The sequence below is a fragment of the Lygodium microphyllum genome, chromosome 1 (genome assembly GCF_053477565.2).
Source record: "Lygodium microphyllum isolate KBCC chromosome 1, Lygodium_microphyllum_v1.1.10, whole genome shotgun sequence".
NCBI lineage: Eukaryota > Viridiplantae > Streptophyta > Polypodiopsida > Schizaeales > Lygodiaceae > Lygodium > Lygodium microphyllum.
Genome location: NC_141135.1, coordinates 112,703,218 through 112,775,306, shown reverse-complemented (window position 1 = coordinate 112,775,306; position 72,089 = coordinate 112,703,218). Strand labels below are relative to the sequence as shown.

Below are 72,089 nucleotides of genomic sequence, written 5' to 3'. Positions count from 1 at the left end.
CTCTGCGCACAAGCATACAATGTAATTTTTACAGTAACTATTCATCGACCTGTAGAACAGTGGCTGCACAGCATAAAACTGAGCCTTTTCCTGAGTGCGTGCAGAAAACTTCCGCCTCCAAAACAGGCCACGAAATGGCCTCAAATCAAAAAAACAAGGTCGCCAAGGGCTAAAGCCCTATCCCGTAGCATATACTGCCCTCTTGCTTCACCGCGAAGGGTGTCTGAACCTGAGACAATGCACTCCTGCACTTTCCGGCTGTGCTACCTGTAGAGATCTGCTCCCAAAACAGAAAATGAAAGCAACACTGCTCCTCTTACCAAAACACCGCGAGCTTGGCTTGCTTTCTTGAGCTCCTTACCATGAACAAGGCTCTGATACCATGTCAAGATTGTGGGAGAGAAGGAAGGAGTCTCGCTTGAAGCTTTCTTGCTTGCACAATGGGGGAAGACACACAAGGGTGGAGGCTGAAAACAGTTTTCCTCTTCTTAGTTGTGTAAGCCAAAAGAACTCAAGTACAAAGAAATAGAAGAACCCTATATATGGGTCTCAAACCAAACTCAACTAACTAAGGTGGCATACTAACTGAGCCACGAACTAGAGTAGATAAGGATAGCTATCATGTAGCTATTATTCATGGGCAGTGTACCAACCGCGTCTGCAACTGACAAGTCGGTGACATAAATACATAATGGTCACCCTGGCGTATCACGAGTGGAGCTCGATATCTCAACAGAGGCAGGAGGTATTCTCCCACGGACAAGGATTTTGCTTCCCATGGCACTTGGCTTACAGTGCCCACTATTAGGGACTGTGCCTCTGTTTTCTTTAATAGCCTCTTCATCTCCTGATGTACCATCTGTTACCTCGTTGGAGGAGTCAGTTATGACTTCAATGGATGTGGATCCATTGTCTTTTTGCGATCCATACAGCTTCAACACCACTTTGTTGGGTCCTCTACCTAGGGTTAGGGTTAATTTGAACCAGTCTCTCCTAGCTCTTGCTTCAAAAAGCCAAGGTCTTCCCAATAACAAAGGGTATGAGGTCTTATAATATTTTGGTTTGACCACCAGATATGTCAGCCAATAGTCTCTTCCTACAAGGGTTGTTTTTACATATGGGAGGATGCCCAATGGTTTAATTTTACTTTGGTCTGCCAATCTAATAGGCCACTGTGTAAGTTGAATTCCTTGCAACCCTAAGTCCTTCATTGTCACATCCATCATTATGTTTACTGATGAGCCTCCATCAATCAATACATCTGAAATGAAGCATCCTTCTATCCATATACTAATCTCTGGGGTTTCAGGATCTAGGAAGGCATTAGCCACATCTACTTCCTTTATAGGCTCCAGGGCCTTATTGGTCTTGGTCATTGTTGAAGGAGCGATCCTTAGTCCGTGTCTTCTTATCAAGATGCTTTTGAATTTCTTTTGACAGTTAGGAGATAGCATCAGTAACTACCAGAATGTTAAGTTTGGTTTAAAAGTATCTAGGTCTTTTACCAAGTCATAATCTTTGATAGGATCTACAGGTTTCTCCAGTCGGCTGGGGAATGGGGCTACACCCATTTTCATTTTTTCTTTTTCTTCTCATAATTGCAGCATCGGCACTTCTTTTGTTTCTAGAGGTGCTTCTATATCATCTATCTCCTAGACCTCTGGTCTTGTTTTTGGGACTGTCTCTGTGACTCTCTGTAGCACTACAGTGCTCTGTACTGCACTATTATGTTCTATACTACTCTCTCCCTCTGTTGGCAAGTTGAACTTCACAATCTTGGCAGGAGAGTTATTTTTGTTCTGAATAATTGGTTCCTTCTTCTTGGTGTGCGTAACAGTAGCAACTTCCAACTCTACTAAATTGGAGGCAGGCTCTTGTACCTTCTATCAATGCCATTGGCCTTTACAGGGGCTGGGCTTGGATAGTCCTTTGCAGTGTGGCCTTCTCCTTTGCATCGGCTGCAATAAGGGCTTGTAATCCACAGATCATCTAGGGTTTGGACAATTTGGGGAGATATGTCCCTTTTCTCCACACCTATAACATTCCACCTCTGATCTCTAACCACCGCCAGTCTGTCGGCCTCTGTATATTTGAGAGGGAAACCTCCTTGGACCGAAATTAGGACCGAATTCCCTAGGCTTGGGTCCAATATCATGTGTTGTCATTTTGGATTCCAGCAAGTTAAATCTTGCATTTTCATCCTTCTGTCTTCGTTCATGCATCTCTTTCAGAGAGCAAATATCCTCTGTATGGTTCTTCCGTAAACAGTAGAAACATAAGGCTCCAAGAATGGTTGGTTTTCGAGTACATTCAGTGGCTAAATGTCCCGCTTAATGACGCTTTCCGCACCATGTATTAGAGTGCATCACATCTCTTCTAGCTCCCATAGGGGTGGATATATTGGCGGTATTCACCTTCAGCATCTGCAGCTACTCTATAATCACATCCAGAAGCTCTTTTTTGATACTTGCAACTGAGTTGGATAAGTAGTCCTTAATATTTTCACCTCCTGAAGTGCTTGTAGTGGGATTTTGGGAAGCTTCTGTAATTACTATATAAACTGGTTGGGTCGATCCAAAATGTCCTCTGTTCTGGCTCTGATTCAGAACTCCTATTGAGACTTGGGGTTGTTGATTCCAATCGGTAGGGTTCCACTGTTGTTGAGTCGCCATTGGAGGAACTGTTTGAGGCCACTGTTGTTGTGGTTGAACCATCATTTGAGGCACTGTCGTCTGTGGTGACCACAGTGTATTAGGTGCATTATACTATGGCAATGTTTGCATCTGGGGATAGGGGTAGGGAACTGTCCCTGGGACTGCATTTGGTGGGTATACCATTCCTGGCATAGGAGAAGGTAAAACTCCTCTACCTGGAGTCATTGACAGCCTTACTTCAACTTCGTCATACAATCTTGCACCTTCCACTACAGCTTGCAGATTGACTGGTCTTCTCAATTCCACGAATTTGTGAACTTCTGGTTGTAGGCCTTTAAGGAACACTCCTTTCTGGATACATTCGTCTAAATGATGGTTAGTCCATCTCTTCAAGATGGATTCCATTCATGAGACATAAGCTTCTACTCTTTCTCCAGAGGACTGACTTAGGTTCATGAACTCCTCTCGCATCCGCTCTTTAAAACCTTCACGCCTGAATTTAGTGAGGAAGGCCAACTTCAGGTCATTCCATGTGTCAAAAGTTCATGCTGCTTGTCTCTCATACCACTAAAATGCCGCGCCCTTGAAAGTGATGGGGAATATTGCTAACCAATGCTCAGGGGTTCTGGCATTGTTAGCCACACATGCTACCATGAACTCTGCTACATGAATATCAGGGTCTTCATTGTACTCTCCCTTAAAAACTGGCAATGGGACTACATTTGCTGGCCTGTCATCAATATTTCCAGGACAAATCTGACTAAGAAGGGGACCTTGAGTCGCCATGGGGACTTCTGTAAAGAGTGATTTTAGGGAGTCAAAGGAGGCTTCTGCTGTGAGCTCGTTCTCAGCTTTGATTTTTGCCTTCTCTCTTCTCACGTACCTCTGGACTCATTCTAACACTTGCCTCTTTATTGCATCATTCATCAAGGGGTTGGCTCCAACCAGTTGGTATGGACTCAACAGAATAGTATCAGAGGGGGCTTCGGTCTCTTATGGATTCTTTGGCCAACATCTCTTCTACTTCCTTCTTTTCAACATCTTTGAATTCTGCTTTCAAACCATTACAGAGGGGAAGATATTCCATTCTGAAAGTATCAAAACTCATTCTTCTTAGGATCGTTGTTGTGTCATTATAATAATGCCAGATTCTGAGGGTTTCAACAATGTATGTTGTGAAAAACACTCTATCTACCAACTTCCAGTGGGTTGCTAATTGGACAAACAGAAGATTGTCAGTGCACCAAGCATCACATGTATCTTACTGTTGAGCATTCATGAACAAATTCTAACTCTTTTCCTTCTTGTTTTCGTGAACCTCCACTGACCACGACTCCTGAAGCTTCTTCACAATCTCCCACTTGATTATGTCTGAAAACTTCTCAATGAATGCCAAATCTTCCATGGATGGTCATTCTCTATGTTTCTGCTCTTCAGTTTGTTCCCAAACAATTTGCCACCAAAATGCAAGTTTATGCTGCTTCAACAGGAAGAGGAAACAGTCCACCACATAGAGCATGCATCATGATGGTGATATGTTTCCGCCATTGTGGGATGAACTTCTTGTGGAAAGTGGCTTTGATAATTAGAATCTCCAACTCTTCAGTGGAAGAAGGAACTTTGCAAGACTGAAAAGAAAGGAAAGGGAGGGATTCGAGCCCTAACATCCATTGAATTCTCCTCTTCTTGGCAATGCCATTTCCTTCATTTTCAGCCTCTTTTGATGCTTGTTGATGGCAAGTTTCCCCGGCTACACACCAAAAACATGGAGCCCCAAGAGGAACACCAAGAAAAAGGGGATTCTACTGCAAGAAAAACTATCTTGTAACATCAACAAGCTTTTATTTCATTCTTTTAATCATCAAAACAAAGAAAACAGCAAATCTTCACGCAGCATCATAGTAGATATCTCCCACGGATTTGATAGAATCAACCATAATCTTCAACACCTTCATGGAATCCATCAATAGAATAATGAACACAAAAGAATACACCATTTTTGAATGGAAATCAATCACATAATATTCATCTTCAATGTTTTCATAGTTCTCTCTCTCAATCTCTCATATACAGTTTCATTGTTTTGATAGAATTGGCTCTCTCTCTCTCTCTCTCTCTCTCTCTCTCTCTCTCTCTCTCTCTCTCTCTCTCTCTCTCTCTCTCTCTCTCTCTCTCTCTCTCTCTCTCTCTCTCTCTCTCTCTCTCTCTTAATAGTACATCATATACTCACTACAATACTCTCATAATAACTCTCAATAATCCTTCTTAGGTCGTGGATGCACCTCCCAAGAGGTATGTCTGATACGAAGAGTCACTAGAGCCACTACAGTATCTTTTCACAACTAACTAATGTCACTGTCACTTAGTCTTCTCTTCAGTCTTCAACAGTTGCTTTTTCCGTTTGTTTTAGCTCTGTTGAACTTAAATTCATCCTTTCCAAAAGCTAGAAAATTTTCCCCAAGTCACACATACATTCTACAGAACACATACGGAAGGTCTACAAAACAGTACAGTATAGTACCAGAGCAGCTACAGAACAGATATAGTACAGAGACAGAGCAGAGGCAGAGGCTCTACAGAAGGTTTACAGAAGGTTACAGAAGGTTATCAAAACCTCATAACTCATACTCAAACCATTCCAAACTATCAAAAACTATTCAATAAGCTTCCAAAAGATTTCAATCTTCATCAATCATCAATCCATGCTTCATACAAAAGACAATCATAACAAAAAAGAACCTATACAGAAGGTATACAGAACCTCAACAGAACCTCATAGAACATCATAGAGCTTCATATTTCTACTAAGAATCATCATGATCTTCCAAAACATAATCAATATCATCCAAAACACTTTCAAACACTTCCTTTAACAACCATACATCATTCTAAATCCATCAAAAATCAATCATTCAATCCTCAAAAACAACAAAAATCGATCAAAAATTCAGTCTTTTTCCACTCTCAACATCATGTGAAGGTCAATCAAGCTAGTTGTCTACATTAGTCTAATGAGAAAAAGGCCAAGATAGCCAAGATCCCTTATGCATCCACCGTGGGCAGATTGATGGATGCCATGATAGCTGCTCATCATGACATAGCATTTGTAGTGGGAGTTATGGAAGCTATATGGCTATACCTAGTGGATGGCATTAGTATGCCATCAAAGGTATCATGAGGTACCTGAAGGGCACAAGAACTATGTGCATATATTATGGTGGCTAGGGTATAGGAGTTGTGGAGTACACTAAGTCTAATTATATAGGACATGTAGACAATAGGAAGTCCTCCTATGGCTATGTCTTCATCTTTGCTAGAGGTGTTGTTTCTTGGATGTCTAGGATACAAAAATGTATGGCCCTCTCTACTACTACCAAGGCCAAGTACGTTGTAGCCCCCATTGAGGCTTGCAAGAAAACTCTCTTGTTAGGCCCAGACATTGACATTATTGATGTAGTCCCTACATTGCTTTTGGATTCTATGAGTGCTATCTAGCTAGCCAAGAATCCGATCCTCCATGTTAATACAAAACACATTGAGGTGCATTACCACTTCATTAGAGAGGTCATTTGAGGATACGTTTGTTGAGCTTATCAAGATCTCAACACAGCTGACCAAAATCTTGTAGATCTGCTCACAAAAAGTCTTTGAGTGGAGCATTTTGCCTTCCTTAGGAAGTTGATAGGCATTGGATGAGATAACAACCTTTCTCATCCTGTTGTACTTATGTACATTTGTACTTTGTCACTTTTTATCTTGTTCTCTCCTCACTAGGGGCACATTCACCTTTAAGTGGGAGGTTGTTGGGGGTAAAGGTGCATGTGCCTAGCCTGTGTATTACTACACTCATAGTACGTGCTGTCAAGATTGTGGGAGAGAAGGAAGGAGTCTCACTTGTAGCTTTCTTGCTTGCACAATGGGGGAATACACACAGAGGTGGAGACTGAAAACAGTTTTCCTCTTCTTAGTTGTGTAAGCCAAAAAGAACACTTGTACAAAGAAATAGAAGAACCCTATATATGGGTCTCAAACCAAACTCAACTAACTAAGGTGACATACTAACTAAGCCACGAACTAGAGTAGATAAGGATAGCTATCATGTAGCTATTATTCATGGGCGGTGTACCAACCGCGTTTGCAACTGACAAGTCGGTGACATAAATACACAACGATCACCCTGGCGTATCACGAGTAGAGCTCGATATCTCAACACTCCCCCTCGAGCTCAATCCCAATTCCTGCACACCAAGTAGGTCTCTGAACTTGCGCAGCTTCTCTGCACCCAATGCCTTCGTGAATATTTCAGCTACCTGATCCTCTGTGCTGACATAAACAAGATCAATAAGACCTAGTAAAACCCTCTCTCGCACATAGTGATAATGCACCTCAATGTGCTTTGTTCTAGCATGATAGACTGGGTTATTTGCCAAGTGTATACTACTCATGTTGTCACAATAAATGACAACTGGCCCATCTGTAGACTGATGCATATCATAAAGTAGCTTATGCAACCAAGCTACCTCACATGCAGCCATTGCTGCACCCCTGTACTCAGCCTCTGTGCTCGACAAGGCAACTGTAGGCTGTTTCTTGCTACTCCAAGTGACTGCAGCATTCCCAAAAGAGAACACATATCCACGGGTAGATCGTCTATCAGAAATACTACCAGCCCAATCAGCATCAATATATCCATGCAGCTGTATCTGAACCCCAGTCTCATAAAATAGTCCATACTGCAATGTGGACTTCACATACCTGAGTATGCGTCTAGCCGCATCCAAATGTGGTTTCCTTGGAGCCTGCATAAACTGACTTACCAATCCAACAGCATAGCTCAAATCTGGCCTAGTAATAGCCATATAAATCAAACTTCCTACTATGCGTCTGTACATAGTAGGGTCTTCTAGAAGCTCACCTGCATCTGTGCTCAGCTTCACATTTTGCTCCAAAGGAACTCAAATAGGCTTACAGCCTGTCATCCCATATTTGGACAGCATGTCCAATCCATACTGCCTCTGTAAGAGCTGTATCCCACTTGGTGATCTAATCACCTCAATGCCCAAGAAATAACGCAGCTCTCCCAAATCCTTCATCTCAAACTTCTGCTTCAATAGCATTTTCACATGAAGGATATCTTCATCACTGTCACCTGTCATAATCAAATCATCAACATAAATGACAAGTAGTATAATACCTTTCTCTGTTTTTCTCACATAAAGTGAGAAATCTGCCTTGAAAATCTGAAAGCTAATAGTGACAAGATACTGTCCTATCTTGTCAGACCATGCTCTAGGTGCTTGCTTCAAGCCATACAAGGCTTTCTTCAACCTGCAAACAAACTCAGGATGAACAACATGCACATAACCTGGTGGCTGCTCCATATAGACCTCTTCTTGCAAATCACCATGCAAGAAGGCATTCTTTACATCCATTTGATGTAGAGACCATCCCTTTGATGCAGCCATAGCAATGACTGCTCTTACGGTTACCATCCTTGCAACCGGACTAAATGTTTCTTCATAGTCAATGCCATATGTTTGTGCATACCCCTTGACTACTAATCTTGCCTTGTATCTGTTCACAGAACCATCTGCATTGTGCTTCACCTTATAAACCCACTTACAGCCAATTGCATTTTTACCTTTAGGCAAAGATACCAATTCCCATGTAGCATTTGCTTCCAAGGCATCCATTTCTTTTCCCATGGCTTTCTCCCATTTTTCTTTTCCCATGGCTTCCTCAAAAGAAGTGGGTTCTGGTTCCTGTATCACTTTAACCATATATGCATAGTGAATGGCTGTAAATCCATCATATTTCAGCCTATCCACAGGATACCTAGCTCTCGTAGACCTGCGCAAAGTAGGTTCACTCCCAGGTGCTCTCAAAACATCCCTGGTCTTCCTTACTCCAGGTGTAACAATAGAAGGAATACCCAACTCATCATCAATGCTCTGTTCTGAGCCACTGGATTCACCATCCACATAAGAGTGACATACATTCACATCAAACATGGGCTGATCAACCTTCTCTTTTCCTTTTCGTGATACCTGCATACCACTATCTGCATTCCTTTGAGAAGATTCTCCTGATCTCAATCTGCCTGTCCATGGCGAAGAATGTGAACCACTACTAGAGGACGCTCCAGGTCCACTAATATTTTGTGACTACTGCTGTGAATTCTGTGCACCATTACCATTTTGTGCATCTACATCATCAATCACATTTACTAGTTTATACCAGCTACTCATCTCATCAAAAACAACATCTCTGCTCACTGTAAACTTACGAGTAGAAGGGTTATAGCATCTATACCCTTTTTGCTGCAGAGAGTAACCAATAAAGATGCACTTCTCAGCTTTTGGATCCAACTTGGATCTCAACTCATCTGGCACATGTACATAGGCAATGCAACCAAAATTTTCAAATGAGAAATATCTGGTTTCCTACCAGTATACCTCTCCTCTGGAGTCATTCCATGTATTTCTGCAGTGGGAGTCATGTTCATTATGTAGACTGCTGTATCAACTGCTTCAGTCCAATAAAAATCTGGTAAGTCTTTTTCATTGAGCATGGCACGAGATACCTCTCAAATATGCCTGTTTTTTCTTTCTGCAATTCCATTTTGTTGTGGGGTATGACTGCATAAATATTGCTACTTTATGCCATGCTCCTGCAAGAACCTTGCAAAGTCATTTGAGAGGTACTCTCCCCCTCCATCTGACCTTAGGCATTTTATTTGCAGGCCTGTTTCTTTTTCAACCATAGCTTTAAGAGTTTTGAAATGCCCAAAAACTTTACTTTTCTTTCTCATAAAATACACCCAAACTTTTCTTCTATAGTCATCAATAAAAGTGACAAAATAATGATAGCCTCCAAGAGATGCAGCTTTAGTAGTCCACACATCACAGTGGATTAATTACAATGGCTTCTCACTCTCTTGAACATGTCTAGGAAATGGTTTCCTTGCCTGTTTTCCAAACTGACAGGCTTCACATACCTTATGCATTTCTGCAACCTTGAATTTTGGGCAATCCTGCAACAATATTTTGGGCCTGCATTGATTTAAGTCGTTGTATATTAACATGACCAATGCGTTTATGCCAGATATCAATATCTGCAACTACGCCGGTCCCATGTGCAAACATTGCTGCACTCAATTCAGACATGTCTGCATCCAATGTAAACATTCTGCCCTTCTTCTTTCCTTTTGCTATCAAGCGACCTTTATTTTTCATATCCTCAACAAAGCATCCATGAGGATTAAATCTGACCTGCAAGCCCTGCTCAACCATTTGACCAATAGAAACCAGATTCTTGGTGATATTCGGGACATGAAATACATCAGACAGGTATTTCTTTTTTCCATCCTGCATAAACAAAGGAATTATTCCAATCTGCACAATAGGATGTGCAGTATCATCACCAGTCTCCACAAATCCTGGTTTTTCCATTTTCCTTGCATCCTCCATCCATTCTGCATGACCTGTCATGTGGTTTGATGCACCTGAGTCAACATACCATACATCATTGCTTTCTTCTGCACTTGTCACAGAATTGTTCATGTGCTACACCATAAACAAATGCTCATTTCTGTCATCACCCTGTCTACTAGAAGATGCATAATTCCCTTGTTGCAGTTTTCCATTCATGATGTCATTCTGCTTTTTATAGCAGTCTTTAGCCATATGACCCATTTTACCACAGTAGTAGCATTCAACATTACTGTTTGCATTTTGGCCTCTTTGCCATCCACCACGACCTCTTTGGCTCCCCCTGTCTCTAGAGTTACCACGTCCTCCTCCATAGGACTGGTTTTCTTGAGTTTGCTGCATATTCTGATTTCTACCACGGCCTCCATATCGGCCTCCTCTACCTCTTCCAGCATTTGAGTAGAAGACAGCTTCTTTTGAAGTTCCTCCTGAAGAAGATGCACCAACATTTCTCTGCTCCTCAAAAATTAGAAGAGCAATCAACTCCTCAAAATCAGGAAATCTTTCACGGACGGAAATGGATGTTCGGAACTGTGCATAATCCTTTCCTAGACCATTCAAGGTCACAGAAACTAAATCATCATCTTCCACTGGCGACCCAATGGAAGCAAGTGCATCTGCAATCTTCTTCACCTTCATGTGGTAGTCATTGATGCTCATACTTTCTCTTTGCACATTGTGCAACTCTTGCTTAAGCTGCATTTTCCTGGCTTGCGTATTTGTGCTATACATTTTTGACAAAGTATCCCATGCCTCCTTTGGCGTACTTGCATCTTGAATATGCACAATCATAGAGTCTGAAATGCTGATAGACAGCCAGTACATAACTTTCCTCGCTCTCTCATGCCATGCTTTAAATGCCTGCATTTGCTGTTGATTGGGAATATCAGGAAGAACTGGTTCTTCTTCATTTCCTACAACAAATTCCCAATATCCTTTTCCCATAAGGAAATTCGTCATTCTAAACTTCCATGCTTGGAAGTTGTTCTTGTCAAGCTTTTCAGTGACAATCTGTGAGAGAGAATCAGACACCATTACAGAACACTGCAAAAAATTCTGTCACTGCAAACAACACAGCTTCAGCCTCACAAAGGCAAATCTGCAAAACTGACGAAAGTGGTATTTGACCACACAGTCACTTCCTAGTGACGATTTTGCATCAACAAGCAACAGGGATGATTCTGTAACTCCCAATGTCTCTGCGTACAAGCATACGATGCAATTTCTACAGTAACTTTTCACCGACCTGTAGAACAGTGGCTGCACAGCATAAAAGTGTGCCTTTTCCTGAGTGCGTGCAGAAAACTTCCGCCTCCAAAACAGGCCCCGAAATGGCCTCAAATCAAAAAAACAAGGTCGCCAAGGGCTAAAGCCCTATCCCGCAGCATATACTACCCTCTTGCTTCACCGCGAAGGGCATCTCAACTTGAGACAATGCACTCCTGCACTTTCCGGCTGTGCTACCTGCAGAGATCTGCTCCCAAAAACAGAAAATGAAAGCAACACTGCTCCTCTTACCAGAACACCGCGAGCTTGGCTTGCTTTCTTGAGCTCCTTACCACGAACAAGGCTCTGATACCATGTCAAGATTGTGGGAGAGAAGGAAGGAGTCTCACTTGCAGCTTTCTTGCTTGCACAATGGGGGAATACACACAGAGGTGGAGGCTGAAAACGGTTTTCCTCTTCTTAGTTGTGTAAGCCAAAAAGAACACTTGTACAAAGAAATAGAAGAACCCTATATATGGGTCTCAAACCAAACTCAACTAACTAAGGTGGCATACTAACTGAGCCACAAACTAGAGTAGATAAGGATAGCTATCATGTAGCTATTATTCATGGGCGGTGTACCAACCGCGTCTGCAACTGACAAGTCGGTGACATAAATACACAACGGTCACCCTGGCGTATCACGAGTGGAGCTCGATATCTCAACACTTGTACACTAGAGGTGGTGGGTGCCCATCACTGTCACTTCATTCTTTATTCTTTCAGTGACATTTGAATAAAGGGAAGGCCGATCACACATTGTGACTATTGGAGTTCCCACACATCTCTCTCTCTCTCTCTCTCTCTCTCTCTCTCTCTCTCTCTCTCTCTCTCTCTCTCTCTCTCTCTCTCTCTCTCTCTCTCTCTCTCTCTCTCTCTCTCTCTCTCTCTCTCTCTCTCTCTCTCTCTCTCTCTCTCTCTCTCTCTCTCTCTCTCTCTCTCTCTCTCTCTCTCTCTCTCTCTCTCTCTCTCTCTCTCTCTCTCTCTCTCTCTCTCTCTCTCTCTCTCTCTCTCTCTCTCTCTCTCTCTCTCTCTCTCTCTCCCCACCATAGCTCTTGCTTCTGCTTTGTGTGCTTCCACTTCAGGATCACTACCTTCAATAGTTAAGATCACCAAAAGTTTATGGAGGTGTTGAGATGCATGTCTTAGATCCTTAATTTTCTAGTGATTACTTGTTTATTACGAAGGTGTCTTGGATAGGAGAAAGAGCATCATAAACACAAGAAGGAGATGGAAGATATACTTTTGTGAAGGAAGAGAGTTCTTTATGAAGGAAGGGAAAATATGTATTGCTACATGAGGTAGCCTGCAAAACAACTATGGGCAAGTATGCTAGTTAAGTGTGGCACTTGTTCTAGTTGAGGAGTTTTTGGAAGGAGGGTGGCTAACAAGAGAAAATAGGTACTATAGATAATAATAATGTGGCAGCCTTGAATCATGAAAGAGGTGGCATGTTTTAATCAAAGGGAGAGAAATAACAGCATCATAGGAGGGGAGTTTTTTTGTGATGTTGAAGGTGAGGCCATTGTAAAAGAGTAGGAGTATAATGCTCTGCAAGATACTCTTGGGAAAGAGCTTTAGCAATTGAACAAATGTTTAGAGAAAAAGGAGTCGAAGATGAGAAGCTTTTTGAATTTCAATATTGTTTCCTACAAAGCAAGTGGGATATTTTACTGGTGTAAATGGAGAACCTTGTTAGCTCGATGGATGAGAAAGCTCAAAAATTGAAAGAGTCGTATGTTTAAAATTTGACAACTTTAGAGGCTTAGTCCAAGAGGAGGTTTTTGATCAGCACTGGAAGGATGAAGAGTAAGATCATTGATAGCCGACCTATTCTTGAGTTGCAAGTAAAACATAGAAACGCACACAACAAGTGTAATAGTATCAGTCAAACAAAGTGATTTGAAGGCAAGTTATCAACTTTATGCTATGGAGGGAAGTATCATGGCTATAGAAGGAGGAGGATGCATGAGGAGGAGGCATCAACGGGTTAGAGAAGGACTCACTGTGGAAGGAAAAATAAAGGAGTATTCTTTGCAACCTTTCATTGCAACAATAGCAAGGTGCCACGTGCTCAAGGAAGAGCATGGCTATCAACGTGAACAGGGTGTAGATTGTACAATTGCAAAATAGCCAGACAATTGGTTTGGAGAGATTTGGCTATGACGGATTGCAAGTGCTACCAATGCATTCTATGATGGAGTGATTAAGCTCCTTGGCTTGCTTGAAAGTGGAAGAAAAGAGGAGTGTTCTCATGCATGAAGGCCATTTGATGGGTAGTGTTCAATCAAACAAGAGCTGGCTAGTGCCTACAATAAAGTCCAAAGGTGCTTATGAGGTGATGACCTACAAACAAAAAGCAATAAAGATTCTTTTAAAACAAAGGCATGAAACATAATAAAGAAAAAAAATGCTTTTTGCAGAGCTTATCATTTATGAAGGTGAGAGAAGATTATATAAAGGGAGGAGACTAAGAAATAAGGGCTCTTCTCTTAGCATGAAAATTTGTTTATGAGAGGAGAGGAGGGTCACACTAAAGAAAATTCAAATTGAAGAGACTAAGGGCTTATCTTGAGAGCTTTGATCCGTATGAGCATCAAGACTTGTGGAGAAATCATGTTTGTGACTTCACGAACCTTTCAAACTGAGGTAAAGAAGCTTATTTCTTGGTAGTTGTCTATGCTTTACTTTATATGTGTTTTGTGGCTACAAGAGGAATAAGTGTTGTCGATTGACTCATGTTTGAAAAAGTATCTTGTTGAGTTTCATGCTTTAACAAAGTCGTTTTATTTTTTAGCACTCCTTTTCTTTTGTGTTTTTGGGTTGTGTGAGAAGGTTTTCCTCAATCACCGCTCATGAAACATCTTTTTTGGTTGCCCCACTAAGGAGTGTTGATTTGACTTTGTTTTGTGATTTGAGATTATTGTTGAGATTTTTTTCAAATGCCAATTTCTTCCCTGAATTTCATGGTTCAAAAGGAGAGGATCCTCAAAGATTCTTTGAGAAACAAGAGCTTGGATGCATAATCTAACATATCACGACTCGACCTTGAAATTACAAATTTTAAAAATTCAATTATTGAATGAAGATAGAAATTAGTTTAAGGATTATGAAAAATGTTTGAGAATTAAAAAGCTCTCTGCTCCTATAGGATATGAAGCTACCAAGTAGGCATTTCTTGATTGATTTAAAGAGAATGAGACTTCCCAGGACCTTTGCAAAAGATAGAACTTTGCCAAAAAAAAGAAGACCAAATTGTAGAATTTTTAACCTTAAAATTCACTCGGCTTTGGGACCATTGGAACGTAGCTCTAGGCACTAGAAAGAGAGCACCAAAAATGTTAACCAATAAAACACTTTGTGGAAAAATTTTAGGGGGAGGTGAGGACTAAACTAGAAATTAAAGAACCAAGCACTTTCGAGAAATCGGTAATGATTGCAATTGAAAAATAAAGAAACTTTGAGAAACTATAAAAGAGAGAAATGTTTAAAGTTCCAAACACTGAAAGTAGAGAGAAAACTTTGCAAGGGGATGGGCAAAACTATCAGCTCTATTAGTAAGGCAGAATGCACAACTAGATCTACCTCTTGAGGTAGATCAACTGTCTGGGAAAATTTAAAACATGAGATTAGGAGCATTGAGAGGAAGGCCTTTAGGAAGAGGTAATGGGGGATCGATAGGACAAACCAATCCAGAAAATATAGGAGAAAAAAGAGGAGGAAAGGGAAGAGGTTATTTTAGGAGACTGTTGGTTTGTTATTCTTATAGTGAGATAGGACATATAAGCACAAATTGTCCTAATGCACCGAGGATATATGTATCGTTAACCCCAAAATCTTCCAAATAGATATAATGATTTGGTATACAAATTAAATACCATATTTCATCTGAAGCACCAAGGCCAATAGAAGAAGAGAAAGGAAAGACTATCATAAATTATATTCTTGTTGAAAAAAAGAGTGAGGAAAATAAAATTGTTGATGTGATGCCTGCAACCAAAAGAAGGAGAGATGTGGAGAGAGAGAAACCCAAAACTAGTAAGGTTGGTGAGGAAAGAAGAAAGATTTTTAAAATGAGAGAAGAAAGGGAGAGGAGAAAAAAAAAACCTAGGAAAGATTATCATGCTTCTGATATTCCTTTGGGGGAAGGGGAATGTGATTATGACACCTGAGAACGGATATGATGGGAAGGAAAGCAAATACAATTTTTGCATAATTAATGGATTTGTGCCCTAAAATGAGAGAACTATGGAAAATTTTAGTAAATCTAAAAGAGGAGAGGAGGAAAGGAATAATAAGAGTTTTGAGTGTAGAAGAACTACTAGATATGTGTCATGTAGTTGATGCATGGTATAAGAACCAAAATATAAGAGAGGTATACATAGACGGACGAGCACAAGTTAGCGTGATTACTCAAGCCAATGTAGAACAATTTGGTCTCCAAATAATAGCAAGATCTAGATTTCATATTAGGCTTGCAAATCATGCTAAAGTGAAATGCATAGGAATAATTCAAGTTTTGGAGGTTAAAGTTTATGGTGTAGCAATGAAAATAACTTGCCATGTTATGCCAGCAAGGTTGGTAGCTTTTCCTCTTATTCTTGGTAGATTAGAAGTATAAAGAGAGAAGAGCTAAAAATTAGACTTAAGGAAGATGCAAATCCAGTTTGTCAAAAGCTAAAGCCCTTACCTTTAGAACAAATGACTATTTTGAGAGAAGAATTTGAAAAGTTACTGCAAGCGCAGGGTTTATTTATCCTGTTGAACATTCTAAATGGGTAAGCACAATAGTCATAGCTCCAAAGAAAATAGGAGAATGGCATATTTGTGTAAATTGTAAACCTATAAATGTAGCCACAAAGTGAGATCGTTATCCACCTCCTTTCATTCATGAGATTTAGTTGTTGGTTATCAAAGGTATAGTGTTTGTGATGGCTATTCAAGTTAATTTCAATTGCCCATTGCTCTTGAAGGTCAAAGGAAAACAATGTATATAACACCTTGGGGATGCTTTTGTTATATAGTTTTAGCTTTTGGACTTAGTAATGGACCGGCATGGTATCAAGAAAGGGTAAACAAAGTGCTAGCTACTTTCCTAAGAAAATTTGTGAGAGATTTCATTGATGATGTTTGTGTGCATAGCTCAAGACTAGATCGTTGTGAAAAGCTGGGTAAAGTGTTTGAAAAAATAATAGTAGTGGTTGATACAAAAAAATGTAAAATAGCTCAACCAAAAGTGAAACTTCTTGATCATATGATTTCTGAAAATGGAATAGAGCGTGATCTTGAAAAAGTTAAAGCTTTAGCCACTTTAATGCCACCCTCAGCTCTGCTTTAAACTACAAGGAAAGAGGAGAGTTCTCATGCTTGAAGGAAATCCACAACGGGTAGTGTTCCACCAAAAATAAGAGCTAGTTGGCACCTACAATAAATTCCAAAGCTACTCATGAGGTGACGACCTGCAAACAAAAAGCAAAAAAGCTTCTTCTAAAACAAAGGTGGAAGAAGTTGGGAATACATATGTTAGTGAGAAAGAGTTATTAATGATATATTGTCACACTGACATAGGTATAAAATGTGTGAGACTTGTAATTTTTTGCATCTTTGATCAATATACAATTCCTATCTCTCATCACACTTGCTTGCACTCAATTTTCATAGTTTCTCTCTCTTCTTTTTTATCATTCTAGTATTTCTCTCTCTTCATCACTCTTTCTCTCTCCTCTTTTCTCTCTTCGACTCTGCTATCTCTCACCTCTCAGCCCTCTCCTTGACAAGTGATATTAGAGCATAAGCTCTTGATCCATTTGATTTTCTCATTTTCAAACATATTTTCTCCAATTTTCCACTATTAAATCTTAGACAATAGCTATAAGAGCCATGTGGCAAGTATTTGCAAGCATTCTACTTAGAGTAGAGACTAATCTTGGAGCTCTAACAAGGATCTTGGAGAGATTTAGCCAAACCATGGCTAAAATGGCAAGTCGTGCATCCATTATAGGCTATTTTGAAGGTAACTTCGTAAAATAGGCATTAACCAAACTTAGGAGAAGAACAAACTATGTTTACTTTTCAAAGAGAGGGTTCTCTTTCGCCTTTCTTAAAGCTTCCCTACAGGTTTCATGGAGTATGCAGCCAAGATTTCTTCCTATCTCTCAAACCCTTGCTCTTCTTGACCAAGCAACACCTGATCAAGCTTCTGTGCTTCATATCCTTCATAATGATTACCAACAAGCTTCAAGGAAGCTTAGCAATGGTGCATAGAACAGGCCCAAAAAATGTGGCATATTTTTCGGCCTCTCCTTGCTTCTTATGCCCATCCTCTAGGCCATGGTGCTTCAACTGGTCACTAGAAAGTGAAAGCTCCATGAAATTATCAAGATTAGTGCTCCATTCTTCATCTTCTTTCTCTCTTGAAACCCTAACTATGCAGTCCATGGGCAGCCATTATAGCTTGAATAAAGCTTTTCAATCTCAATGGGCTTTTGCTTCATTTCGTCTTTGGAGTTCACCTACATCAAGATTCTCTCAAGATTTTATCAAGATTAGAGACATTGGAGTTTTCTTCAACTCTTCAACCTTCCATAGAGGATAAATTTGGGGATTCTTCTTTGATCTTGACATTCTTTGTTTCTTAAGCATAAAGAGAGCTAAAGTCTTTCCATTATAAGGTTTCTACATGGTTTACTTCTTCATGGCCAATATTGGAGCTCATTCATTGAAGATTGAAGGTTAGTTCTCTTCCATTGAAGCAATATAGAGCTTGTTCTGATAAATTAAGCAGGGAATCATCAAATATTTTCTTTTTCAACTTCCTCAACAATTGAAGTATTAAGAGGCATTCTCTAATGTTGAGTGCTCAATGATAAGATTCAACCATAGCTATCAATTGAGAACCTCTATTATCTTCCTTTGAGTAAGCCTCTTCAACCTTGGTAAGATTAAAGACTATGGAGCTATGGGATTCAATTTAGAAGAAACATTTTGGGGTGCTTGATGTCAACAAACTAGAAGTCATTACTCTTTCCAAATCTCTTGGATGATAGAGCATTGCTTGGTACATGGGTTATGATAATGACATGCTTGTGGTGGCATGGGTTTTTCTAGTCAAACACTTAAATGCTTATGTTGATATGTTTATAGAAATGTCTTGCTATTGTTGGCAGTGGTGGTAAGATGATCTTCATGTTGGCATTGCAATTATTCATGTTGGTATTGGTTGGTTCATCTTGGCAATGATTCAATTCATACATTGATTTCAAGATATTGCCCCTTCATTCTAGTTATTAAAATGGGTAGTCTAGGACTTTGATTTCTTTTCATTGATCATAAATTGATGTCTTAGTACCCTATAGAGTCCCTTCAATTCTATCTGTGAGGCTACAAAGTTAAACAAGGTCAAGGTTGGATTTATAGACCTCTTATAGGCTCCTTCAAAGAGGGCAAGTTGTGAACCATTTCAGTCAGCCAACTTTGGGCTATCATATCTTTTTCTAACCCAAATTTTATTATTAAGTGCTTTGTTAAAAGAGGAAAGTGTTAGCTTTGATTTGAATCAAGAAGTTTGTTAATCGAAGCTTTCAGTCAAAAGTTATGGTTGATTTAGTAACTACAGGTACTGCAGGATTGCACTTTCCACCACAATGAAGATGTTCCATTGATCTTGGATAGCAAATCAATGGGGATCAACCAAATGTAGTGTTGAATTCTTTGTTACTTCAAGGTAATGATGATGCTGAAGTGGACAATGGGTTTTATGATGGGCAAGAGAAAGAGCATGAAGAGGTTAATGATCAAGATGAAGATCATGAAGATCAACCATATGAAGAAGACCAAGATGATCGGCAAGAGGATCATCTAGTAGAAGACAATGTATATGAAGATTACTTGGTAAGTGAGAAGCCTTAGATCATTTGTGGAAGGTTATGAGTATGTTGAAAATGAAGAATCTGAAGTTTTTGATCATGCTTATGATGGATTAGTTGAGGATATGCATCAACTCACACTCAATTAGGGTCTACACCAACTAGTAGATGAGTGATATGCCTATGATTATGGTTATGAAAACTTGAATAATGATTTTGATGGAAAGCTTTCTAATAATGAGGATGTACATGATATTCATGATGGCTATAATCTAATGGATGATGGATATTATTATGGTTACAATTATGGGGATCTTTCTTCTTACCCATTTGACCCGGGTGGTCAAGATTATGAGTTTGGTGACTATTTTCCTCCTCTTTATCATTCTTATGATGGTATACCTTTTGATCCATGAGGTTATGGAAAGGATTTGCACCTTCATTAAGCCAACATCCATATTGGGGTCTAAATTTTTATTTTTTAGAGGTTTATTTGGTTGAAAAACTAGTCATTTTATCTCTTTTTCTACTTCAAACAGTTTGTGGACAACTCTCTATTTTGGCTCAGTTTCAAATTTTATTTGATTACAAAGGAGCCACACCTATATGGACTGAAAGTATGTTCGATGAGCTTTCTTTTGACTCACAGCACACTTGATTTGGATATGCCCATCAAAAGATATCTCAATTTTATTACAACAGGGTCTATAGTAGACAGCAAGTTGTCTATTGTTTGCAAGTGTCTTTTCTTGAAGTTATGGTGGTCTAGTTCTCAGTTTTAACATTTCTAATGGATGGTGTATGGTCTATTTGATTTTTCACTTATAATTCCATCCATTACTAAGTACATATTAGTGATTTTTCCTCTTTTTGTAGCCACTTGTACCAGAATAGTACTCTAACTCCCATTATATTCGGCCATTGTAAACACTCCACCAATATTTTTGAGAACTAAAACTTCTTTTGAGTGGGGATGGAATGTAAGAAATGGAAAATAGGGTACATAGGGGTAGGTATAAAAGTTGAAGGTACTAATCATTTTGTACCTAGTTTTTGACATAAGTACAAGTCTTTTCTTCTTGCTTCATCTCTCTTCTCATAGCTTTCATGGCTAACATCTTCTTTCATTTTGTGTGTTTCTCTATCTTTTTCTAGTGTTTCTCACACTTCTTTACTTTCTCTCTCTTCTTGCAATTTTTCTCTCTCATTCAGCAGTCTTCTCTCTCCTATCCTTTCTCTCTCCTAGTTCACTTCATGACAAACTTGAAACATAATTAAAAGAAAAAAATACTTTTTATAAAGCTTATTGTTTATGAAGGAGAGAGAATATTATATATGTTAGATATGCTCAATGCCCCACCCTCATAAGATGCCACCAATGATCCATGGTGCTCAAAGTTGTAAGGCCCCCATTATGAGGAGAAGCCAAATGTGAGCCAGGACATTGGTTGAGTCCTAACTTGTATATCAGAGGAGGTCTGTGTGACTGGATGGCAAAAAGGTGACCATTGTGGGTCTAATCTTTGGGTTGGACAGAGTAGTTAAGTTGGTAGCAACTCGAGGCATTGCATCAAGTTGCGGGGTAAGGGAGTTAAAAGGGCCCCCTATTTTGGGGTTCGAGGGCCGCGGAAGCGGCCCCTAGCTGGGGGGTCCCAAGGGGACCACCGGGCCCCCTAGCGGGGGTCTGGGGCCAACGCCCCCAGCCTAATGGTAAAGGGAATATTCCCTGGAATATTCCCTAGCCGACTAGTGGAGGCTCATATGGTAGATCGGTCATGCCGACCTAACCGCCTTCATGGGCTATAAAAGCTAAACCCCTTCATAGCCATCCATCATCTATCTTTCACCCAGTCAGAGTTGTTCGAGCTAGCCTTAAGCTCTTCACCTATTTTCTATCTAGATCGCCATCTAAGCTTCACTGTGGAAGCGCACGGGTGGACAAAGCCATCTCTGTATCAGTTGTTTGGAGCTAAAGAAATTTTCTAATTCTGCTCTTATCTGTTGTGTATTCTCTTTCTCTATCTCTTTCTCAGATTTTGTTCGTTGCATCATGTAATTTTTACAATATAAAGGGAGGAGACAAAGAAGTAAGGGCCCTTCTCTTAGCATGAAAATTTGTTAATGAAAGGAGAGGAGAGTCACACTAAAGAAAAGTCGGATTGAAGAGGCTAAGGGCTTATCTTGAGATCTTTACTCCATACGAGCATCAAGATTTGTGGAGAAATCATGTTTATGACTTCACAAACCTTTCAAATTGAGGTAAAGAAGCTTATTTCTTGGTGGTTATCTATGCTTTACATTGTATGTGTTTTGTGGCTACAAGAGGCATAAGTGTTGTCAATTGGCTCACGTTTGGAAAGTTATCTTTTTGAGTTCCGTACTTTGACTAAGTCATTTTATATTTCAGCGCTCCTGTTCTTTCATGTCTTCAAGTTGTGTGAGAAGGTTTTCCTCGGTCACTGCTCATGAAACAATGTTTCAAGGATTATGGTTTAGAGAAATGAAAACTCATAAAATGCCTAGTTTTGTGGAAATAGCTAACAATACAGTGCATCCTATTTCTCATGTTGGGAGTGTCCCATTGTCTATACACAATGGAAATTTTAAGTGTTTGGTTTATGTGCTATGTGTACCTAACATCAAATAGAACTTGGTTTCCGTTGGGCGAATAGTTGAGCAAGGATTGCAAGTAAAGTTCAATCAAAATGGTTGGTTTATAGAAGATTTCAAGAACCAATGTAAATGGGTTGCAAAAGGCAAGCGTATGGAAAGGTTGTTTACCTTGGATATAAACATACCCAAGTTGACGGCTGCTATGTTTGCAAAAGGTGTAGGAGTTGTGCTTGATATTGACATTTGGCATAAATGTATTGGCCATGTAAATGCAATGGCTGAAAAATATGTAGTCACATGAAATTGACTTGCCTAAGCTCAAAGTGGTTGATATGTAGAAAGTGCATAAAGCATGCCAATTTGGAAAACATGCAAGGTAAGCATTTCCTCATGATAAGCATGCAAGCAACAATTTACTTGATGTGTACATTTTGATGTATGGGGTCTTAAAAATATACCATCAATGGTTGGATGTAAATATTATGTAACTATTATTGATTATCATACAAGGAAGATATGGATGTTCTTCATGAAGGAGAAAAGTGAGGTGTTCTCTCACTTTTAGGATTTAAAAATTTGGTCAATATATAAATAAATATGCAAATTAAGTGCTTGAGGTCAAATGAAGGGGAAAGGTATCTCTCCAATAAATTCAGTAATTTTTTGAAACGGCATGTAATTCAAAGGTAGTTTACATGCAAGTTTACTTTGCAACAAAATGGTGTTGCTGAAAGGAAAAATGGGCACATTGCAAAAATTGCATGAGCCTTGATGAAAGAAAAGAATATGCCTCATTATTATTGGGCTGAAGTTATCTCTGCAACTGTGTATATTATAAATAGAACTCCCACTACTACAACGCATAATGTGACACCAGAAAAGTTTACTAGCAAGAAACTAGATTTGTCAAAATATTTGGATGCATTGCATATGTACATGTTCCTCATGAGCTAAGAAATAATTTTGATTCAAAAGTTGAAAAGTGTGTGTTTGTGGGCTATTCCCTTGAGAAAAAGGGTTACATGTATTATAATCTAGTTATACAAAAGTTACAGGTGGGTAGATATGTTGTATTTAATGAAATGAGCAGCTGGTATAGTGCTAAAAAACATGTTGTTGTAGATTATATAAAAGATAAGGTGATTGCAAAAAATATAGGTCCATTATCCTCACAGACATTGAGTGGGCCAAAGGAGTTCTCTTCTAGTAGGTCTATTGAAAGACCATGGAGTGGTAGGTTGCGTGCGATGAGAACTCCTACAAGTGTAAAAAATGTATCACATAAGAGAAACGAAAAGATGGTTGAGTCACTTAGTGTGCCAAATGTTTCTACATGCAACTCACATGTAGAAGGTGAGTTTAATGGCTCAGATTAGAGTATGGATGAGGAGTTTGGTATTTGAGTTGTTCATATGTGTTATAAGATCTGAGATACATGCTCAACTTTCTTATATGCTTAAAAGATATATGGTAAATATTATGTTGGCACAGAGAGAGAACATATGAGAGAAAAGAAAGATGTAGAGAGAAAGAGAGATTGAGAGATTGAAAACACACTAGGGACTGGAAGATGGGCCAGTCCCCCCCCCCCCCTTGTGGAGTTATATTATTAACAAGGAGTAAGCTCCTCCGTTACACATAAACTAGTTCTTACTTGTAGATCTTGGGAACAAGATCACGGTTCCTTGCACGGTATACAACCGGCTAACACTTGCACAACTTGGATGTTGGCACCTTTTGATCCTTCTTGAGTCTCTCCTTCTCTCCCACACAATATGTGTAGGGATCTCCTCTTGGAGCTTTTTTAAATAGAGAATGTGTAATAAGCAACCAATTTAGTGACAATATGCATGGTGTAAGGAAAACAAAGGCTAATGCAAAAGAATCACAAAAGGCTCCACAAGTGTAAAGGTCAAAGAGAGTAAGTTATCCCATAAATAGATTGACATATGATGGTTATGTTACTCACCATTATGTGTATATGGAAAATTCTATAAATTTTGTTGCGCCTGTAAATTAGACTTGGGATTTGGTGCCACTACCTAAGGGGAAGAAAGCTATAGGTCACAATTGGGTTTACAAAGTAAAACATAATGCAAATGGTAGTGTGTGCAAGTAGTGTTTTGAGAAAGCTATTGGTCATGCGCATTGGGAGAAAGCGATGGACAAAGAAATGGTTGCATTAGATGTAAATTAGACTTGGGATTTTGTACCACTACCTAAGGGCAAGAAGGTTATAGGTCACAATTGGGTTTACGAAGTAAAACATAATGCAAATGGTAGTGTGTGTAAGTATAAGGCAATACTATTTGTCAAAGTTATGCACAGACTTATGGGATTGATTCATTTGCTCCAATGGCAAAGATGGTAACTATAACAGCTATCATTGCAGTGGCTACATCAAAAGGTTGGGGTTTGCACCAAATGGATATAAAGAATGCATTCTTGCATGGTGAGTTGCAAGAAGTGTTAATGGAGCAACTATAGGGTTATGAGAGTGTGGTTTACCCCGATTATGTATGTAGAATACGTAAAGCCTTATATGGGCTGAAACAGGCACACTAAGAGCATAGCATGACAAGATAGCACAATATCTTATTTGTATTGGTTTCCATATTGAAAATGTAGATCACTTGCTTTATGGTTGTCAACTTATTATCATTGAGGTGATATGAACATCTAAGGAGATATGGCTCTCACAAAGATAGTACAACTTGGATATGTTGATGGAGTATGGTATCATTGATTATAAGCCAATCTTAGTGCCATTGGATTATAATGTGACTAAGTGCTGATGTGGGTGAGATATTGGAGGATTCCACAATGTACGTGAAGACTGTGGGAAGTTTGATCTTTACTACTATTATCAAGCTAGATTGTAACTATACAATTGGCATAGAGAGTCAATTTATGGAGGTGTCTCATAAGCATCATTTGGACTGCGTGAGACATTTCTTGCCATACCTTAAAGCCACATTGGATTATGGTCTCTTTTATGAGGCTAACTCAGTGGTGCAATTATTTGGTTATACATATGCAGATTAGGCAGACAATGTCTGACAAAAAGGCCACCACTACCTACGTATTCTCCTTTGGGAGGGGGGCTTTGACTTGGAGTAGTGAGAACTATCCCACCGTTGCATTATCAAGTACAGAGGTAGAGTATAGGAGTACTACTATGGTAGCACATGAGGTAGGTTGGATGCAAAAATTTGTCAAATGTTCCATCTACTTTTGTTTTAGTCTTATAAACCCACTTGCATTTAATAGCAGTACATCCAGGTGTGGTAACTCAGTTAGAACCCATGTATCTTTAGAGAAAAGATATTCATACTCAACTTTCATGGCCTAGACTTGCCATTGCTCCTTTTGTAGGGATGACATGGCATCACTATAAGAGACAAGGTCTTCACAAATATTGAGATCATTCTCAAGAATATCAGCATTGTAAACATGACAAGTACCATGCTGATTATCAATTGGAAGATCAACATAAAGATCAATGCCAAGGTCGGATCAACAATAATAGGTGCAAGTTGTGAATCCTGAATTGAAGAGTCAATAGTATCCCATGAAGGAGGTTCATCATGATTTGAGGATACAGATGGACAATAGAGTTGTCATTTATTGTGACAATATGAGCAATATACATTTGGCTAGGAACCCAATGTTTCATGCATGCACAAAATACATTGAGGCTCATTATCATTTCATTAGAGAGTGGGTCTTGGTAGATGACAATGATCTCATATATATGAGTACAAAGGAGCAAGTTGTAGATATTTTCACAAGGCCCTAGGAGTGAAAAAACTTCGACATTTTCAAAGCTTGGAGTACAAGTCATGGAGTTGAACTTGAGAGCGAGTGTTGAGATGTCAAGCTCAACACAAGCTAACACTAACATACCTGGATGGCCGTTTTCCATTCATATCATTGGCGTGGCTAGTACCTACATCAACATATCATTCAAGTGATACTTTACAACTGGGCAACTTCCTATCTTGTGTGCATTCTCTTTGTGTGTTTTCAGTCTTGCAAGAGCTCTCTCTCTCTCTCTCTCTCTCTCTCTCTCTCTCTCTCTCTCTCTCTCTCTCTCTCTCTCTCTCTCTCTCTCTCTCTCTCTCTCTCTCTCTCTCTCTCTCTCTCTCTCTCTCTCTCTCTCTCTCTCTCTCTCTCTCTCTCTCTCTCTCTCTCTCTCTCTCTCTCTCTCTCTCTCTCTCTCTCTCTCTCTCTCTCTCTCTCTCTCTCTCTCTCTAGTCAAGGCCTAAGTCCTTTGATTTTACTAAGCATCCATCATGCCATGCATTAGAGTGTCATAGATATACATTGTGGATCCAATGCTAAAGGTCATTTGACTACTTTCTCATACCTTGATTCTCACCTTGTGATGTTATGCATTATGAAATCTGTGTGCCCAACCATGTTGTAATGAATGAACAGTCTATGAGGGATGATCACGACCCTCACATGTGTCAAACGATGAGCCTAAGGTGAATATGGCCATGTAGTAATGAACATGGTTCCAAGTTGGGCCCGATGATGGGTCAAGTGGCAAATTTAGGAGCCTACAAGGCCTAAGTGTAATGAATCAAAGGCCTCCAAGTAAGGTTAAAAGCCTTTCGTCCATTTAGTCAAATCATAAGGTCAACTACCTTACTAAGACGCCGCAACAACGTGTTCAAGTTGATCAAGGTCTAAATGGCCTAACCAAAGGCCTTAAGGCCTTGGCTAATCGCCTTTCAACCACCAAAATGGCCAAATAAAAGGCTTTAAAGTCCTAAACTCCCAAATTTTATTACAAACTGCCAAATTTGTTAATTTATGGCGAAATAACCAGATCTCCTTAATAATGGACCAAGTCATGAGAAATAAGGCTAATGGCCTATCAAAAAGTAGAAATTGCCGATCATATGTGGTAAAGGCCTATTGGCCCCATTCTAAGAGCCAAAACGGTCAAATTTGGTCTTCTCAACCAAATTGTTGGTCAAAGAACAAAATCCCAATTGAATGGCCCAAACACAGTTAATTCTTTGATCAAAAGGTCTAATTAGATGATTACCAAGGCAAGACCTGAAAACCTTGCTTCATGGCCTACTCAACATGATTATGATTCTTAATTAAAGGCCAAGGACCTCACGTAGGCCATCTTGGTTGTTTTTCAAATGTTGGAGCTTATATGCCTATTTCAAGACCTTTCTATCGCTTTGTTTCTCTAAAGGCTTATAAGCTTTATTTGTTAGCCTTTAAACCGTGTTACCAAAGGCAAAGGCCTATAGGCCTTACAAAGAGAACAAGGCCTAAAAGGTCTTAGATAAATGCTTTTCAACCAATGTTGAGAGGAGAACAAAGAGAAAGGAATAAGGGGATCCATGATTAAAATGTACATACAATTCTCACAAAGAAAAACTATGAAAGACTACATGTAAGCTCTTTGTGAGACGTGGAGTAAAGCCAACCCTTGTGGCAATCAAGTTCTCTTTGGTCTCCTTGATCTCCTTCATAACACTCATTAATATGGTCTCCCTTCTTCTTTGTCAAGAATCGCGTGGTGGGGGGACTTGCTCAAGATGCTACGCCGAACACACACAGAATGCACAAGGAGAAGCTCACTTAAGAGACAAGAAGAGAGACGGAAGCCAAAACGTTTTCTTGCCGGTTTCTTCTTCTTCTTCCACACTCTTTTTACGATGTACACAAAGTATAGATAAGATAAAACATAAAGGAAAGTGGCCTACTAAGTCAAACAATGCATAACCGACTACACTAGTCGACTGGCACTATAACTATGCCAGCTGTAAATAGGTGTAATAACCTGAATATAATAAGTAATGAGTCAGTGGTGGCCATGTGAGAGTCATAATGACCACCAACGTACTAAGTGTAGACGTGTGGACCCATCTAACCAGGTGGCCGATCATCAATGTCCGCATGTGTTGAGCTTGTCATCTCAACACTCCCCCTCAAGCTCAACTGCATCTCTGCAACTCCAAGTAAGCTTCGAAACTTTTGAAGCTTCTCTATACCCAATGCCTTTGTGAAGATGTCAGGTATCTGATACTGTGTGCTGACATATACCAAGTCAAACTCACCTGCTAGTACCTTCTCTCTCACAAAGTGGTAGTGTACCTCAATATGTTTTGTCCTTGCATGGAACACAGGGTTCCTAGCCAACTGCATACTGCTCATTTTGTCACAATAAATGACAACTGCACCTTCCATCTACACATCTAAATCAGTCAATAATTTTTACAGTCATACTACCTCACATGCTGCAACAGCAGCACCTCTATACTCAGCCTCTGTACTCGACAAATCAACTATAGATTGCTTTTTGCTGCTCCAAAGCAACTGCTGCACTACCAAGAGAGAACATGTATCCGCTGGTAGATCTTCTATCAGACATACTACCAGCCCAATCTGCATCTGTGTATCCAAACACCTGTACATCTGTACCTGCCTCATAGAAAAGTCCATAATGTAATGTGGACTTCACGTATCTCAATATGCATCTGACTGCATCCAAATGTGGCTTTCTAGATACTTGCATAAACTGACTCACAAGACCAACAACGTAGCTCAAGTCTGGCCTTGTAATAGTCATGTAGATCAAACTCACTGCTATCCTCCTGAACATAGTAGGGTCTTCTATCTCATCCCCAACATCAGCACTCAACTTTACATTCTACTCCAACGGGACTGAAAGTGGTTTGCATGCTATCATACCATACTTGGACAACATATCCAAGCCATAATGTCTTTGGGAGAGCCATATACCATCATCACATCTGATCACCTCAATGCCAAGGAAGTATCTTAGCTCACCTAAATCCTTCATCTCAAACTTCTTCTTCAAAAAATCCTTGACTTCAGCAATCCCACTATCACTATCACCTGTAATAATCAAGTCATCCACATAGATGACTATGATGACCAAAGCTGCATCTCCCTTTCTCACATAAAGTGAGTGATCAGCATTAGAAACATAGAAGCCAATATTGACAAGATACTCTGTGATCTTGTCAGACCATGCTCTAGGTGCTTGCTTGAGCCCATAGAGCACCTTCTTCAATCTACACACATACGTGGGATGCCTTAAATCTTCATAACCTGTTGGTTAATCCATATACACTTCTTCTTGTAAATCACCATGCAAGAAGGCATTCTTCACATCCATTTGCTGCAACCTCCAACCTTTGGTTGCTGCCAAAGCAATCACACATCTGACAGTTGCCATCCTAGCAACTGGACTGAAGGTTTCATCATAATCTATGCCATATGTCTAGGCATAGCCTTTTGCAACCAGCCTAGCTTTGTACCTACTAATAGAACCATCTGCATTGTGCTTAATCTTATAGACCCACTTACATCCAATAGCTTTCTTGCCTTTCAGCAATGATACTAGATCCCAAGCTTTATTGGCCTCTAATGCAGCCATCTCCTCATCCATTGCTGCATCCCAATGAGTATGACCAACAGCATCCTCAAAACAAATGGGCTCAACATCCTCAACTAGTTTCACCATATAAGCATAATGGTGAGCTGCATAACCTTCAAAACCAAATCTTTTAACATGGTATCTCACCCTGCTAGACCTACGTATCACTGGATCACTCAATGGAGTCTTTGCATTGACACGTGCTCTCTGCACACCTGGAGTCCTCACTGAAGGAATGCCAAGCTCATCATCCAAGCTCTCTGAGCCACTGGAGTCTCCATCAAGAACTGCATCAATGCCATCTGACACTTCATTCTTTCCTTTGTCTTTACCTGTAGTGCTACTAGATGCACTTGAAGATGTAGAGCTACTCAGTCTCCCAGACCAAGGACTACCAGATGATGTCTCTGGTCCACTAAGAGTCCATGATTCTTGCTTTTCAGCCTACACATGAGTGTCATGATCATCATCATCATCATCCAATGCATCACCACTAGATGCATACCAACTGCTCATTTCATCAAAGATGACATCCCTGCTCACTCTGAACTTACATGTGACAGGGTTATAATAGCGATACCCTTTCTGCTCTAAAGGGTATCCAATAAAGGCACACTTTTCAGCCTTTGGAAACCCTTTTTCTTCCGCAACTCATCTGGCACATGAACATACGCAATGCAGCCAAACACTTTCAAGTGTGATACATCAGGCTTCTTGCCAGTAAAGCATTCTTCAAGAGTCATACCATGAACTGGCTGTGGGAGTTCTGTTCATAATATAAACATCAGTATGAACAACCTCAGACCAAAAATACTTAGGCATATTCTTTTCAGCCATCAAGGCACGTGCAACTTCTGCAATATGCATGTTTTTCCTTTCTGCAACCCCATTTTGCTGTGGGGTATACCTGCATGTGAACTGTCTCTTTATCCCATGAGACCTCAGAAAATCACTGAACTCATTCAAGAGGTACTCTCCCCCTCCATCTGACCTCAAGCACTTTACTTTCAAGCTTGTTTCTCTTTCAACTGCAGCCTTGAAAGTTCTAAAGTGCTCAAACGCTTCACTCTTTTCCTTCATAAAATATACCCACAGCTTTCTAGAACAATCATCAATGAATGTGACAAAGTATGAACTGCCTCCAAGAGATACATTTTGTGTAGGCCCCCAAATGTCTGTATGCACAACATCAAGGATATTTCTGCTTATATCTCTGTCATGTGAAAAGGGTTGTCTTGTATGCTTACCAAACTGACATGCTTCGCATACCTTATGAAATTCTGCGACTCTAAATGTAGGCAAACCTGTAACCAACCCTTTGGAATGCATTAATTTCAGCCTTTGTATATTTGCATGTCCAATGCGTTTGTGCCAAATTTCAATGTCTGCAACAACACCTTTTCCTTTAGCATACATAGCAGCATTCATAGTAGGAATTCCAGCATCTAGAGTAAACATACGTCTAACTCTACTTCCCTTTACAACTAACTTGCACTTGTCATTGGAGTCTTTTACAAAGCAACCCTTTGCATTAAATCTGACTTGCAGCCCTTGCTCTACCATCTGACCGACTAACACCAAGTTCTTTGTAATAGATGGCACATATAATACATCTGAAAGACTCTTTGTCTTACCATCATGCAAGGACAAGGGAACTTTTTCAACATATAAAATTGGGTGGTATGAATCATCACCCTTCTGCACATAACCTGCATTTTGCAAATCCTGCATCTCTCCAAACCATTCTGCATGGCTAGTCATATAATTGGATGCACCTGAATCAGCATACCAAACATTATCATGTGTTCCCTTTCCTGTAACAACATTCAGCATATGCTGCATAACAAACAGACGTTCATTTTTGTCTTCATTCTGTCGTGAAGACGATGCATAGTTTCCTTGCTGCAACTTACCACTGCGGATATTATCTTTCTTAGCATAACATTGGGCTGCAATATGACCTGTTTTGCCACAATAGTGACACACAATACTAGAGTTGTTAGAACCTCTGTTCTGCCATCCACCTCTTCCTCTAAATCTTCCCCTTTCTCTAAAGTTGCCACGACCTCCTGAAACCTGCATATCTCCAAATTGCTAATTCAATCTGTTTTGTTGGTTGTCACTACCACGACCTCTTGAGGAGAACCTGCCACGTCCCCTTCCTGAACTGGAATAGAAAGCCTGGACTTGTTCACCACTTCTTTCAGATGTCTCACTCTACATGTTGATCTCTTCAGTGATCATAAGGGAGACCAACTCATCGAAATCTGGAAATGGCTTTTTGACATATACGGAAGTTACAAAAGACTTCCAAGCCTTTTCATTGTTAAGTCCACCCAAGGTAGACGACACCAAATCATCATCATCAGGCATTGCATCAATCGCTGCCAGTGCATCTGCAATGCTCATTACCTTCAGTGCATACTCATTGATAGACATCTTTCCTTTCTTCAATGTATTCAACTCTTGCTTGAGTTGAATCTTTCATGCCTTTGTATTTACAGAAAACATACTTTCAAGTATGGTCCAAGCTACATATGAATTCTCTGCATTTCTAATATGTTCCAATATATTATTGTCAATTACTGCAGACAACCAATACATGACCTTTTTATCTTTTGCATTCCATTCCTTCCCTGCCTTTGTCTCTTCTGCAGTTGGAGGATCACTCACCTCCGGCTCCTTTTCTTCACCTGAAACAAACTCGTAGAGGCCTTTTCCAATAAGGAAGTTCGTGACACGGAACTTCCATGAAGGATAGTTGTTCTTGTCGAGCTTCTCAATGATGGGGCTTCCACTGTTCTCTGCCATTATCACAAAATTAATACCAACAGCAAGCAAATTTTTTGCAACCCTCGACCTGTAGTGCACAGCAATACATCAGACAGCCTTTTTCACTGTCTGCTCAATAATACATGCAATCTGCAACCAATTTGCAAATAAACCTTGTATTTACTCGCTGGTAAAACACCTTTGAACTTACAAATCTGAAATATGTAACCTGTGCACCCACTTTTGGTCAATACAATCAAAGTCACAGTGTACCTTGAAACTGCTGTCCGCAACCTTGCGGCTCTAAAACGGGGCCTGAAACGGCTTATCTGCAGAATACACAGTGCTCTTCGCGCACACTAAATCTCACTGCAATCTGAGATTTTTGCTCGACCCTGCTTCCGGTGCCTCCACATGCACTATCTAAGAGAGAGAGTAGAAGAATGGGAGAGTTTCTTACCCGTGGCTTGCTTGCTCAAACCTTTCTTCTTCTCCTTCGCTTCAGCCTTCGAAATCAGCCTCTCTCAGTGGTGTGGCTCTGATACCATGTCAAGAATCGTGTGGTGGGGGGAGTTGCTCAAGATGCTACGCCGAACACACACACAATGCACAAGGAGAAGCTCACTCAAGAGACAAGAAGAGAGACGGAGGCCAAAACGTTTTCTTGCTGGTTTCTTCTTCTTCTTCCACACTCTTTTTACGATGTACACAAAGTATAGATAAAATACAACATAAAGGAAAGTGGCCTACTAAGTCAAACAATGCATAACCGACTACACTAGTCGACTGGCGCTATAACTATGCCAGCTGTAAATAGGTGTAACAACTTGAATATAATAAGTAATGAGTCAGTGGCCATGTGAGAGTCATAATGACCACCAATGTGCTAAGTGTAGACGTGTGGACCCATCTAACCAGGTGGCCCATCATCAATGTCTGCATATGTTGAGCTTGTCATCTCAACATTCTTGTCTTGCCACTTCTCTTTTATGACTCTACAAATTTACTAGTCTTGTGAAACACACAAAAGCAAAACCCAAAAGCAAAAGCCAATGCTAAAGAAGATCACTACTTCAAAAAGCTGCAATTTCTTCTCATACCCCTTACTTTCTAAACCTCCCTACTTTCTTGTGATTAACAAAGATCCACAAACTCCTAATTTTCTTAATATTTTTTTATTCTTTGAACCTTAATTCATTGCATTCCACTTATCTAAAAGATTTTAAAACACCTACAAACTCTAAATCACAATCCTACACATGTACACCATAAATTGATAGTCTCTCAATTCACTTGCCCTAATCTAATCCACCTGATGTTTCAGAGTACTAGCTCGTATTCCACCACTCATTATAAAGAATATATGCCTAGTTGCTTGATTCCGTTAGTCTTGATAACGGAACCAAAATGATGTTACTTTCACAAGTTAGAAATGCAAAACTTAATGGAACGCCTATTGTTTCAAGTGTTGGGGTTAAAGGCGCCTCTGCCTAGCCGCCCATGTATTACTACACTAACAGTCACCGCCACTGCACACTGCAGGTGGCGGGCACCCGTCACCGTCACTTTATTCTTTATTCTTTTAGTGATAGTTTGAATAAAGGAAGGCCCGGTCACACATTGTGACTGTTGGAGTTCCCATTTGTTGTCTCTCTCTTTCTTGCTCTTGCTCTCCTGCCATAGCTCTTGCGTGCAAGCTTCGATCCTTCTCACCTTTCAACTGGTATCAGAGCTCGGCTTCCTGACTCTTGAGCTTGGATCGTGGCATTCTCAGCTTCCCATCGACTCCCCACTCGCATTGGGTCTCCTTCCTGGCAGCTATATCCAACTCCTTCGAGCTCCCGTCACTCCCTGACTTCCCAAGCACCTTCCCGGCCCCTTTGGGCATCCTCAAAGCATTCACACAGAGGTATTGCTTCACTCTTTACAGGGTTTACCTTAGTTTTCAAGTCTCTTGAAACAGGGGCAGCCATAGCCCAAAACCCTTGAAGCTTCTTTGCTTCATATCTTGGCATAGACCTCTTGTGGCTACTTGAGGCTTCTTGTGTGCCTTCCACAGGCCCTCCTTGAGCTCTCTTTGGCCTCAATCTACAAAACGTTGATCAGCATAAAGCCCTTTTAACATCAACAAATTTGCGTCAGTTTTGGCCTGTTTTGGATTGCACACACACTCCAACAATTTACCACTTCTTGGGCAGCCATTGGCACTTGAAAAGGCTCCATTTCGGACATATGAACATGCTTTGATACTTGGTTTTGATGGTTGATGTATTGACATAGAATTTGACTGATTTAACACTATTTTGGGACTGTCATAACAGCCCACATGCAATTTATGACAGTGTTACACTTACATTTGATGCAACAGCTTGTTTGGCATTATCATTTGATGCCCGGTTGGTCCCGTTTGATGCCCGGATGTTAGGAAAATGTATGCCTATTGTTTGGCAACCATTTGGAGCTGATTTTGGTGCTGAAATTCTCAGTTTTGAACAGTAAATCACTGCTATACACAGTTGACCTGAAGTCATTTTACTCGTGTATACTTATGCATATGCTTTTCGAGCTATGCTTCGAGCATATATGGTGATGTATTGACACTTGGAACTCGACATAGAGTTTGGTTTTGATTCGGGATCATTGGTTGAGCTTGAGCTCACTTTTCAAAGCATTTGGATACTCCGTCTTGGATGTACTTACGGCATGTATGTTGCTTATGTTTGACCGGTCTTGATATGCTTAGCCTATGCCATTACTACATGCTAGTTACATTGTTTGGAGCCTATTGCTACTGGAGCTCGGTCTTGGCTTGACTTTGGATTCCCGAAGCTTACTTGAGCTATTTATTGGCTTGCCAGAGTTGTATCTTGGGATGTACTTGATATCTTACATGCTTATGGATGCTACATACGGATGCTCTACCGCCTACATGTCCGGGATGTACCATTGATGCTTGATCTTGGACACTTGTCACTGGTCCTTGTACATGCTTTGTTTGAGCTTTGTTGCTTGATATTTACGGCTTTTGTGCCAATGGGAGCGTCTTTGGATGCTTGACAGTCATTGAGCAGGCGGTCTATGCTCTTTGAGCTTTTGAGACTATTTGGGATCTTTTACTCTTCAAGATGATGCATGGTTCATATGCCTTGGTTTCTGTGATGCTTATGAGCTGACTCTTTGCTTTGGGTCCCTCTCTTTGTAAGCTGACACCTACTTGTGTCAAGTCTTGGTAGTGGCATGAACACTTTGCCCCGTTGACTGGGGGGTGTGCCTAGCAGATGTTCGTATGACATGTTTGGGTATTGGATTCATCCTTATCGATTGTCATATGCCTATGTTATGTCCACATGATGCCGGCTTTGGTCTTGGCAATATCTGATTGACCTGGGATTCGATTTTAGCACTGCTAGCTCTCATTTACTGAAATGTGTAATTTATTACAGCAAGCATATATATATGGACTGACATGGATTTTTCATGCTGAAATATTCTAAAATGATGTACTTTCACTAGTACTTGGTAGGAAGCAGCTTTGATTACACTTTTCTTGCCATTTTCTCTCGATTTTGGTGACTTTTTGGTCTTTTTTTGCAATAAACAGCAAGCAGTTTTGAACTGTCTACAGTCTTCCAGCCTGCATTATGGCGAGTTCATCCACTGAACATGCTATTTTCAACATTACTAAGCTTGATGGTACGAATTACTCTTATTGGAAGAGCCAGATTTGACAGGTGTAGGTGCAGAAATCGCAGATCGAACCTTTGAGGTTGAGCGGGCATCCGCCTGCAACTATGCCAGATGAGGAATTGCTTGAGCTTGATGAGTTATGCAAGTCCACTATTGTATTATCTCTCACAGAATAGGTCCATTACTATGTATTTGAGGAAGAACAGAGTGCATGGCAGTTGTGGGATAAAATCAAGAATCTCTATGATAGAAAACTCCAGTGAGTCAGATGTATTGGCTGAAGCAGCTTATGGATTTGCGCATGAAGGAGAATGTGACTATGTCTGCTCACTTGATCCAGTTCCATGCTATACTCAAGAACTTGACTTCGCAGGATATCACTTTTGCAGAGGATGTCACTCCTCTTTTCTTGCTTGGTACTCTTAATGAGTCATGGGATGTATTCCGCACTGCATTATGTGCCTCTACTGCTACCTTGAAATTATCTGATGTTGAGAGTGCTCTTCTGCAAGAAGAGGTTAATCGTAAGAATTTGGATACCTCTCGTATGTCGCATGCTATGACAGTTAGAGACAGGAATGATGGATATGGAAAGCATGGCAGTGGCAGTGGCAGTGGCAGTGGACGTGGACAGGATTCTCAAAAATCTCGATCCAAGTCTCGTGGGAAGTCATGTAGTAAATCTCGTGGTAGGAATGAAAATGTTACTTGTCACCATTGTGGGAAAAAGTGCCATATTAGGCCACAATGCCATGAACTGCGCAATGAAAGGCGCAAAGATAAGGGGAAAGACAAATGCAGGATAAGTCTTCTGATCGTAGCATAGTGCCTGCAAAGTCCAGTGTTAAAATTAAAGAGATCAATGTTATGCAGCCTGAGGATGTTGATGATAATGATGATATCCTTGCAGCTGCGTCTAGTGCTTTGTAAATGACAGAGATACACTCTATGTCTGCACAGTGTTGGCTCTTGGACTCATGTGCGTCCTTTCATGTGACACCTTGTCGAGAGTGGTTTCATTCATACCGTACTATTTTGGGCTCTGTGCGCTTGGGTGATGATAGCTCTCTTGATATTGTGGGCATTTGTGCTATTAGGCTACAATTTCCTTCTGGCAACAGTTTTGTTATGCAAGATGTATAACATGTACCTACTTTGACATGCAGTCTCATGTCAGCTGGACAGCTTGATGACGCAGGTTATCATGTATCTTTTGGAGACTCTACATGGAAGATCACTCATGGCAGACTTGTGATTGCGAGAGGTGCCAAGGCTGGCACCTCTATCAGCTTCTTCCCTTAATCATGTTTTGTCTATGATTGCAAGGGCCAAGGCTGGCAGCCTCTATCCCTTGATTGTATCAACTTATTCCCTTAATCATGTTTTGTTTGTGGGTTCTATCCCACATGTATCTCTTTGGCATGCCCGTTTGGGCCATATGTCTTTGAAGGGAATGAAAATGCTTTCTGGTTTGCAGTACTTATCGCCCCTTGATTATGCATGTTTTGATTCATGTGAGCATTATCTTTATGGCAGGCAGACTAGGTCTACGCATAAGAAGTCTGGTAGGCCATGCATGAGTGAGCCCTTGGCATTGGTACATTCGGATGTCTGTGGACCCATACCTTGTCAATTTATGGGTGGTGCCAAGTATTTTGTTACTTTCATAGATGATTTTTCACGAAAAGTTTGAGCTTATCCCATTAAGTTGAAATCCGATGTCTTGGCTGTGTTTCAGAGATGGCTTGCATTGGTTGATAACCAGTCTGGGTATAGGCTAAAATGCCTAAGGACAGATAATGGGGGTGAGTATGTCTCACATGCTTTTGAGTAGTTATATGATGAGAGGAGTATTAAGTGTCAGTTGACCGCCCCCTACACCCCCGCCCCCCCCCCCCCCCCAGAATGGTTTGGCTAAGCGAATGAATAGAACTATCCAGGAGCGTGTACGTAGTATACTTAGCAACGCATGCCTCCCACAAAGCTTTTGGGCTGAGGCAGTTAGTACAGCTGTGCATATCATAAACAGATCACCTTCTAGTGGTTTAGATTTCTAGGTTGCCGAGGAGGTATGGACTGGAAAACCTCCCTCTTATGCGCATCTCCGTGTCTTTAGATGTGAGGCATTTTGCCATGTGCCCAGGGACAAGAAAAGTAAGTTGAATCCTAAGAGCGTCAAATGCATTTTCCTTGGTTATGGGGATGCATGCGAGATGGGTTACCGTCTCTGGGATCCACAAGTGCAAAAAGTCATCGGCAGCCATAATGTAGTCTTCCATGAAGACAAGATGCATAGGCAGCCTAAGAGAGTTGTTGAGATCCGCAAGGTCATATTTTAGGAGGAGCCGAGAGCTCCCGCACAGCCAGTTGGACAACCTACAGCTGCAGCAGATGCTCATGGTCAGGGTGTTGAACAAGCAGCTGCGCAGGCAGCAAAGCCTGCCGTGAGTCGGTCTACTAGAGACAGACGTCCACCTGATAGATTTCAACCCTCGATGCATTATGTCTTGGTTACAAATGCAATAGAGCCTTTCACTTATGATAAGGCTATAAGCAGGGGTGACAATCACTCCTAAGAAAGGGCTATGCAGTCTGAGATAGACTCCTTGCATAAGAATGAGACTTGGGATTTGGTTTCCTTGCCTAAGGACAAGAAAGCATTGCCATGCAAGTGGGTGTATAAGCTGAAAAGTACCCCTGGACACCCCAAGCCGGCATACAAGGCTAGATTGATAGCAAAGGGTTTTAAGCAAGAGCATGGTGTGGACTTTAATGAGGTCTTTTCTCCTGTGGTTAAGATAACCACCCTGCGCTTAGTCTTGGCTTTGGTCGCTCAAATTGACTTGGATTTATACCAGATGGATGTCAAGACGGCTTTCTTACATGGGGACTTGCATAATGAGATTTATATAGAGCAACCTAAGGGCTTTGCAGAACCTGGCAAGGAGCACCTAGTGTGCAAATTGAAGAAAAGTCTTTATGGCTTGAAACAGACACCTAGGGAGTGGTATCATAAGTTTGATGCCTTTATGCAGTCACAGGGCTACAACAGGAGTGCTATGGATCCATGTCTTTACATGAAGAAAGCCCGTAATGGTTCTTTATTGACTTTGGTCCTCTATGTGAATGATATGCTAATAGCAGAGAAAGCTCATGATGAGCTAGATGCTCTTAAGGTTCAGCTCAAGAAGAGCTTTGAGATGAAAGATCTGGGTCAGGTCACTCACATACTTGGTATGCGCATTAGACGCGATAGGCATCAGGGACTCCTCTACTTGTTACAGAGAGAATACATTCATAAAGTTCTTAAGCGCTTCCGCATGCAGAACGTAAAGCCTATTGGTTGTCCATTGCCTTCTTATGTGAAGGTATCACAGACTGATTGTCCGCAGACATATAAGCAAAGGTCCGAGATGGTCAAAATTTCCTATGCATCCACAGTGGGCAGTCTTATGTATGCCATGATAGCCACTCGTCCAAATATTGCCTTTGCAGTTGGTATTGTGACACGCTATATGGCTACACCTGACAAGAAGCATTAGGATAGCGTGAAGAGTATCATGAGGTACCTGAAGGACACTGCAGATATATGCATATACTATGGCAGCCAGGATACAGGAGTCGTGGGGTACACTGACTCTGATTATGCAGGACATGTAGATAGTAGGAAGTCCACTTCCGGCTATATATTCACATATGCTAGATGTGTTGTTTCTTGGATGTCCAGGGTGCAAAAATGCACGATCTTTTCTACTGCAGAGGCCGAGTATGTTGCAACCCCACTAAGGCTTGCAAGGAGGCCATTTGGTTGGGTCGTTTGGTTGCTAATCTTGGTATTGATGCTATCCCTACACTGCATTCGGATTCTATGAGTGCTATTCAATTAGCCAAGAATCCGATCTTCTATATAAAGACGAAACACATTGAGGTGAGGTATCACTTCATACGTGGGGTCGTTGAGGACAAGTCGATTGATCTTGTCAAGATCTCGGCTGACCAGAATCTTGCAGATTTGCTCACGAAAAGCCTCTCTACATAGTGCTTTACCTTCCTCAGAAGGTTGATGGACGTGGGACGAGATGACGTCTTTCCCCATCCTGTTGTACATGTGTACATGTTGTACTGTTTTTTTCTTTTTCTTTTTCACTCCTCACTAGGACAGATTCCCTTTAAGCGGAAGGTTGTTGGAGGTAAAGGCGCCTCCGCCTAACTGTCCGTGTATTACTACACTAACAATCACCGCCACTGTACACTACAAGTGACGAACGCCCGTCATCGTCACTTTATTCTTTATTCTTTAAATGACAGTTTGAATAAAAAAAGGCCCGATCACACATTGTGACTATTGGAATTCCCATTTCTTCTCTCTTTCTTGCTCTTGCTCTCCCACCATAACTCTCACGTGCAAGCTTTAATCCTTCTCACCTTTTATCAAGCGCTTCAAGCAATACACCTATGACTCTCTCTCATGTAATCATTATATGCTCTCAAAATAAACATAGCAAAATTAGCAATTTACCTTCTCATTGTAACATCTACAAATGTTTATCAATATATCCACAACTCAAGCAATGCACCTCAAACAAGCTTCACCTCTATAGCTTCACATAGAAAAATTAGAGACTATAAAAGTTTCACCCACACTAGTCCCTTAAACACACACATGCTCAAAATTCCAATTATAGTGTGATTCCATTCCATCTCAAGATACCTAAGCCTACCCATTATTATGTAAAGATCTTGTTACAAATGTGAAGATTAATATTTGATATAAGCTCTCTAAATGTTGTTACATATTACACACTAGGCCTATGGTACTTTTTTTTAAATCCCATTTCAATAAGAATTAGCCTTAATTAATCCAAGCTTACTATCTTGTCTTATACTTTAAAAGCCATAATTATAATATTTGTGAACTTTTGTCAAGCATTCATTTCTTGGATATACTATCTCATAAAGTAGTCTTGATGATGGACAAGTCTAAGAGAAGGAAAAAAGTCTTCGAAATAAGAAATTATACCTAGCAATGAACATCACTAGGGTATTTTAAAATAGACAATTTAATCATGAAGAATTTTCTAGATAATCAATAAGGGAAGAAATGATCCTTAGGTTTACTAATTTTTTCACACAAACAAAACAAGAGGGAAGAGAAAGATAGAGACAAAGGCAAAGAAAGATAGACAGAGAAAAAGAGATTTCAACAACAACCTTCTCCTAAATTTTGCCAACTACTAGGTGATGCTAGCAAACTAGTAAGAAACACTTTGTGATGCAATATGAGGTTATAAATTTGCAAATGGTAGCAAGTTTAAAACTCTCATCTTGATCCAAGAAATCACACCTTCTATTCACTCAAAAATTGAATAGAAAGATAAAGAGCTTTCTATTTAAGTTTAGCATTTTCTTGTTCTAACAATGAAAAGACGCTCTCATTTTGATTATACATGGTATAGATGGTGCAAGTGTAGGGCACAAATGTAGGTGTAGAAAAGGGTCCATTAATAGCACCTTAATGAAACACAACCATATACCATGCACACAAAGTATACAAACACTAAAGACTCAAGAATTAAATCAATAGCAAAATTGATAAGGTCATACATTCACATTAATCAAAGTTGGGTGGCTTTAACTATTTCATCTCTTCCTTCTCAACTTGACAAATGGTTAAAAAAGACAAAAACGAGATCAATTTATTATACACAAGCATTCTCTCTCTCTCTCTCTCTCTCTCTCTCTCTCTCTCTCTCTCTCTCCATAGCTTTAGCTCACTTTTATGAAATCTTAGCACCTTGAGTGCACAGTGTTTAAACAATTATGTAGATATGTTACAACAATGCAACATACAACTAAACCATCACATTGCCCATTGCCAAAGCCAATATTTTACCCCAAAAGACTAAATATAAAACCCCATTTTATGAATGACAATAAGGTCAAATCAACACGACAAGTCCCTATGAGAAGAAATTGTGAATCTATACAAAGCATTCAACAAGTTCTAGTAATTATATTGAAAGAGCCTTAGTTGTACATACAATTATCTCAAGAAGTCAACTCATATGGTCCATCCAAAGATAAAGTAGATACAACTTTCCTAATTAGGCTTGCAAGCTTCTAGTAATGTACAATTGTTATATCCTTGACCAAGCGTGAAAGAAAACACAACACAAAGATTAAGTAATAACAAAGTACAAGAAAGAATAGAAAAGCATTAAAACTCATATGATCCCAAAACTAATAGAATTTGCATGGCCACCCTTGCACTTCAATGAGCTTTGATGGTGATTTGAAGATCGGTTGGATGGAGTACAACATATATTCAATATTGATAATATACTAGAAAATAGCACCTCCCATCTATTATAGTTCTAGGATATCTATGCAATCCAACCATCCCACTAAGCACTATCCACCTATATTGATGCATGTAAACATGTTCCCTTCCACTATCAAGTTGCTAATCTACTTGGGACCTCCAAAGATGCCCCTCAAAACTTGCCCCCTAATGCACACTAATTTGGGAAACTTATTAGAGTACTAGCGTAACAAGGAGGTGGGCATTTGAGTGGCCTCCAACATAGCAATGATATGCATGTTGATCATGGCAACATATAACATGACATTGGAGACTTACAAGCTAAGAATTTAGCTATCTTAAGGGAAATAAGATCAAGTTAAAGAGGTGAAATTGATCCAAAATTACCCTTGGGGCCAATATAATAGCATGTAGTTTATTGGCCACCATGTAGGCCCTAAGTCCAACTTGAGTGCATGACCATGCAAACTAGACTAAGTTGAAGCACATAGCATATATTGCAAAATGTATAATTATGCATCAGGCACAGATCAATGGATGGCTTTACTTAATCTAAAGGATTAATCATTAAAGCTAAATATCAATGCTCAATAAGGCATGCAAGTAGTCGTCAAGATGATTCCATGATTGTGAACATTATGATGTTGAAATGGATTTGCTACTCTTGGTTCAAACTACGTTTTTTTAAAATTGAAAGTACTATATTTAGATATTTGACTTTTCAGGAGAATTGTTCATTGACTTAATGTCTAAAGATCATTTGTCACATTTCACACTGACTTAAATCTTTGCTTTACTATTTTCCCATTCTACTTTGTGATGCACAATAAAGTGGGCATATCCAGCTCCTATGGGAAGGAAGAAAATTAGTAAGCTGGGTGTGTCATGATGAAGTTAGTGATAAGACCAATAATCAACCCCAGAAGCAAGTATGGACCAATGGATTTTGTATAGAATACATTTTAATGCACACAGCAATCACAGTGGCAACATCAATATGCCTATAGTACAAACAGCCAACGGACAGAAAGATGAGCATAACAGATTCAGCTCTTCATAAAGCTGCTACTTGCCCATCAGTCAAGATGGTCTGATCCGCAGCAATTCGATATCAAAGATAAGGGTACCAAGAGTGGAACCTTCCCCATTTGCCAAACGAGTTGGATTGAAGATTGTTGTGAATAGGTGCTGCCTGTCAAACACCTGCAACAGACAATTCATACTTGTTGAAGATCAGTAAAATTTAGGGCTTGCTAAAGTTCAACACCAGCAGCATCCAGATCTTGACAAGGCGACTCAGAATCAGTTAGCGAGGGGTCAGAGGCTGCGCGAATTACTAAAGCAGTCTCAATCAGCTCCACATCTGGTACCATTGGGCACAAACCAAAAATATGCCATATTATGTAGTGCCATCAAGACAAGCACACAAGTTTCACACAGCATGAATTGGTTTTACTGTCCCTGCAGCACAATGTTTCTATAATCTGTAAATTCCCATCATTCATTCACTCTGCTGTTCAGTTTCATCCTTAGAGAAACAGAACACAACAGCCTGCTGCCAATTGTCACTCAGCTCACTTGTCACACACTCTGCCCATCCTCTCTTTTGAAAGATCATGACCTTAGCAGGACAGTTGGCCAGCCCCAGCAAGAGAGAGCACACCATCATTGTAATCTCTGAATGTATCCCCAGACCACATGTTATGTGTGCTTATAAGCTGGAGAAGGATACCATGTGTTCCCTCCACTTGATCATGTTTCGGTTTCTGGTGCCTGGTACTGATAAGGACGCGAATGCATTGCCAACTAATGAAAGCTGGAGCAGAGAGTACAAGAGAACAGAACACACACATTCCCTCTTGTATCCTTCTGTTCTATGGCTTTTGGAACGTGTCAAAATGAGATTTTCACAAGACTGTAAATCAAACAGCAAGTTTAATGGTTCCAAGCCAAATCTGGCAAACATGGATGTGTTTCAAGGGTCAAAATCCATATAACCATTTGCAACAAAACACCCTTCCAGACCATTCTCTTCAGAAGTCTTCTCATTTATTTAAAAATCAAGGCAAATCATGGTATTCCACATACCCATGTGCAATGAAACACCCTTCCAGATGATTCTCTTCAGGATTTTTCTCACTTATTTATATTACAGACAGTCATGCTAGAGCTTCTTAGAATGAAATCACACATTGAATTCAAATTCCATCACAATGTGCTTAAAGGCACGATCATATTCCCCCTCTCTAATTCAAAGCCTATTCCTTGTGGCAAACTTCCCCACTCTTCTTTTAGCACCTCAACTTGGATACTCACTACAAAAATTGTAAGGAGTGATGCCTAGAAGACATTTCACAGAGTGTGAGCCCCAGCCTGTGCTAAAATACAAGGGACGTACATTAAAAATTCTATAAGTTTTTTTTTTAATATTGCTCAAGCTCCTAAACTCCTGAAAGTGAACATAGCAAGACTCCACTTCAGTCTAAGGATTTTAAGCAGCTTCCTCTCACAGTAGAGAATCTAATGTTAGTCGACATTCACAAATGTGTTAATAACTCTTGAGCTAAAGCGACTTTCAAGTGCTCTGAAGTTTGCAAGATTTGCCAACCAGAGGTCTTACCTTGAAGCAACTTTACATCCATAAATTAGCAGGTTAAGATTTGGTAGAAACATACATTTGGAGGAACTGGTTCTTGCAAGGTGTTTTGGTAACCCTGTGATGGAGGAATAATAACACGGCGAACACCTCCTTCCTTCATGGTGCGCACTGCCGAGTTAAGCCCTTCAATCACCTGCACAGCATGCAAATCTGATTGGCATCTAGAAACTGACACAAACTTTACAACATAAGCCAGAACTGTTATTAAGTTCTGCATGTCAAGAAGAGGTAATCAATATTACAGAATCGCATTAAAGACCAAACACTCGCATGTTGAGGCTCTAATTTTCTTAAAACAACTAATATCTAGCTTCACGGTTCTGTCACTAGGTCACCATTAAGCCACCAATTAATCATAATTTTCTACCATTTTTCTGCCTCTAAAAACAGTACCAAAAAGAAGTAAAGATTAAAACAATATTCTAGAATTATGGTAGAATAACTGGCTCAGAAGTTTCTATAAAAAGGAATCATTGATCATTGCCACTCTTATCCCTTATCATCCCACTACATCACTAGAATTCTCCCTCCATCATTATATCATCATTTCCATCACCACAAGTCCATCGAGGCTTCAATCCCATCAAACACTGCCATAATCACTCCAGCGGCTGTGTTTTGCTGCTATGAGTGCTGCTCCATGGACCTGTGACTGCCATGCTTCTCTCCAACATGCCATCCAGCCTACAAACTTCTTGTACTACTGCATTTAGGGCTGCAGCAAAGGATTTGACACTGGCACATGCAATGGACAACTGTACAGGGTATGTGGTACGAGGACAAGGCAAAAGGAACATGGTGCAATGTGAAACTTTCATTGAGTTGAAAGTTTGCATCTTACAATAGTTTACATCGAAAGTTTCACCCACTAACTCACTCAATTAAGTTGTAATGCAAGCCCTAAGCTTAAGTTTGGTGTAGTGAGCAGCTCACTTATGATTAAGGACCCACCGTAAGAATCCTCAAAGAAAAGGCAATCATTGCATGATAATGCATCTATACATGATCACAAAGAAGAGGGACAGCAAGCTGCAAATGCATTGGATGCGTAGATATTAGTGACAATCTCTTCATATGCCTTTCAATGGACACATTCTGGGTATGCCAAATACACAGGTAGCTCCATTTCAATAATCCACCTTTAGGGAAGGTGCCGAATTACAAATTTCAGAGAATCAACTATTCCACAACCTTCAGCACATCAAAACTACTTTGGCAGTGGTTCAATATTTCATGCTACAGCTGGAAATGCTTCAAGCAGCCATGAAATGCTAGGGCAATATGCTGCTGGTTTTAATCCTGTTGTGCAAGGTTTGCAAAGGCATATGTTTAGGGGTACGCTACACAGAATGCATACTGGTATGTACTGTAACATTGGCATGTAGCCAGGGATGCAAGGGAATATGTTTAGAGGTATGTCACCCAAAATGCATAATGTTATGAATGGTAACATTGGCATACAGCCAAGGGATGTGAAGTAAAATATATGGAAACAAAGGAGGCCCTACAAGGCAGTTTGGTGTGCAAAGAACTAGGACTGGTCTTGGAAAACCTGCTATGGGTGTTGCAAATGTTGGTATGGTATCATTTGGGGAACCATTTTTGCAGCACGTGTGCAACCAACATCACCCAGTTAAAATCCTGCCTAAGGCTTTTATGGGAATGTTTGCTCGTATGATCAAGCTTTATAAGTGTGATCTAAGATTATTGCAACTAGGTAAGAGAAAGGTATATCGACATAGAAATTGAAAGGCAATCAAATCTTACAGTGCTAGATCCTAAAGTGAATATGAAAGGCTCGGGAGCGCCTGTGTTATCTTTGTGGTCATAAGTTGAGTCAAAGCGCCAACCTTGCTTAGCTGCAAGCCTCGCATAATAATGAATTGCCACCTGAAAGAAGAAAATATCAAAGAAATGTCATTAATCAACACATTAATGTCAAAATTCCTCATTAAAAACAAAAGACGAAGGACAATTTTATCATTTTGCATGCCTTATTATGTGGAAGATACTAATGAATGCAGATCAAAAAATCCTACAACTAGTAGTAGCCTTTCTCCTAACAAAGACTTCTGAATAGAAGTAATGAATTACTTCAATTCACTCAGAAAAGAGTTTGTGACTTGATTTGCACTTGCCACTTAGACCGCAACGAAACACACACCCATGTAAAGCCACAAAGGCTCATTAGTGTTAATGTGAATTCTTCCAACATGAGTTATATTTCTCTAACTTCAAGCAAGGTGGTTTCAAACCATTGTTATGATAGACTTTAGTATGAAACAAGTTTCTACTGAACAAAGAGGGTTGGAAAGTAAGGAATGCAATCGTTTATAAGGTTACAAATATGAATATAAAATATTTAATCAATATTTAACACATGAAACATTCAAATGTGTAATGCATCACATTCCCTGCATAATGCATTGTTCAGTATTGGAAAGTCAAATATCTAGAGACTACTTTTGAAGGAAACAACAAGCCAAATGTTTGAAATTATCTAAGCTTGATATAGGAAAGAAGAGCTTAGATGCATACTCTCAAGATTTTACAGATCTATTGTAAAAAACGAAGGCCATGAACAATCCTCAAGCGCTGCTCTACATGCAATACCTTTTTGGATTGCTACCAAACTACCAAAATGAGGTGCTCCACAATCCTCTTTATTCACTCGAGGATGTCTACACATATCTAAAAAATGTTGATAACACTTTGGCTACAAGTAGAGACAACCAGTCGACTAGGGGTTCCCATCAGGCTACCTAGTCTTTAAGTCAAGAAATCAGCACGCTAGTAAAAACTCATCAATCGTCCTCAAAGTTGCATAAGCAAAAAGGATGGTAAGCATAAGGTCACTGGCAACAAGGATCACTTGGAGGGCCATTGTTTCACCCGCCATCAAACAAATTACTTTCACAGTGATTGCAAGTACCCCCAAAACAAAAAAGCAAAAATCTACTTCCAAGACTTCAATAAATACTCTTGAAGCTCCAGGTATATCTTCTGAAATTTTATTCGAAGATTGTTTTGTTAATCCTAGTAATAGCAATGGTGGTGCCAGTAATAAAACTACTTTTGGTCTGCATGACCTGTGTATAAATGGCCAAGACGTTACAGTTTTATTTGATAATGGTTCTACTCATAATTTTATTTCTTCTCATTTGGTACAAAGACTGCAACTCCAAACAGTACTTGCTGACCGAATTTATCGTATCCAGTATATGAAGGGCTCTACAGTGGATCACTAGGATCACACGATATTGAACTTTGATCTTTCGATCCAACAGTACTATCAAATCATGGATTTTTTACTCATGAGCCTTGAACATGTCAATATCATTTTTGACATGCCATGGTTCTTTGAGAAAATTTACTCCTTGTATATTGATTATAACAATCATGTACTTTCTTTTGAGCTTAATGATCGTTTTCATGTGATCGAGCGAGTAGCTTTAGAGAATATCCCAAAAATCGCATTTTGAATACAATATAGACATTATCAATTTTTTATTCTACCTTTTGGATTGACCAATACTCCGTAACTTTCCAACAGATAACGAATGATTTATTTCATCTGTACCTTGAAAAATGGATAGTCATTTTTCTTGACAACATCCTTATTTATAGTAAGGCATTGAAGGAACATGCCAAACACCTATGTATCATCTTACATCTTTTAAGGTGAGAGCAATTATTCACCAAACTATCTAAGTGTGAATTCTTTCGCACGAAGCTCCTATAACTTTGTCATGTCATATCCATTGATCGCATTCACATTGATCTTAAAAATGTATGAGTAGTGATTTATTGGCCTATTCTAAGGATTATAAGGCAAGTTTTTTTCTAAAAAAATGTTTTACTAGGTTTTTTTCAAAATTCATTAAAAAATATACTCATATTGTTGAAGCCTTGACATGTTTGCTTAAGAATATCTGAAACAAGACGAAGCACGTTAGTCCACCAATTATTCGGATTAGTGGGCTCAATCAATGTTTTCAAACATTAAAACGACTTGTTACCACTGCACCGATATTGCAGATTATCAATTCGAATAAATCTTTTGAGGTTTACACGGATGCGAGCAACTATGTTGTAGGTACTGTCATTTATCAAGATGGCCGACCTATCACATTCAAGAGCCATAAGCTCGCCAATGCCTAAACACGTTATACTACTCAAGAGAAGGAATTATTGACGATCATCCATGCACTTAAGATATGGCATCATTACTTATACAACACCCGATTTATTATTTGAACGAACCACCATTCGTTGAAATACCTATGTGATCAGAAGAGATGGCAATAGCCTATCTCCTAACGCTAGATACTGAAAACGCAAGTTGATCAAGTGCTATGATGACAGAGCATATGGAGACCTCCAAACAGTAGGACGATGGCTGAAAACAAGCCGCCTAGGATTGGATAGTGATGGGCTGCAGTTGGTGATGACTGGACAGCGGATGCTAGGTGGCTGATGGCTGAAATCTGAACCATAGAGTGAGAAACCTAACAAAAGAATGAGGCTGAATGGTGGGTAGCTTGTCTATTTATAGATGTTGAGGGTGCCCCAAAAATTTAGGGTTTTGGGGGACCACTGCAACTCTCAAATTGCACACCAAATTTGTGTTTTTCATTAATTAAGAGTGTTTTGGGACTGTCTAAAGGAGCTAATCAGCTATAAAGCATGTTTTAGCTCAACAAGGAGAATCTAGCAAATGGGACTTCTATAGACTGAGCAGCCTTGTGGGATCGACTCAACTCTCGAGCCCAATCCTTTCTCTTTATGAGTTTGCAAGATTCTGTCCTTGTGCATATTCATAAGTTGAAAACCGCAGCATAAGTGTGGAAGAAGCTTGTGTCTTTATATCAGCACAAGACATTTGCCCACAAGATTTCCCTTGAGAAGAAGTTGCGGATGCTCAATCTTGATGATTCCTCCTCTATGAAGGAGCATATTACGAAGATGGAGGACATGAGAGGTGAGCTTGCCTCTCTTGGTCAAATGATATCCTCTAAAGACATGGCTATGATTCTTCTAACTCAGTTGCCATCTCCTCGGTCCGATGTCTTCTACACCACCCTTATCACATCAAGGACCCGCAAAACACTCTTATGAGAGAAACCTTCACCGCCTGTCTTAGAGCATGACGAGCAACTCAAAGAGGTTGAGGATAGTGGTTCTTGCTCCACCAAGGCATTTACTATAGGTACAAGTGGAGAGAAGAAGAAGAAGGAGCAAGCCAAGGACAAGAAGGATGAGAAGGAGAAAAAGAAGCCCAAGTGCCCAAGTGTCCACACTGTGGGATGGGCACTCATCCCAAAGAGGAGTTTGCAAAAGTACCCCCATTTGAAGCCAAACAAGAAGGATTTGAAGGATACAAAGGCCGCCCCAACAACGACAAAGTTTGTCTTTGTACATGTATTTGCCGAGGAGGATACAACTCTTGCTTCTTCTGCTCAGCTCGTTGACAGTGGAGCCTTTTCTCACATGACCTACAAACACGATTGGCTTCAGGATCTGAGAGCTAAAGGGGGCACACCATTGGTGACAACTCTACCATTCCCATTCAAGGAGTGGGGACTATTCCTTTATTGCTAGACAAGCAGTCTTCTTCAACCAAAGTTCTCTATGTACGAAATGTAGGTTTTAACCTATTGTCTATTCATGGTCTTACACGGCTTGGTACCCGCGTGGTATTTACACAGGATGCAGTGACAGTGGAGGACGCTTCTACAGGTGCAGTTCTTTGGACAGGATCCTACGAGAGTAGGCTTTACGCGCTCATAGCCTTAGCCGTAAGATTTTCCCATGAGCTTGGGCTGCTTTGGCATGCTCGCTATGGTCATCTCAATTTTGACGCTATACGATGGGCTTCTTGGCAGAAGATGGTGGAGAGACTTTTGGACTTTTCTCCTATTCACACTTTGTGCCCTAGCTATTTGAGGGGCAAGCAGCATAGGTAACCTCTTCCCCAAGTTGCCACTAGGCAAACTTCTACCCCGCTTGAGTTGGTTCACATTGACCATTGTGAACCTATGGACACAACCTACCTTGGAAATGCGAAGTATTTGATGCCGATTATCGATGACTTCAATCGTTATATGTGGCCTTATTTTTTGGAGTACAAGAGCGAGGAGTACGCCCGTTTCTGTGAGTGGAAGGCGTTTGTGGAGACACAAAATCACATCCAAAGTTTGTGGCATGCGTGTTGATCATGGTGGAGAGTTTATTTCTAACCTCTTCAATGTTGGAGCATCAGGGTCTTCCTCATTCCCTTTAGGGTGAGATAGTGGCTACTACAGTTCACATCCACAACCATCCCCCGACTTCTACACTACAAGACATGACTCCCTACAAGGATTTCTTTGGTCAAAAGCCCTCCGTGTCTCACTTCTGTATCTTTGGATGTGATGCATTTGTCCATGTGGACAAGAAGAAGAGGAAAATGAAGCTTGACTCGAAGTCCAAGAAGCCCATCTTCGTGGGCTATAGCACTACCATGAAGGCCTATCAACTCTACGATCCGAAGACATGAAAGCTTGAGGTGAGTACGGGTGTGATCTTCAACAAGGTTTCAACCTCTGAGGATCCTATTGATGGTGCTATTCCAAGTGATTCTTCATCATCAACTAACCCTCCCTCACCCTTGGTTCCTCTCCTTCCTTCCAAGTTGCCTCTTAGCACCCCTTCTTCGTCTTCGGCTCCTCTCCCTCCTCCTCCTCCACCCTCTACTCCACCTTCCCTACCACCTTTGATGGATACAACTACTTCTTCGTCACATACTTCCACCCCTTCAACCTCCACTCCAGAGTCTTCTAGGGCTAATGCACCGTCAGAGGGAGAGCCTTCTTCAACTGGGAAGGATTCACCTTCCCTTGGTGAGGGAAAGTCCCTTTCACAGACAGGTGCTTTGCAGGTACCCAAGGCTACTCAGTCTCTCTCGCAACAGAATAAGCCTATTCAAATTCCTCATTGGTACCGACAACTCATGCAAGATTCGGGTGTTTCTCACTTTCCTACTTCTACAAGTCCACAAAAATCAGCTCACTTATAGGCTTAGCGGAATAGTTCACTTTGTGTAAACTAGACTCTTCTATCACAAATTCTTCATGTCAGTGAGCCTACTACAATTGAAGAGGCTCTTGCACACGATATTTGGCATCAAGTTATACAAGAGGAGCTAGACTCTATTGAGGGTAATCAAACTTGAGAATTGGTTCCCTCGAAGAGGAAGGGGTAATAGATGTGAAGTAGGTCTATAAGACCAAATAACTTGCAGACGGCTCCTTGGACAAGCACAAAGCTACGCTTGTAGCCAAGGGTTTTACTCATAGGGAAAGTTTAGACTATTTTGAGACTTTTGCACCTACAGCTTGAATGTCTACTATTTAGCTTATTTTGGCTCTTGCAACCCACTACCATTGGCCTATTTATCAAATGGACATAAAGTCTGCCTTCTTGAATGGTGTCCTTGAGGAGAAGATTTATGTTTCCAAGCCTCCAGGTTTCCTTGTGCAAGGGAAGGAGGGCCATGTCTACAAATTGCGGAAGGCCCTCTATGGCATGGAGGCTCCTCGTGCTTGGTACCAAAGGATTGATCACTTCTTTCTATAGAGTGTCTTCCATTGATCAGCTCATGACCCCAACCTATACTCCAAGGTTGAGGGTGATAAGTGTGTTTTGCTCATCTTATACGTGGATGATCTTATCATTATAGGGAACTCTACTCAAGCAATTGATCATACTCGAGAATTTGCGACAACAATTTGACATGACAGATCTTAAGATCCTACATTTCTTCCTTGGAATGGAGATCTATCAGCTGGAACAAGGCATCTTTATTTCACAGCACAAGTACATTTCCAAGCTTCTCTTAGAGCTTAGTATGGCCAATTGTCAGCCTATTTCTTGCCCCATGGACCCTAAGTCCAAGCTTTTGGAAACCAAAGCTCCCTTACAAATGCCACCTGTTATAGGTATCTTGTTGGTTCCCTCATCTAGCTGATTCACACTCGGCCGAATGTTTCTTTTGTTGTGGCACTGTTGTCTTCTTTCGTGAAGAGTTCCACTTAAGAGCATTGGAGAGCGGCCTTGCGAGTTCTTCGTTATTTATAGGGGACTTGATCCTATAGAATCATGTATGGCGAGGGGGTTACTCTCTCTGGTTGGAGTTTTGGCTGGGCAAGTGACGTGGATTCCCACCAATCCAATACACGCTATGCCTTCTCCCTTGGATTGGGAGTTATCTCGTGGAGTAACAAGCAGCAACCTATTGTGGCCCTTTCTTCTACAGAGGCAAAGTATCATGCATTATGTTCTACAGCTATGAAGACAGTTTGGCTTCGCCACATGTTGGCAAAGTTTGGCTTTCCTTAGCTTGGACCTACTGTAACGTGTCCCCTAGTATTATCCAAGACACGTCTTAGCAGTCCATCGGAAAGGATGTCTAGAAAGCTCCGCCCGGCACTCCCGTGGAATGTTACAGGTTTTGCGATCTAGGTCTTTCCGCGTCTGCCACGTAGCGGAAGTATCCTGGCCGTTCCCACTTAGGATCGACCGAAATTAGGGTTTTCCTGATGGGTCATTAGCTAACAGCAACTAGCGTCAGACCCGAGCGAACTACTTTATGCAGAAACGCCAGGTCCGAAGCGGATTCACGCTGCACTTGGTTCAAAGAGAATGGGAAACGAGAGGGATGCAAGCTCAACCTCTCTGCCATAAGGCATAGTCCCATTCTGTTCCCCTAAAACAACGTAAATCGGGTAAGACGTAACTTTAGGTCATCGTTCTCGTTATTCGTTTTGATGATGATGATCATTCCGCTGTTCTTCGAGATTTTTGAGAAAAGTTCCCGGCTAACCGGGACCACCGACCCATGGCCCATCCTCCGCACTTTCCTCGGTTTGTTTTAGTTATGTAATTATCTAACACATTAATTTGACATATAACAATCAGCTTCTTTAATTAACCTTGTTAAGCACTTGTTCCTTCACGTAATCTTATCACGTGACATAGAAAAACAACATCAAGCAAGTTCTTTTAATATTTCATCATTTTATCTTTGAAATGCAACGAGTTCCGCCCGTAGGCTTGTCCATAATCTGCCCGAAGGCTATCCAGTAATCTCCAAGGATCACTATTCCAAGCTTCCGCCCCTCAACTAGTATGCGGGCCTCGAGATCCAATCCCGAGTCACGTTAGCCTCTTGTGCAGGACCCAGAAGGCGAGGGATTTACGGCCAGAGCCCCCCCTGGCACCCAAGTGTCCTCCTGCTCCAAGTAGAACTCAACGGAGAGACCTCTCGCGGCGGGTTCGGTCCACGTTTCCGGCGCGGTCAACAACCCCCTTGGTTAGGATCAGGCAGGCAGTCGAGGGTAACTGAAGCTGCCTCTCCCTTCAGGCCTTTAACCTGAAGTATAGGTACTTATTTAATTTGTAATTCATATTTCAAACAGAGCTCTAAAATCTCTAGCAAGCACAAACATTTCCGTTAATCAACCGAGTTGTTTGGCAAACTGCTAAGGAAGTGTTCTTTCCTTTTTGAGTGTATCAGCACTCGTTCCCAAGGTGTCTTGTAAATTGGCAAGATCTTTTACATTCCGATGTAGGGCATACCCAATTTGGTTAACCCTAAGTGCCTTAGATATGCTAGTTTCCAATTTACAACTCTCCTTATTTAGAAGGATATCCAAAAATACGTCTTTTTGCAAGATAACTTGCGTAGGGATCTGCCGTCCTTGATGAGGGATTTTACCCTTTCTCCTTGTGAATCAATCACAAGACTAAATGATTTCATACTTGTTGCGCAAGTCCTGCGATGGAATAATCTGTTTAGATTCTTTAAGCTGACGTATGTCAGGCCTAGGGTTTCTTCTTTTAAGAACCTTAGGGACAAACCCTAGTTCCTTATCTTTACAAATTGATTGTCCCTACAGTAAGGAAAGTAGTCAAGTGTTTAGAGTATGAATGTTTCTATGTTTAGATTGGTTCAGTTATCTTTTGGAAAGTAATATTAATCGTCTTGTCACGGTTTTGCTATCCTTGTGACAATTTACTTCCCAGTCAATACAGTTTAATTTAACTTCCGTTTTCCTTAAAGATGAGCTCATGCCAACTAACAACACTTGCCTTGCTAAGATGTGCAAATATTCAAGATAACTTCCTAGTAATTTGAGCATCGAAAGAAACCTTTCATGAATTTAACCATTTACAACGATTCGTTGCAAAAGGAATAAGACTAATGGTACAATATATAATTTCTACACCTTAGGATTTAACTAAAATATACTACTATAGTAAAAGGTTAATCTTGCTCGTAATTTATAATACTTCATGCAATTTGAAGAAACTAAGTTCTATACATTGTCATTCATAAGCTAACCTCCTTCGTTACAAATAACTCGAACAAATATATCCTATCCTTAACAATTTTTCTTTGCATGATTGATTTAAAACCGAATTAAAGCCAAGAAGAAAAACCTGGTTTTGGGGTGAGATATCCACATGGATACCGGGGGACGACCCTCCCGTAGCTACACCTTGGACTTTCTTCGGCGGCATCGTAGTTCGAATGTGAGATAGCCTTTTCCTCTTTCTTCTGGAATTCCACCATCTTCTCCTTCCTTCCCTTTCTTTTGTCTTTTTCCCACTCTTCCTCCTTCACTTCTTATTTTCACTCCCTCTACTTTCCCTCCCTATCTTTTATCTCACGGCTATTTTCCCCTTACGGGATACCATCCGAGGCCATGATGATGGTTTGGATTTTTAGATTCGGGGGGAAAATAATAATGGGGATACAGGGGATTAGGAAAAAAAGCTTAGGGAGTTGTGGGAAAATGAGAGTTATGAGGGGGGTTGAAGAAGGGTTACGAGGGTTATAAGGGGGTGAAAAAGGTCTTAGGGGAATTAAAACTGAGGGTAGGTTCCCAAAGTCTAAGGGAGGGACTTAAGGGAAAAAGGGAATTTAAAAATCCTAGGGGGGGGTTTAAAACCGGGGGGGGGGGGGGGGGGAACAAAGGGGATTTAGGGAGGATTAAACCCAAGGGGGGAAACAAAGGGAGCTTAGGGGGGATTAAACCCGGGGGGAAACAAAGGGGGTTTATAACGGAAACCGGGGTTAAAGGACTTTCAAGGAAATATCAATGAGAAAGGGGGCTTAAAGATCCCCCCTTAGAAGCTTCCAAGAAGCTTCTTGGAAGCTTCTGAATGTACGTGGCGTGTGGAGGACGACGAATCTCTAACGGCTCTTCGTGGACTGGATAGCGATGGCAGCGGCGGCCGCCTCAGGATGTAGGCGGCAAGAGCCTTCCGTCCTCCTCCCTCAGCTCGGTGTTATGGCGGCACTCTCCTCTTCGCAATCACGGCAGTGTTGTCCTCTTCATCCTTCGGCCTCTATTTCTCACGGCTCCAGCCTCCCTCCATCTCCAGCGCCCCCCCCCCCCCCTCCTCGTTTAAATAGTGGAGGGGAGGGGGATCTTCCCTCCCTGCGTGTCATCACGCATGTTCCCCCTCCCTCCATAAGGCTCCACTAAGGAGCTTAATAGCTCCTTCTATTCCCCTCCCCCTCCAGCTCGTCAGTCGGCTGGAGGGATAAGGGGGGAATTTTTAAAAAAAATTTCATTTCTCCCATTTTTTCAGATTCATTTGAGACAAGATCACGCGTTTAGTAAAACGGAATGTTACATTCTCTCCCCCTTAGAGGAATCGAGATGTCCTCATCTCGAAATAAACTGGGGATATTGTTGGTTGAGTGTGTCTTCATCTATCCAAGTGGCATCCTCTTCGGGATAATCTTTCCACTGGACGAGGCATTCTCTCAAGGTTCTGGATCTTAATTGTCTCTCCCTAACATCTAAGATCCTATCTGGCCTTAGTTCAAGGACTCCTTGACTAGGCATTACAATTTGTTGGTCATCAAGTACATGATTAGGGTTGGGTACATATTTCTTCAATAGGCTGATATGGAATACATTGTGAACCTTTAGGTTCTTAGGGAGTTGCAATCTATAAGCATTGGGTCCTAGGCATTTGAGGATTTTAAATGGCCCACAATATCTTGGACTTAGCTTCTTGCATTCTCCTAGGGATAGAGAACTCTTTTTAGGGCGTACATGGATGAAAACCATGTCTCCTTCTTCGAAGACTCTATCTTGACGTTTCAAATCTGCGTATGCCTTTTGCCTATCCTTGGCCGCTTGTATGTCTTGTCTTATTGACCTTATTTGATCATCCATGTCCTCCAATATTTGTCTTGAAGCTTCAACTCTTAGGGTTGGATCAGAAAAGTTTAGGGGACTTCGACAATCATGACCATACAATGCCTGGAAAGGGGTCATTTGAATGCTCTGCTGGTAAGAAGCATTGTAGGCAAATTCAACTAATGGCAAGCATTGAATCCACCTCTTCAGCTCTCGACAGCAGTATGCCCTAAGCATATCCACAATGATTTGATTTACTCGCTCTGTTTGGCCATCCGTTTGGGGATGGTAGGCGGTGCTAAAACAGAGTTGAGTCCCAATAGCTTCAAAGATAGCTCTCCAGAAGTGTGATGTGAAGAGAGAATCTCGATCACTAATGATTCTTCTAGGTAACCCATGTAGCTTGAATATCTCCTTGATAAACAATCTCGCAATGTCGGAGGCTTTATAATTTGTCTTTACTGGAATCAGGTGTGCAACCTTGGTAAGCATGTCAACCACAACCATAATGGAATTGTATCCTCCTTGGACTTGGGGTAAGCCCACAACAAAATCCACTGATGAATTCCCATTTCATTTGGGGAATGTCAAGCGGTTGCAGTTTCCCTGGCATCATGACATGTTCGGCTTTGATACGTTGGCAAGACAAACACTCAGTGATATACTTGAGAACGTCACCTTTAAGCCTCTCCCAATGGTAGCTCTTCTTAACTGCATTAAGAGTTTTAGCATAGCCAGGATGTCCTGCGAAAGGAGAATCATGTGCTTCCCATAATATCTCCTGCTTAAGTGACTGGCTTGCTGGTATACACAGCCTTATTCTGTAGTAGACAAGTCCATTATCAATGGAAAATTCCTGATACTTAGCTTGCAACTTCTGATTCTGCTCCTTGGTAGATATCTCCTTTATCATTGTTTGGTAGGCGAAATCATGGCATGTTTCCTCTCTAGCTAGTTCAAGTATAGGGTTGTTTGGCATAGATACCTTTGTAGCCAGAGATCTGACCGTTGATGGATTCTGCAAGATTAGGGAATTTAGGAATGCCTTGCGACTGAGTGCATCGGCAACTACATTCTCTTTCCCTGGTCGGTACTAGATTTCAAAATCATATTCCTCCAATACTTCAATCCACCGATGTTGCCTCATGTTGAGCTCGTTCTGGGTAAAAATCCATTTGAGACTCTTATGATCGGTTACTAGAGTAAACTTGTTACCCAACAGGTAGTGTCTCCAAAGCTTTAGAGCATGGATGACAGCTAGTAATTCCAGGTCATGCATGGCATAATTCTTTTCATGACTCTTCAATTTCCTTGAAGAGTATGCTACTGGATGACCTTCCTGCATAAGTACACATCCCAAGGCAAGAATGCTAGCATCAGTTACTACCTCGAACTCCTTATTGAGGTCAGGAAGTTTTAGAATAGGTGCTGATACCAAACTTTGCTTCAATTTGTTGAAGCTATTTTGTTCGGAAGTTGACCATGTAATGGAAGTCTGCTTCTTTAGTAAATCTGTAAGAGGTGCTGCAATCAAAGCATAGTTTGTGATGAAGACCCTATATCATCCTGTCAATCCAAAAAAGCTACGTATTTCTTTGACGGATACTGGTATTGCCCATTCAAGCACATCTCTGACCTTGGCTGGGTCTACTGATATTCCTTCTGATGATACTATGAATCCCAGATATTCAATCTGACGCTTGAAGAATGCACACTTCTTCATTTTTGCATACAGCTTATGAAACCTCATTATCTCAAGGACAATCCGAAGTTGAGGTTCATGATCTTCTTCCTGTTTAGTATAGACTAAAGTGTCATCGAAGAAGACAAGCACGAAATCATCAAGATATGGTCTAAAAATATCTTGCATTAATCTGTTGAAGGTGGCAGGTGCGTTTGTAAGCCCAAATGACATAACCAGGAACTCAAAGTGTCCATATCTTGTATTAAAGGCCGTCTTTGGAATATCTTCTTCCTTGATCCTTATCTGATAGTAACCTGACCTGAGATCAATCTTGGAGAAGATCTTTGCACCTTGAAGACGATCAAGAAGCTCATCTATTCTAGGAATAGGATACTTGTTCTTGACTGTTGATTGATTCAACCCTCGGTAATCAATACATAGTCGAAGTGTCCCATCTTTCTTTTTCTGGAATAGTACTGGAGCTCCCCACGGTGAGTTGCTAGGTCGGATGTAACCCTGATCTAACAGTTGCTTGAGTTGTTCCTTCAACTCAATTGCTTCTGGTATGGACATTCTATAAGGTCTCTTTGCAATTGGTGCAGCTCCAGGCACTAGCCTAATCTCATGATCTACTTCTCTTGGAGGCGGAAGTTCAATCAATTCCTCAGGGAATTAGTCAGCGTATTCTTTTAGCCAAGAAGGTCCTTCATGAGACTCTTGCTTTTGATCTAACTTATTGAGTTTGATCAGGTAAACAGGTAGTCCTTTTCTGACTCCTTTAATGATCCGAGATACTTTGGCTAATTGGATTCTTGGCACTCCTGTCTCACCTTGAGTTGTGACAAATTCCCTTTCAGAGTTTCGAAAGGAAACTTGACCCTTTCCACAGTGGATGTGGGCGTCATTAGGCTTAAGCCAATCCATCCCGAGTAAACACTCATGGATACCTAAATTCATGACTCTGAATTTAATTGAGGTTTTCTTTCCTCCCAGAAAGAATTCCACCTTACCAGTTTGCCTGGTACAAGTTACCTCACGACCGTTTGCTAATTCCACAAGCAGGGTAGGTGCTTCTACTGTGGCTATTCCTAATCTTTTTGCACATACTGGTGAGATAAAGGAATGTGTACTGCCACAATCAATCAAAGTTTTGAAACTTTTACCTTGATAGTCCGACGGTGTCTGAATCACCGAGAACTGGCGATTCGGCCCTTTCTTGTGTAAAGCGGCATGAACTGTCGCTCTTTCGAATTCTGCTTCCATAGTCGGATCTTCCTCATCTTCTTCTTCGCATCTTTGCCTATTGGCAATGCAGGCAATTCTTCCTTTTCCACGGGTGGCGGCTCCTTGACCGCGGCCTGCTCCTTGGAAAGATGTTTGGCGATGTCCTCCGCTGAGCTTGGGACATTGCCTCTTGAAGTGACCGGGTTCGTTGCAGTGGAAACAACGGAGGTTTCGGCCGTTACTTTGAGTAGAAACAAAGTTGTTGACGTTATTTGTCCTTGCTTTCTTCCTTTGTCCCTGATTGTGACCTTGAACTCTCTTCATTTGAGGTCTGAATGCTCCACTGTTCGGGTCATTATAGGACCAAGTTTTGTTACCCCTTGGTCTAGCTTGCAACTCCTAAATTATAGGCGCCGCTCGAATGAGTGCATCCTGAAGATCTGATGGACGCATAGATTCGAGACGGGTATTTAAGGGTGGATTTAAGCCCGCACAAAATTTGGACACCTGCTGTGTCATATCCATCTGTGGCGCATACTTTAAGAGTGAGACGAATTTAGAGTAGTATGCGTCAAGGGTGAGTCCTAGCTGTTTTAGCTCGTAGAACTCATTCATTTTCTGCGTACGATATGCAGGTGGCAAATATCTCTCCTGCACGGCTTTCTTCAACTTCTCCCAGGTAACGGACCCCTCTGAAGTCCCTTGATCCCTGCACCATTGCTTCCACCAAAGTCTGGCTTCGCCGGTGAGTTTTAACTTAGCGAGCATGGCCCGATTGGTAGGTGCAGTACCAGCTGCTTCAAAGTAATCCTCCATGGATTCAATCCAAATCTCAGCATCAGACTGGACAGATCTGCCTCTCCCGTCAAACTCAGGTGGGTTTATCTGCTTGAGGAGGAACTTCTTCTCCTGGGTCACAGCAGTACTTGATGTAGGGGGCGAATTTGGAACCTGTACCTGGGGTTGTGCCTGGATAAAAGTTTTCTTAACGTTATTATATGATAATTGACGTTAGCTTATCTTTAGTTCAACTATCTCGTAAACAATGTAGCTACTTAACTTTTTTTTTTAACATCTCTTATGCACAGCCAGATATTGATAAAAGAAGTCTTTATTTGTATTTACATGGGCGTAGCCTTATACAACGTCTCATGTGATGATAATCCAATCATTACATTCAGTTTGGGGAGAACAACGTTGTATTGTATTTGTCTACAGGAACTGTGTAATAGTAGGGTTTTGGATCATGGATCTTTAGGAATCGATAATTCATTGAAAGTTCAGAATACCCTTTCCGTTGGAATCCATACTTCTCATGGCGGCCCAACACTTTAATCCTGTCGGCTGGGATTACACGGGTTACTTCCTCATATACATATGAGTTCATTTCAACCCTCCGACCTTGAATATGTAAAGTCGAATTTACGTGAGCTTCCACAAAAATGGTTTTCAAGTCTTCCAACCACTTGATCCTCTTTAGGTTGGTCTGAAGATAAGCAAACCGGTGGGCGGCTATATAGTAGATTCCTGAAGACCCCGTCCATCTTCGTTCTATGTATAAAGGTGATGGATTATAAATCTGCTCCAAGATGTTCATCATCCCAATTCTGTCTATAAAGCGGAGAATGCATTGCAATCATAAACATGACCCGAAACACCAAAAACTTGTTCCACGCTTCATAGTTCTGCAAGACAGCATTGAAGATGAGGAAATGTTTGGACAGCAATAATTTCTTTACAAGACACGTCTTAGCAGTCCATCGGAAAGGATGTCTAGAAAGCTCCGCCCGGCACTCCCGTGGAATGTTACGGGTTTTGCGATCTAGGTCTTTCCGCGTCTGCCACGTAGCGGAAGTATCCTGGCCGTTCCCACTTAGGATCGACCGAAATTAGGGTTTTCCTGATGGGTCATTAGCTAACAGCAACTAGCGACAGACCCGAGCGAACTATTTTACACAGAAACGCCAGGTCCGAAGCGGATTCACGCTGCACTTGGTTCAAAGAGAATGGGAAACGAGAGGGATGCAAGCTCAACCTCTCTGCCATAAGGCATAGTCCCATTCCGTTCCCCTAAAACAACGTAAATCGGGTAAGACGTAACTTTAGGTCATTGTTCTCGTTATTCGTTTTGATGATGATGATCATTCCGCTGTTCTTCGAGATTTTTGAGAAAAGTTCTCGGCTAACCGGGACCACCGACCCATGGCCCATCCTCCGCACTTTCCTCGGTTTGTTTTAGTTATGTAATTATCTAACACATTAATTTGACATATAACAATCAGCTTCTTTAATTAACCTTGTTAAACACTGGTTCCTTCACGTAATCTTATCACGTGACATAGAAAAACAACATCAAGCAAGTTCTTTTGATATTTCATCATTTTATCTTTGAAATACAACGAGTTCCGCCCGTAGGCTTGTCCATAATCTGCCCGAAGGCTATCCAGTAATCTCCAGGGATCACTATTCCAAGCTTCCGCCCGTCAACTAGTATGCGAACCTCGAGATCCAATCCCGAGTCACGTTAACCTCTTGTGCAGGACCCAGAAGGCGAGGGATTTACGGCCAGAGCCCCCCCTGGCACCCAAGCGTCCTCCTGCTCCAAGTAGAACTCAACGGAGAGACCTCTCGCGGCGGGTTCGGTCCACGTTCCCGGCGCGGTCAACAACCCCCTTGGTTAGGGTCAGGCAGGCAGTCGAGGGTAACTAAAGCTGCCTCTCCCTTCAGGCCTTTAACCTGAAGTATAGGTACTTATTTAATTTGTAATTCATATTTCAAACAGAGCTCTAAAATCTCTAGCAAGCACAAACATTTCCGTTAATCAACCGAGTTGTTTGGCAAACTGCTAAGGAAGTGTTCTTTCCTTTTTGAGTGTATCAGCACTCGTTCCCAAGGTGTCTTGTAAATTAGCAAGATCTTTTACATTCCGGTGTAGGGCATACCCAATTTGGTTAACCCTAAGTGCCTTAGATATGCTAGTTTCCAATTTACAACTCTCCTTATTTAGAAGGATATCCAAATATACGTCTTTTTACAAGATAACTTGCGTAGGGATCTGCCGTCCTTGATGAGGGATTTTACCCTTTCTCCTTGTGAATCAATCACAAGACTAAATGATTTCATACTTGTTGCGCAAGTCCTGCGATGGAATAATCTGTTTAGATTCTTTAAGCTGACGTATGTCAGGCCTAGGGTTTCTTCTTTTAAGAACCTTAGGGACAAACCCTAGTTCCTTATCTTTACAAATTGATTGTCCCTACAGTAAGGAAAGTAATCACGTGTTTAGGGTTTGAATGGTTCTATGTTTAGATTGATTCAGTTATCTTTTGGAAGGTAATATTAATCGTCTTGTTACGGTTTTGCTATCCTTGTGACAATTTACTTCCCAGTCAATACAGTTTAATTTAACTTCCGTTTTCCTTAAAGATGTGCCAACTAACAACACTTGCCTTGCTAAGATGTGCAAATATTCAAGATAACTTCCTAGTAATTTGAGCATCGAAAGAAACCTTTCATGAATTCAACCATTTACAACAATTCGTTGCGAAAGGAATAAGACTAATGGTGCAAGATATAATTTCTACACCTTAGGATTTAACTAAAATATACTACTATAGTAAAAGGTTAATCTTGCTCGTAATTTATAATGCTTGATGCGATTTGAAGAAACTAAGTTCTATACATTGTCATTCATAAGCTAAACTCCTTCGTTACAAATAACTCGAACAAATATATCCTATCCTTAACAATTTTTCTTTGCATGATTAATTTAAAACCGAATTAAAGCCAAGAAGAAAAACCTGGTTTTGGGGTGAGATATCCACATGGATACCGGGGGATGATCCTCCCGCAGCTACACCTTGGACTTTCTTCGGCGGCATCGTAGTTCGAATGTGAGATAGCCTTTTCCTCTTTCTTCTGGAATTCCACCGTTTTCTCCTTCCCCTTTCTTTTGTCTTTTTCCCACTCTTCCTCCTTCACTTCTTCTTTTCACTCCCTCTACTTTCCCTCCCTATCTTTTATCTCACGGCTATTTTCCCCTTACGGGATACCATCCGAGGCCATGATGATGGTTTGGATTTTTAGGTTCGGGGGGAAAATAATAATGGGGATACGGGGGATTAGGGAAAAAAGCTTAGGGAGTTGTGGGAAAATGAGAGTTATGAGGGGGGTTGAAGAAGGGTTACGAGGGTTATAAGGGGGTGAAAAAGGTCTTAGGGGAATTAAAACCGGGGGTAGGTTCCCAGAGTCTAAGGCAGGGGCTTAAGGGGAAAAGGGAATTTAAAAATCCTAGGGGGGGTTTAAAACCGCGGGGGGGGGGAGAAGGGGGGGGGGAGGAACAAAGGGGATTTAGGGAGGATTAAACCCGAGGGGGGAAACAAAGGGGGCTTAGGGGGGATTAAACCCGGGGGGAAACAAAGGGGGTTTATAACGGAAACCAGGGTTAAAGGACTTTCAAGGGAATATCAATGAGAAAGGGGGCTTAGAGATCCCCCTTAGAAGCTTCCAAGAAGCTTCTTGGAAGCTTCTGAATGTACGTGGCATGTGGAGGACGACGAATCCCTGACGGCTCTTCGTGGACTGGATGGCGATGGCAACGGCGACCGCCTCAGGATGTAGGCGGCAAGAGCCTTCCGTCCTCCTCCCTCAGCTCGGTGTTATGGCGGCACTCTCCTCTTCGCAATCACGGCAGTGTTGTCCTCTTCATCCTTCGGCCTCTATTTCTCACGGCTCTAGCCTCCCTCCATCTCCAACGCCCCCCCCCCCCCCCCGTTTAAATAGTGGAGGGGAGGGGGATCTTCCCTCCCTGCGTGTCATCACGCATGTTCCCCCTCCTTCCATAAGGCTCCACCAAGGAGCTTAATAGCTCCTTCTATTCCCCTCCCCCTCCAACTTGTCAGTCGGCTGGAGGGATAAGGGGGGAATTTTTTAAAAAAAATCATTTCTCCCATTTTTTCAGATTCATTTGAGACAGGATCACGCGTTTAGTAAAACGGAAAGTTACACCTACCGAGCCACATGTGGACAACCAGAGTGATCTAGCTCTGGCAAAGAACCTCGTGTTTCATGCTCTCACGAAGCATATCGAGGTTAGATTGTTGGGTCTTCAGATACTCCCAAGATCTGAGAGGGAGTGTTAGTGTGCCTATGTTAGTTATGTCAGTTTGTCATCTCTTAGTTGTGAGCCCCTATTAGAGTTAGACAGAGGCATAGGATCTCTAGCAGTTTTAATACATTTTTTTAATTTGAAGGCTTCTTGTGTGCATTCCTAGGCCAATTGCTGATTTCCACAATCTACATACACAAGTCAGACATTCTCATTATCATATGGGATATTTCCAAGGTCGCCCCTATGTTTTCTGGCATTTTTCTTTAGTGACCAACATTAAATGTTGGTCAACCAGCTTTTTTAGCACCTACTAGTGCAGGTTGGCCAGATTTAGGCATTTATGGCTATTATAGCCAATCCCTCCACTGGGCAGACACACACACTCTTCAACATTCAATATTCCCTTTCCAAGTACACACTTCGACACTACTCTCCGTGCTTGGTGTTGCCATCGTCATCAACCTGATCTAGTGCCCTCACTGACACTTTGGGTTGCATGCAAGGACTAATTAATCCATCATCATTGTACTAGTATTCTTCTTCAGTCAGTGCAGTATTCTTCATTCATCTTTTACTTCCTCTCTTTCTCTCTCTCTACTTCTCTTTGTATTCGTGTTTCTCTTTCGTTGCACACTCTCACAACAACTAATATGGTTTCCGATGCTCTTAGTCATATTCCTAAAGTCAATTCCTTGTCCTCTGAAATTTCAGCTGATTTCTATCTTTCTCTCAAAGCGCATTTCCAAAACAATCTTCACTTTGGTAAAATCTAGCAACTAGGTCAAGAGGAATCTAATAGTCTAGAAAGTTTAGGTGGTTGGGATGCCCAAAGGCTAGCTACTAAGAGAAAGATGGTGGAAAAGAATTTCATTCGTAATGGATTACTTTTTAAACAAGGTAAAGTGTGTGTGCTCGATGATCTAGATATCTACCAAAAAAAAAAAAACATGTACGAGTGTCACAATGCATCAAGCACTGGACACCCTAGCATACAAGGGACTTTGGCCTTGGTCACTCGTTATTTTTATTGGCCACATATTAAGACTATCGTTGAGTCTTAAGTGCATAAGTGCCCACAGTGTTAGCTTAACAAAGCTAAATGCCACAGACAAGCGAGGATGTTGCATCTTTTACAAATGCCTAATAGGAAATGGACTAGCATTTCAATGGATTATGTGGTAGGGTTACCTTGTACAAATCGAGCTCATGACATAATCTGGGTTGTGATCAACCGGTTGACAAAAATGGCTCGATTCATTCCTACAAAGATGGCCGCAAAAAGCCCTAAATTCGATTATCCATGTTGTCCTAGAACATCCTAATTCCTGAAACTGATGGACAAACCTGACAAACATATCAAACTATGGAGACTATGCTTCAAGTATATATCTCCTATAGACAATTTAATTGGGAGTGTTATCTTTGTTAGATTGAGTTTACTTATAACACTGCTAAGCATTCGGCTAGGTTATAGCCCACTTATGCTTATGTACCATCATGAGCCGAAACCACCAATTGCCACAAAGCTCAAGGTGGTGAAAATGTAGTTCGCAGTCGACTTTCAACACAATATGCAAGAGATGTTGATAATTGCTAGGAAAAGTATTAAAACGGCCCCCCAAATTCATGTCATGTTTTATAGTAACTGACATCATACTCCTAGAGAGCTTCAAGAAGACATGTGGGTTTACCTTAAAGTCCCAAAGGACTCCATTTCAATGACTATCAACAAGTGCTATAAATTGTCCTCCACGTATTGCGATCCTTTCCAAATTACCAAGAAGGTAAGTAGCATACTCTATGAGTTTGGCTTATCTTTGGAAATCCAAGTTCGCCTTGTGTTCCACATGAGTTGTTTAAAAGAACGATTGGAACAAGGTAAGCAAATTGTCCCGATGGAGGAAATCTTGCAGCTTGAGAATATTGCTTGTTATGTTCCACTCAAATCTGAATTAATTATTAATCTTAGGACTAAATGATCTCATAGGACCATTTATCTCGAGTATTTGATCAATGGAAAAACCACCCAAAGGCTGAGGCTACTTGGGCATACGTTCATTGAAGAGTCGTTTTCTTCACTTCATTCCTAATGATATTGCTAAGGATGGCAATCATTCATAAGGAGGGGAAGTGTTGTGTCCTTGGACATCAAGATAGTCACTAGTGGCATTGGTCATAGTGATCATGAAGTGACTTAGTGAGAATGCACTAGGAGCACTTCGAGGTTAGGGTAGCCAAGTCCTATTTATATGACTCAAGGCCCTATGGTGCACATTCATTGTGTGATCACTTCTCTTTGACTCTTGGCCCATTGGTCGACACATCTATACAATAGGATGGTGTGGGCTGGTGGTATGGGACGCCAACCCTTGGGATATGGTCGCAACTAGAGTGTTGCTAGCTTCTAGGCTTGAGGCTAAGCCCGTTTGGCTCTACAACAAGGAGGTGATTCTGATGTCCAGTCCCTTTTGTCATGAGTTTGGCTTGCATCATGTCTCATGTGCAAGTTGGATCCTAGGGGAACATTTCACCAAGGTTGAGATCAAGTCAGCTATCATTTTAGATTTTTCCAAGCTGATCCAAGCATGGACCTAATAGTGATACCAAAGCCATAGCTTCGTGAAAAGAAGCCCAAAAAGAATAAAGTAGGTTGAAGGAGAACATCCATCATCAATGTTCTGAGCTCCCTGACATCTCCATCTTCTTTCCAAGGTCAGCTGATATGGGACATGTTTAAATGGAGCTAGGATTTGAGATGAGAGTAAAAAATCAAAACCTTGCTACAGCCTTTTGAATAAATGTCAGGTTGAATATGGATGCTTGTCCAAAATATTGGAAACTAGGGAGTAGGTCAAAGGGAATGATGTACTATTATCACAGATAGGCAAACGAGGAACAGCAGAATGTTCTTTCTAAATTTTGCCCGGATGGCTGAGCACCTAAAGCATCTGGCAGCTATCTAGCCTTTGAAAAGGTGCAGAGGAGTACTTAGAAAGCTATGAAAAAGCACAATGCAGTCTGCACAGTACATTTGATTTCTTCAGACATTCACCTCTGCAATCCCTTAGTAACTTCTCAGCTGGATGACATTGATTGTCAGCAATTGGCAACCTACTTATTCTTTCTGATTATCCTACATTAAAGATGACCGGCACTGCACTTTAATCTAATGAGAAGTGGTTTCACTAAAAGCAAAAGTGTGTGAACAGGGATCTCATTAAGAAGGTTGGAAAACATTACGTCATGCTTGTGCTATGTTCTTTTACTTCATCATTTCACTCTACATTTTAACAGTCTAAGCAACCAGTGTATAGGTCAGGGATCAGTCTTAACATTAAGATTGCTGTCATCCACTAGCAGGTACTGTTGCTAAAGAAATGAAAATATGAATTCTTTATTGACATCTCTAGATCAGAAGTGTTCAGCATAAATGCTGCTGTGTTGATCTCACCCCCCCCCCCCAAAAAAAAGAAACTTTTCTAAAGTTTCGTATCTACATACTTATAGGTCATGAACATGCGCAGCTATCGAACAACACTCCTAGCACAAAATACGGTGAACTCCTCATTGAAAAATCTCATCTAACACACATGACAGTCCTTGGAGCAGCACCAGTCATGCTTATTTTTAACTTTTCAATCAACAGAAACGAGATACATAGGGAGAACATCCCCTAAACTCGTTTCAGCAGCCTAAATGAAAGGAGAAAACCTGATAATAAAACTCTGACGAGTTCCACAAAAATGAGAACAATATACCATTATAATTGTTGCGCATTGACAGATTTTCCCCAATGTGCGCAGGCTATCAATGCAGTAGACAACTTATTTAAACTCTTACTATGCAACTGGGTAAGATATACAGACTCAATCTTATATGCACTCTCACAGAAGATCGCTCTTCGATAGAGCTCTTACTGTTTTACTCAATAGCATCTCTGATATCTTTCTACCTTGTCTCCTGGCAGAGGAGTCCTTCCGGAGCCTTCTCTAATGTCAAGGGCTTTGACGCCATGGGAGCCTTCCAATTCAAAGAAACGGGGCCTTTCTGCTTGTACGGCGTCAGCGCTACCTCGCATCACCATCGTGGCAGCATGAGAGGCAACGAGGGCACCAGCAGCAACAAGAAGCTCCCTCTTGAGACACAGAGACACAGGCCTTGGAGCGGAACACGAATCCTGTGATGGCGCTTGGAGCAGGCTGCCCTGGGCAGAGAGGGAGCCTTTCTGTTTGAAAGTCGTCGATGGAGTGGCCGAGACAGCCCACACAGAGACCATGGCTATGGCGACCGAGCACCTCGGGCCTCGATCAAATGGAGCTCTGCATCGCTCAAAGATTATTACAAGGTACTAACCGGACACCATCATCCTATAACGAGTCCAAGGCTTTGTACATGAGATAATCTTATGGTTTCTTGGAGCCTAGAAGAGTCTACTTCAAATTTTGAAATGTTGTGAAGTAAAATGAAAGTACAATTGATTGAAATCTCAATTGCACTCGCCTATGCATAACATTTCATGATGCAATCCTTATTTCATACACACAAAATCATGTAATTATTTTGTGTAACAAAATGTTCTATGTAACGATGTAATGCCAGTTTGCAGATGGACACAAGGACATCAGTGGTGTAATGGAGGTATAGGATAGAGAGCAATTCTTATAGGCTACTCTTGGAGGTGCAAGTGGCAAAGGGTGTAGAGTCAACCGAGGCACATGGTTTAAGAAACATTATTGACTTCATGCTAGCCTGCGAAAAGCAAGAGTATGATGGCACACACTATCACTCGCAAGCTTGCTCATGGGTGCTCTATCTCATAAGTCAATAAATCAATCTCTTCTTACACAATTTTCTTTTAATTGTGTGACCTCATCTCTATCTCATTCATTTTTCCCCTTTGTTTGATGTGCCATAGGTGATATCTATAAATCATAACATTCATGTACGTGTGTATAATATGTGGTGTGTATGGATATTAATGTGGATATGTGTTCATATATTTGCACATGCGTTCACATATTGTATGTGGAGTGTGCAGATACTTCTTACACATGTTTGCGCTTGTGAATGCATCTTCATATGTGGTCGTTTGTGATTTGGCTCTAGTATTTGGGCACAATGGAAAAAGTAGGTAGGAAGTGATTTTAGAACAATAATTGTGCAATGGCATTATGAGGGCAATATAAATATAAGGATTGAGAGCCTAATCAAAGTATGGTAAAGAGCTTAATTTGCTTGTATTGTTTATTGAGCTTGGATGCAAGTGCAAGCCTTTACATATGAAATGAGCAACCTCTTCAACTAAAACTTATTGAGATTGTGAATGCCGTAGTTAACTAAAGTTTTAGTTAGGTAGAGTGTATTCTACACAAATGTTTCTCACAATAGAGGTTAGTGGTCTTTCGAGTTGTTTATAAACAAAAATTCTACCAAGGCAAACAGAAAAAAGACTTGCACCTTTCAAGTTCTAGGATAAAGAAAGGACTGATGGCACACATACGCACACACAGCCATGCAATCACATGTGGGGCTACATCTTTGAAGCACAATAGGTCCAACCAAAAGTAGGGGAAGTAATGTTATAGGGGTATTGGGGTGGTGAGGGGAGATGGATGTGAGGATCCCCCTTTTAAAGATTATTACAACAATGCCTAGCATCATTGGGAAATGAAGGCTATTTCAATTGGTTGAGCTACATGAGGTGGACACTAAACATTTATTTTCAACAAGGATTATGGTGAAAAGATTCCCCAACACATAAATATACCCTAGGATGGTATGTCTCACTTTTTGACAAGCATGAATATTGACACCCCCAACAAGTGGAGGAGCCTTGTGGAATCCTAAAGTGATCTCACCCATGTGTGCCTTCATGGTCATCCTGACTCTACAATAGTACCTTGAATAGCCAAGTTGTGATTAACGATGATCAAAATAGGGTGAATAAGGTTTACCTATTCTTTGATCAAGAGATTTGGTTCTTTTTGTATGTCATTTTTACATCTTAACATGCCACGCTCAAGCAAATCCTCTCTACTACTCACAAAGACTTATGTTGCTAACAGTCTCCCAATAAATAAACAATCTCTCTCTCTCTCTCTCTCTCTCTCTCTCTCTCTCTCTCTCTCTCTCTCTCTCTCTCTCTCTCTCTCTCTCTCTCTCTCTCTCTCTCTCTCTCTCTCTCTCTCTCTCTCTCTCTCTCTCTCTCTCTCTCTCTCTCTCTCTCTCTCTCTCTCTCTCTCTCTCTCGTAAACTACTCCACAAATCCATGAACACAAGTAAATGCATATTATTCTAGACAGGATAGCGATCTACTCCTTGACATAGCAAAGAGAGATAGAATGATTGTCTAACATTATTAGGAACTAACTTATAATGGCATCAAAGGATGCATGCAACAAAGGTGGGAGAAAGGGAAGAAAGAGGCGAAGAAGGTGGTGAAGAAGAGGACATAAGAGAACAAATGTGTTATGCCTAGCCACTTCTCCTTGGCAAGCTGCTACAGTTTATACTAGCATGTGTTATGCCTAGCCACCTCTCCTTTGCGAGTTGCTATAATGCATGATATCATTTGATGCTAAGGTAGTGATGAATTTGTCGTGTTAGGGGGGCATGAATGAAGGGAGTGAACATGTAGTGGAAGCACATGAGCAAAAGCAAGAGTTATGGTGGAAGGAGCAGGAGCAAGAGAAAGAGAGACATAAGACGTGGGAACTTCAATAGTCACAATGTGTGACTGACCTTCCCTTATTCAAATGTCACTGAAAGAATAAAGAACGAAGTGACATTGATGGACACCCATCACCTACAGTGTACAGGCATGTGGGTACTGTTAGTGTAACTAGTACATGTGCGGCTAGGCACAAGTACCTTTACCCCCAACAACCTCCCACTTAAAGGCAAATGTGCTAGGAGATAATGAGAAAAAAGTGACAAAGTACAAATGTACATAAGTACAACAAGATGAGAAAAACCTTCATTTCATCCAATGCCCGTCAACTTTCTAAGGAAGTCAAAACGCTCCACTCAGAGACTTTTCATGAGTTGATCTACATGATTTTGGTTAGTAGAGATATTGTCAAGGTTAATAGACCTATCCTCAATAACC

The 72,089-nt window shown here is 40.9% G+C and overlaps 1 protein-coding gene across 3 annotated transcripts; it reads right to left on the bottom strand.

Annotated features, from left to right (window-relative positions):
- Positions 1–42,820: 42,820 nt before the first annotated feature.
- On the bottom strand, positions 42,821–69,390 carry LOC148041565 (FKBP-like peptidyl-prolyl cis-trans isomerase family protein). Of its 3 annotated transcripts, none has more exons than XM_087680771.1 (4): positions 68,934–69,144; positions 46,614–46,653; positions 44,780–44,896; positions 42,821–43,307 (listed from the first exon to the last, which is right to left on the bottom strand). In XM_087680771.1, exons 1-4 carry the CDS (start codon positions 68,993–68,995, stop codon positions 43,185–43,187), a joined length of 342 nt encoding a protein of 113 aa, XP_087536897.1. In that variant the 5' UTR covers positions 68,996–69,144; the 3' UTR covers positions 42,821–43,184. The 3 variants fall into 3 exon arrangements, with proteins under 3 accessions (XP_087536897.1, XP_087536891.1, XP_087536887.1); XM_087680765.1 differs by having other exon boundaries at positions 42,825–43,307; positions 46,531–46,653; positions 68,899–69,019; XM_087680761.1 differs by having other exon boundaries at positions 42,835–43,307; positions 46,531–46,653; positions 68,934–69,390.
- Between the last annotated feature and the right edge of the window lie 2,699 nt (positions 69,391–72,089).

What these genes read in the sequence shown, in the direction of transcription:
- LOC148041565 (XM_087680761.1), bottom strand. Translation starts at nt 69,257, where the DNA reads ATGGTCTCTGTGTGGGCTGTCTCGGCCACTCCATCGACGACTTTCAAA. An exon ending in TCACTTTAGGATCTAGCACT is followed by an intron (nt 44,897 to 46,530) that starts GTAAGATTTGAT and finishes CATGCTGTGCAG; the next exon opens with GTGATTGAAGGGCTTAACTC. An exon ending in AAGAACCAGTTCCTCCAAAT is followed by an intron (nt 43,308 to 44,779) that starts GTATGTTTCTAC and finishes TGTCTGTTGCAG; the next exon opens with GTGTTTGACAGGCAGCACCT.